At 46.5% G+C, this 72,089-nt stretch overlaps 1 long non-coding RNA gene across 1 annotated transcript; it reads right to left on the reverse strand.

The window, feature by feature from the left end:
- Positions 1–18,612: 18,612 nt before the first annotated feature.
- Positions 18,613–45,954, reverse strand: LOC148147202 (uncharacterized). Its single transcript, XR_015760081.1, has 4 exons — positions 45,782–45,954; positions 45,275–45,390; positions 45,033–45,072; positions 18,613–18,973 (listed from the first exon to the last, which is right to left on the reverse strand). It is a non-coding gene; the product is annotated as an uncharacterized LOC148147202 (long non-coding RNA).
- Between the last annotated feature and the right edge of the window lie 26,135 nt (positions 45,955–72,089).

Raw genomic sequence — 72,089 nt, forward strand, 5'->3', positions numbered from 1 at the left:
TAAACACAGAAGTTATAAGGAAAAGATCAAAGAGTTGTACAACTCATGCATATGAATTGTCCGCACACCTAAGATGGCTCTTAAGTACTTAATCAGTTAGAACGTAGGTGTGAGTTTGATTGATTAATATGCAAATCGCAGAATTTATTTCAAGTCACTGCCTGGAGACACCTTCAGGTACTATCGATGTAAATGAAGTAACACTTGTGGTCAGACAATGTATCCTAAACGTGAGGCCTTGTTTGGAATCTGTCTGTGTCTTGATCTGGAGTTAGACTGGTTTTATTTACAAAGTAGGAGTAGCGCGTGTGTGTATGTGTGAGAGAGGGGCGGGTCTGTGTGAAGGAGAGAGAGAGAGAGAGACACTGCGTGTGCGTGAGAGAGAGTGAGGGTGTGTGTGTGTGAGAGTGCGCAAGGGAGAAAGAGAGGCTGTGTACATGTGTACGTGTGACAGAGCGGACTGTGCGTGTGGAATGTGAGAGAGGGTGTGTGTGAATGTGTTTGAGGGGTGGATAGGGAGAGTGTGCATCATTGTATGTAACGGGGAGAGTGAGAATGTGTACTTGTCCCGGCTAAGATGCAGACAGATACGGCTGCTCACTTTCCCCATACACACTCACTCCGTGGTTTCAGAGCTTCCCCTCTCTGCAGCCTATGCTCAATTTGTTGTTCATGTTACAGACCCAGATGTTGTAAATACAGTCCCCATGCTCCATCCAGAGTTGGGTCACCAAATTCTCAGGTCTTCTTGAATGTCTGAGGCAGCTCACAGCACAACCTCCAGCAAATCATTCACAGCAGCTCCACTAACTTTTCAATAACAGGAAACAGTCACAAGCCCCTCAGCTACAAGTTAGATGCCTGGTCCATTACAATTATACTCAAGGGTCTTCCTCATGTTACTGACCGCACAATCAACTGAGAGGGACAAAGAGAGGTGTTCCGCGGGCAGGCACACACCAAGTTTCAAACACGTGAGTCAGTGCTGCTGGAACACCCCTTACCATGAAGCACCACATGGGACACATCGGGAAGTGAACAACAGCCTGACACCACCATTTCAATGTTTCTGAGATTCAGCATGCACGAGGGAGTCAAAAACTAAGGTCAGGGAAAGATACAGAAAAAAAACCCAAATAATTTATTAACTGATAACTTGCTGATAATATGAATAAGGAGATGGGGGGGGGGGGGGCGGGTTGGAATAACGGGATAAGGGAAACAATAGTGGATCCAATCCCAAGAAAGCAATCATTGAATGGAGACATTGCCAGATCTGCTAGAATGGTCCATTGCCTCAAATTCTGAGTCTGCTTTGAGAACCAGCCCAGACACCAGCAGGCCGTGCTAGTGGATAACTCGATAAACTGGATTATCTGCACAGCATGGGGAGCATTGAAAATCTTTGCCAGGAAATTGCAATCCTCTAACACCACGCTCTGCCTCCTACCTTTGAGCCAGTTTTGTATCCAAATAGCTTTCATATGAAAAAAACCTTGTTAAACAGATGACCATGCACAATGTTATTCAACGCCTTACTGAAGTCCACCTCGACAATGTGCACCACTCTATCTCAATTACTCTTTTTAGTCGCTTCTTCAAAAAAATCTCAGTCAAGTCAGTGAGACACAATATTGCTTGCACAAAGTCATGTTGACTATCGTTAATCAGTCTTTACCTTTCAAAATGTGTGAAAATCCGATGACTCATAATCCCCTCCAACAACTTACCTACCACTGACGTCAGGCTCACTAGCTTTTCCTTATTACCCTTCTTAAATCCTTTAAATAGTGGCACCACATAGCCAACTTTCAGTCTTCCGACACTTTACCTGTGGCTATTAATGATAACAAGGTGCCCAGCAATCACTTCCCTAGCTTCCCACAGAGTTCTAGCGTACATCTAATAAAAGCCAGGACATTTTATTTCTTTTGCATGCTTTAAGACCTCCAGCAGCTCCTCTGAAATGCAGACACTTTCCTAGATGTCACTACTTTTTTCCTAAGTTCTCTAGCTTCCATATCCTCCTGCACAATAAATACTGATACAGAATATTCGTTCAGTACCTCCTCAATTTCTGTGGCTCTGCACATGGGCAGCCTTGCTGATCTTTAAGGATGTCCTATTCTGTCCACAGTTACTCTTTTGTCCTTGACGTATTTGTAGAATTCCTTTGGATTCTCCCTAACTCTGTTTGCCAAAGCTATCGCATGTCCCCTTTTTATGCTCCCAATTTCCCTCTTAAGTATACTTTTATTGCATTCAGAATCTTCTAGTGATTCACTTTAAATCAGGAATTAAGAGGCTAATGATGACCATTTCGATTGTCGGAAAAATCCATCTGGTTCACTGACATGCTTTAAGAAAACAAACTGCCGTTCTTTCCTGGTCTGGCCTGCAAGTGACTCCAGACTCACAACAATGTGGTTGACTGCTAACTGCCCTCTGGGCAATTAGGGCTGGGTAATAGATGCTTGCCTAGCCAGGGACGCCTTCATCCCATGAATGAATTTTTTAAAACCCCTCAATTCCTGCTGTCTATACCTGACATATGCTTCCCGTTTATCCGTGACCAGAGCCTCAAGTTCTCCAAGCCTCCAGCATTCCTTACACATACCATCCTTACCCTTCATCCTAACAGGGCCATAATGTCTCTGTACTCTTGACATCTCATTTTTGAAGGCTTCCCACTTCCCAACTGACACCCTTTTCTGAGAATATCTGTCCCAATCGAATTTAGAAAATTCTTAGTTAATATCATCAAAATTGGTTTTCAACAATTTGGAACTTTAAGTTTTAGATCTGGTTCATCCTTTTCCTTCTCTATTTTAAAACTAATAGAATTATGACGACTTGCCATAAAGTGCTCCCCCACTGATACCTCAACCACCCCCTCCCCATGCCTTATGTCCCAAGGGTAAGGTGACGTTTAACTCTTTCTCTGTGATGGAGAGCATTGGTCAAGCTGCTGCAGCGTTGTAACTGGGGTGGGGGTTGGCAGAGTCTTCGATTCATTGGGTTGAATCTAACAATAATTTGTCTCAGTGACATCTTCATTGAGTGTGACATAGGGATTTTCTGCACGAAGCTGAACTAGTTTCCTGGTGCTATCTTATCTAAATCAACTAATTATCTACCCACCTCACCCAATGGTATCCCTCTCATTCAATGCCAGCCCGATTCTCCCACCCATCATGGCAGTAGGTGCTCAGCATCGTCCGTATATCCCTGGATATTCCGTGATCCCTGGCACTGGTGCCATCTTTAAAAGGCAAATGGGCACATGGATGAGCTTTCTCAGGTTGGAGCTGCCCTGTATAGTTTACCCCGAGCATGGCAGATAAGGGGCAATTACACCACGGTTTGTCGACAGGGGCACAGAGATCCTGGTGGATGGGCTAGTACAGACGAGGACCATTCTCTTCCCAGAGGGGGCCACACCACCAGACCCACCAAGCATGGTCTGAGCTCAGTGCAGTATCTGTCGTCTGAAGGAATGTCCAGCAATACAGGACAAGCATGAATAACCTTCCCCACTCTGTCACGATAAGGGTCACTGTAAACTCTCTGCTCCCTCACATCACTGTATATCTGTTAGAGCACCGACCCCTGATCAAGGCTCATGCTCCACGCTCTCACTGCTGCATGCAGCACCATTCCTCTCTCTTTCCCGTCTACTATATCTCCCTCACTAATAGCACTGGATGGATACAGCACTGTTGAATTACTCCGTCTGGACACATCGCCATCTTCCAACCGCACCCCCACCTACACCAGTCCTTTCAGCACGATCACCCAATGCCACCCTCACTCCATCCTTCCCCGTCTCCTATTCCAGGAGAAACAGCTTGGAATAGGACAGAAAGCGCCAAACCGGGTGGAGAGGTGTCCGATATCCATCTACAACCCCCCACCCCAACACACACACACACAACGCTGATAGATGGAGGGTTGCAAATATGCTTGGGCATTTCCGAATGGAAATGCTCACCTCTGAGTGAACCATTTTATCAGGAGATTAGATGAATTTATTTCTCATTCTGTGACTTGCAATTTTACGTGAGAAATTATTGAGAAGTCATTAAAAAGGTCCAGTAGTGGTGGTAATGATGCAGGAACAACATCGCTTAGTATCAGACAAAACTGTTCTGTGCTACAAATGATATTATTTGAAAAATCAAACGGCCATGCAATTTGACAGATTCACAGCAAAGGATGTGTTATCTTCTCAGAGTTCAAAACTGTGCCACCGATGCAGTGGTGTGGATAGTCCAGCAGAGGGAGGTATTGTATGAATCTAATCACAAAATTCAGAGGCGAGCACTGATGCCTCCCAGCACCAGGCACCTGGGCTCGTGTCCACCCTCAGGTCACTGTATGTGTGGAGTTTAACATTCTCGCCGTGTCTGCATGGGTTTCCACTGGGTGCTCTGGTATATACCCACAGTCCAACGCTGTGAATGTTCGGTGAATTGGACATGCAAATTGTCCATAGTGCCGAGGAATGTGTAGGTTAGGGGTATTAGTCATGGGTAAGCGTAAGATAGCATTTGAAAGGGTCTGGGTGGGTTACTCTTCGAAGTGTCAGTGTGGATCTGTTGGGTTGAAGGGCCTGTTTCCACAATGTAGCGATTCTATGAACTCTGTGAACAACAGGGAGAGACGGAGAGAGAGGAGGAGGGAGACTTTGATTCCAAGTTCAATCTATTTATTTCAAAAACAACTTTGCACAGAGATGCAGACAGAGGTACACACAAACTGAAATACTGACACTAACACACACTAACACATGCCCACAGAAATACGCACGTCGACATGGATATTTACACACAAACACACAAACATAACCCCATATACAGGCATACACGATCATTAATACAGTTATCATTGGTTAGTCGGAGAAGGCAGGAGAAAGGGGTTCAGAAATATTTTAGCCGTGATCAAATGTCATGGCCGAAAAGATGGGCTGAATGGCCTCCTTATGCACCAGTGTTCATTTCTCATATGATCGTTGCTGGAATTGTTTTTCCACGAGGTCAGTGGAGACTGAATTTGACAAGTATTTGGTTTAGGAGAGTTAATGGGATTGTGGACAGGTTTGAGGGGCTGAGTGGTCGATATCTGTTTCTAATTGTCAACTCCTTATATATCAAAGAAGTGGTGGTTGGTTTGAGGGGAACACATTTTGAGAATAAGGACCTTTCCATTTCAGATTGCGACAGGTATGCTCCTTTCTCATCCACAGTGTGTTAGTGTCAGTATTTCAGCCTTCCACATCCATATACATTACACAGTGTAGGATGAGGCCATCTAACCTTTCTAGCTTGCTACCCAACAACAGGGGAAACCCAGTTAACTATCAGGGAATAAACATTCGGGATGTTCAGGTTGTAAAGTTGTAACTCTGAGGAGTTCCTCGGGGATTGGTGCGAGAGAATCAACTATTTACAATCTATACCAATGACTTGCATGAGAGGACTGATTATCTTGGAGCTCAGTTAGCTCCTTCACCAAGATAGTCATTTAACTGGACATGGAGACTCTGCAATGGGATACAGACGGGGAGGTTAGTGTGCAAAACCTTGGCAGAAAACAGGAAAATGTGGGTTAAGAGAAGTCAGTGCTGTGTTGAACAGAGAAAATAATAGTAACATACTTAAATGGGGAGAAAATCACAGAAGTCATTGGGACAGAAGGATTTGTGCATTCCGGTAAATGAGCCACATAAACCTCGTCAACCGATTCAGCCAATCTTGCTGTTTGATGTAAAGGCTATTGGGTATCATCATTAGGATGGAATACTGCATTTGTACATAACAATGCTGAGACTCCATCTGATGTATTGTGTCTCATAATGAACCCCTAAACTGAAAGAAAAATATGCAATGGTTTTAGAAGGTATTCACTGATGTTTCACTTTACTCCTTGCTAGAATGAAGGCCTGATGGAATCATAGTGTCATACAGCACGGAAACAGACCCTTCAGTCCACCTTATCTCCACCGACCAGATATTCCAATCTGATGTAGTAATCTTTGCCAGCATTAGACCCATATTCCTTTAAATGGTTCTTATTCACATACCCATCCATTGCCTCTTAAATGTTGTAACTGTACCAGCCTCCATCACTTTTGCTGCCAGTTCGTTCCATACATACACTATCCACTGAGTAAAAAAGTTACCTCTTCAGGTATCTTTTTAATCTTACCCCTCTCACCTTAAATCTATGCCCGCTGGTTTGAAGCCTTCTGACCTTGGAAAATTACCATATCCATGCCCCTCATGGCCTCTACAAGGTCAGGGTACTTCAGGCCTGAGAATACGTGATGTTCACATTGAACCATAAAGGGCCCTGAGGAGAGTGTTGTGGGCATAGCTGAGGAATGAGAGAATAAAACTAAGGATTTAATTTAATAAAACAATATATTCATTTTAACACAGTACTTTGAAGACATGAATTTATTGTATAATAATTATGAAGCCTCATATAAAAATATTTCCAAATGATAAATTACAAATCACTCCTAAATGGAGCAGGTAACAGGGATGGAGTATGCAATCAGGGGAATGGTTAACCAGACCTTACATGGTTCACGTTGATGCTCGGGTAACGTTATTATATGTTTCAGCTCAGAGAGGAAGAAAATGTAACTTGTCTGAGAAGCCACAGCCATTGATCCATCACTTTACTTGTTCGTTTCGACAGTAACACATAGAACATAGAACATGGAACAATACAGCGCATAACAGGCCCTTCGGCCCTCGATGTTGTTCCGACCTGTGAACTATTCTCAGCTCGTCCCCCTACACTATCTCAAAATCATCCATGTGCTTATCTAAGGTTTGTTTAAGTCTCCCTAATGTGGCTGAGTTGACTACATTAGCAGGTAGGGCATTCCACGCCCTTACCACTCTCTGCATAAAGAACCTGCCTCTGACATCTGGCTTAAATCTATCACCCCTCAATTTGTAATTATGCGCCATCATCATCCTAGGAAAACGACTTTCACTGTTTACCCTATCTAATCCTTTAATACACTATCTGATCATATTGTATGTCTCTATCAAACCCCCTCTCAGCCTTTCCACATAAGACCTTCCCTCCAGACCAGGCAACATCCTGATAAATCTCCTCTGCACCTTTTCCAATGATTCCACAGCCTTTCTGTAATGTGTGGTCGCATCAGCGTTTTGTATACTTGCAACAGGACATTGCGGTTCCACAACTCAATCGCTTGACAAATGAAACCTAACACACCGTATGCCTTTTTAACAGAGAGCAGTAAATCTATCAGTCATCTTTACCACTCATGGAGGGTTCCTTTTGAGGATTCATTGGAATCTCCCCAATGCCAGCAGAGAAGGGAATTCAGCCAAGTCCAACTGTTCCAGGAAGAAACCCCATTGCCAGCAGCATTTGTGAGGCAGAATAACAATTGAGACCATCTCAATTTTCCTTTAGCCATGAAATTAACTATTATCTGGACAAAACTCTTCCAAACTAATATTCTGCAGAGTTTTTTTTTTCTGTTTGCTTTCAGACGTATGTGTGTGTTTTATAGGATATATAGGAAAATAAATAATGATACACATAGCGTCAATGTCCAAACTATATGTCATTTATCTTTCCATCGTTTTTTAAGTAACTTTGCTTTTGTTTTAGATTAATTATTTTTACAAATTTAGGAAACATGCATGTTCCTAACACTGTACCTGATCCAGTATGAGACTGATATCATTTGCCATATCACACACTTGGTTACACTGATAATTTGTCGTGACAGATGTAGGAGTGGGACTAGAAAAAGATACAATGACTATCCAACCTCGGTAGGAACAGGGATAAGGAGAAATTCTCTAAAGACCGTTTGAATTGGAATTTTCTTCCCCACTGGTGTGTGGTACCTGTGTGTTTGTATTTATTCAAAATTGTGTTAGATGCGCAAGTTAGCATGGTCAATCCACTGAAAGTCTTGAAACTGTGGGTGGAATCTGGCGCACCTGGAGGAAACACTTGCAGACGGGGGAGAATGTGACAACTCAGTACAAATAGTCTTGAGTGTGGAAGCAAACCTGGCCCCTGGTACTGTGAGACAGCTGTGCTAACCACTAAGACACCATGCTCCCCTCCCCCTCCCTCCACAAAACGGGTCCCTGGTACTGTGAGACAGTCGTGCTAACCACTGAGACACCATGCTCCCCTCCCCCTCCCCCCCAAACCGGGTCCGTGGTACTGTGAGACAGTCGTGCTAACCACTGAGACACCATGTCCCCCTCCCCCTCCCTCCCAAACCGGGCCCCCTGGTACTGTGAGACAGTCGTGCTAACCACTGAGACACCATGCCCCTCCCACCCTGCTCCCCACAATGAGTCACTGTGCTAGGGAATACTGGGGAAAATGCAAATCTGTAATATAAACAGAAAACAGTGGCAAAACACTGCAGATGAGCCAGTATCTGGAGAGAGAAACAGAGTTAGAATATTAAGCCTGATATTACCCTATTGGGAAAAACTCATATTCGACTCAATAAGTTAAATCTGTTTCTCTCTGCTCAGAACCTGTTAAGGCTTTCCAGTACTTTCAACTTCCTTAGTCTTTTGGACTGTGGATATTTGTCTGATCTGAAAGGGAACAGTGAAGCTGCCATTTCTATTGGCTCCAGAGTATTTGGTTACAGCTTCTGAATGAAAAATTTAAAAATATGAGAATGACTACCATTATGCATTATGAAAATGTTGAACTCAGTGACACTGACACCACACAATCAATTATCAATGTCTTGTCATGCTCCTGATGTCACTGGCATCATACTCGTCCAGCAAGGTCTTACCTTTCCGAAACTTCAGATGAGAGTGTGAAAACATAATATATCTTGTTTTTCTTTAAAAGAGGGCATATTCATCCAGGGTTTTGGAAGGCACTAGCAAGGGCAGAGTTTATTTGTCGTCCCCAGTAGCTCTGGAAATGGCGCCAGAGAGCTGCCTACTTGAACCTCTTCAATCCAAGTAATGCAGGTCCACACAGAGCTGTTGTTGGGAAATTTCAAGATTTTTAACAACCGATATGAAGTAAAAATAAATTAGTCCCTAGTCAGAATGACATGCAACTTGGAAGATAACTTGCAGAGACCGCTTTTTCCGTTGTTCCGATTTCCAGTGCAGAATTTTCTCTAATTACCTTTAACCACAGTGTTGCTTAGGGACTGTGATTCCACCCTCAGTCAAGTCCTGCTTCGATTGAAAGGGAAGTCACTCTGATCTCAGCTCAAATTAAATGGAAAGATCAGTTGAAAGAATAAAGAGCAAAAGACACAGTGGTTAGCACTGCTGCCTCACAGCGCCAGAGACCCGGGTTCAATTCCCGCCTCAGGCGACTGACTGTGTGGAGTTTGCACATTCTCCCCGTGTCTGCATGGGTTTCCTCCGGGTGCTCCGGTTTCCCCCACCATCCAAAAAGATGTGTAGGGTCAGGTGAATTGGCCATACTAAATTGCCTGTAGTGTTAGGTAAGGGGTAAATGTAGGGGTATGAGTGGGTTTCGCTTCGGCGGGTCCGTGTGGACTTGTTGGGCCGAAGGGCCTGTTTCCACACTGTAATCTAATCTAAACACTGTGTGAGAAACAAAGCTCACTCACTTCAATAATTTCAGTCCAAGACAAGGTCTAAGTCAGTAGTGACATTTATTTTACACTTTCAAGCGGGTGTGATGTCCACAAAGCAGGGACAAAACACACCAAATTCAACAAATTCTCGATATTTATATAATTTGGTTTCTACATTTTTTTTCTTATTTCATTGTTTCCCCCCTTGTTTACATCCACCACTTCCCGAAGACTGACTCCATTACTCCCATTTATCTCCGGCCTTATCCGGTCTTGTCTGTGACAAAATGCTTATGTCTGGCCTCACAAGGCCGTTTGACCTCATCCCACTTCAGGTCACTGTTAGGCATAGTCTTTCTTCATCATAATCTATTCTCTCCATCTGGGCCTCTCTGGAGGCCATTCTGATCTCTATGACCTCTTTAATTGGGGTTTGTTCCTGTGTCTCTGTAAAAGTGGGAAATAGATGTTTGTACAGGCGTATCTGGCCTAACTTCATCCCCTCACAACATCTTATCTTTTTGCCCATAATATCTACCATTGTTTTGCAATCACGTTTCATGCTGACATACAATTTTAGCTAATACAAAAACAATTATATATTTCCTCCACATAGTTTCCATTCTTGTTGATTCAGCTCTTGGCTAAAACAATTGCACACTGGTGTGAGTTCATTTACTTTTATATAATCAATTATAATTGCAGAATTGCAGAACTGCAGAAGTAACATTAATTTACCTATATCCCACAATTTCCCCTTTTTCTTTTGTTACCATTTGTTATCTTCTGCATTTTTTCTTTCAAACATCGCCCCCGAAATTCGCAAGCATCATTCCGGAGATTTCATCCATCTTGGTTTCACTCATCTCCTCATCATTTAGTCGATAAAGTTCCTCTGTCTGATTCCCTTTTAGGGGCATCTGTTTCATCAAGGCTGTTTCAATCAGTCTTTGGGTGAGCCCTCGTATACAGGGTATGATACAACAGCCAATGACTACCAATACCCCAACTACTACTATCAGGGAAGTAAGGATAGAAACCACCACTCCCTTCCATTTTCCAAACCATGATTCAAGCCATCCCGTGAGAGATGTGTCTACTCCTGAATTCTCAGCCATTTCCTCTGCTAAGGTAGTCAATCCCCGTAAGGCCCGAGTAATTGAACCATCAGGTGCAGTGTTATTAGGAATAAAGATACAACAGCTTCCTCCTAACATCACACACACACACCCTTTCTCTGCTAAAATCATATCAAGGGCTATTCTGTTCTCCCATTCCATCCTACTTGTCGCATCAAGCTGTTCTGATATTCCTTTAACCGCATCTCTTGTATAATTTATAAATCGCTGTTGATTATAGAAAATGTAATTTATCCAATCTACATTTTTATTAATTGTTACCCACCAAAAGAGAACTGACTCAAAGCCTGCTGCAATCTGGTTACGAGCCTTGAATTCATCAGGTACTCCCCTAGGAACTCCTACCGAATCAAGATAAATCCTGTCATCGAAAGAAGTGTCTAACAGTAATCTCTTACCCCTTCCTTTTTCCCTACTGTCTTTTCCTTCTCAAATGCCAGGGTAAATGGAAATGCCAATTGTACAATTACACATATCCCTCTCCAATCCGGAGTTAGCGTGGGTCTCAATATTTTGCCTCCACAGTACCACCACAGATCTGCTTGGGGAACCTTTAGTGCTTAGTAGTTCCCTCCCTTCTCCGTTTCGGTAACATTCTTAATCTCTGTACATAATTTCACCTCCCTCAAATCTCTCGACCTACTTGTACCTCGCCTACGCCCACACGACGTGTGATTTCCAACTGTGGCGGAAAATGTGGGGGGGAACGTTTGCATCTTTCTTCTCCAAGGGAGGGAACATCAGAGATAGGGAGGTACAATTCCTATCATTCCATGCAGTCTCATCCTGATACAGGGCTCTCATACATTTCATGCCCTTCCTGTCTTGCTTCCACCCGAGTGGAAAGGGAACCACCTGTGCCACTGGCCTATCAGAGGCACATGCATAGCAATTGTTTTTGTTCAGAATTTTTACAGTATACTTTACCCATTCAACCCAGGCATTTGCATCCCCGTACCCAGTCTCTATTTCGATTTCACTACAGGGTCACATGGCTGTGCGGGGTCACTGCTGGGTCACTCGGCTGTATAGGGTTACTGCAGGGTCACACAGCTGTGCAGGGTCACTGCAGGGTCACATGGCTGTGCAGGGTCACTGCTGGGTCAAACAGCAGTACAGGGTCACTGCAGGGTCAGACAGCTGTGCAGGGTCACACGGCTGTGCAAGTCACTGCTGGGTCACACGGCTGTACAAGGTCACTGCTGGGTCACACGGTTGTGCAGGGTCACTGCTGGGTCACACGGCTGTGCAGGGTCACTGTAGGGTCACACGGCTGTGCAGGTTCACTGCAGGGTCACATGGCTTTGTAGGGTCACTGCTGGGTCACACAGCTGTGCATGGTTACTACTGGGTCACACAGTAATGCAGGGACACTGCTGGGTCACATTCCTGTGCAGGGTCACTGCTGGGTCACACAGTGATGCAGGGTCACTGCAGGGTCACATGGCTGTTCAGGGTCACTGCAGGGTCACATGGCTGTGCTGAGGCAATGCTTGGTCAGATGGCTGTGCAGGGTCACTGCTGGGTCACACAGTGATGCAAGGGCACACGGCTGTGCAGGATCACTGCTGTGTCAGATGGCTGTGCAGGGTCACTGCAGGGTCACATGGCTATGCAGGGTCACTGCAGGGTCACATGGCTGTGCAGAGTCACAGGGCTGTGCAGGGTCACTGCAGATTCACGGCTGTGCAGGGTCACTGCTGGGTCAGACAGCGGTGCAGGGTCACACGGATGTGCAGGGTCACTGCTGGATCAGATGGCTGTGCAGAGTCACTGCAGGGTCACATGGCCGTGCAGGGTCACTGCTGGGTCACACAGCTGTGCAGGGTCACTGCAGGGTCACGGCTGTGCAGGGTCACTGCTGGGTCAGACAGCGGTGCAGGGTCACTGCAGGGTCACACGGCTGTGCAGGGTCACTGCAGGGTCACGGCTTTGCAGGGTCACTGCTGGGTCAGACAGTTGTTCAGGGTCACTGCAGGGTCACCTGGCTGTGCGGGGTCACTGCTGGGTTACATGGCTGTGCAGGGTCACTGCTGGGTCACAGGGCTGTGCAGGGACACTGCTGGGCCACACGGCTGTGCAGGGTCACTGCGGGATCAGACAGCGGTGCAGGGTTACTGTTGAGTCATACGTGCTGTGCAATGTTAGCTGTATGCTTCTATTTCAGTATTTCTAATCTGTACATCCTTGCTTACTATGAACTGCCTGTTTTGCTCATAAACAAAGTTTTTTCACAGTACTTTGGTCCACAGCTCTCAGTGCTGGGTGACTCATTCTTTGTGATAATCACAAATGACATTGATAAATGTGTATGTTTGCGTGGGGAGGGGGTGGGATCACTGGGGGCGTGTAGGGTAGGCATGGTGATGTGGGGGCAGATACAAGTGGTGATTGATGATGATACATATATTTGCATATTACACAAATATTGACCGAGTAGTTGGCAGCGAGAGAAATAGTAATCGGTTATAGATAGATCCAGACAGATTGGTCAGACGGGCAAATCAGTGGCAGATGAAAATTAACCCTGATAAATGTGAGGTGATACACTTTGGCAGAAGTCACAAGACAAGGCAACACTCAATAAATGGCAGAACACCAGGACACTTAGAGGAACAGAAAGATCTTGAGGTGATTGTTAACAGATCCCTGAAGGCAGCAGGACAGGTTAATAGGGTAAAGAAGGCAGACAGGACACACGCCCTTCCCAATCGAGACATCAATTATAAGAGCAGGGAGGTGCTGATTTGTTTGGGTCACAGTCTAAGTATTGTGTACAGTCCTGGTGACTGCACGATGGAAGAGATGTGATTGTAACGAAGGGAGTGCAAAGGAGATTCACCAGGATGTTGTTTCATCTGTAGCAATGTCGCTGTGAAGAGAGAGGCTCGATAAGCTCAGGCTGCTTTCTTTAGATCAGTGATCGGGCAAATAATAAGGTGGAAAACAGGAGGTTTTGAGGGGACATGAGGAAAGATCTTCCCACCCAGAGGATGGTAGACGCCTGCATTGCACTGCCGGAGAAGGTAGTTGAGATGGGAAACTTCACAACCTTTAAAACATACTTGGATTAGCTCAATACTTGAGATCAATAACGTTCAAGGCAATGAGCCAAGTGATGGAAAGTGGAAGTGATGTGAACTTAATGTAATTTTGGCAGAACAAATCCGATAGGCTGAAGGCCCTCTGCTGTTTTATGTGATTCTACCATTCGACGATTCTGAAGGGAAGGATCTGGATTCGTTTCGGATGTTTTTGTATTTGTTTTGAGAAAATCTTACCTCTTCTAGTTTCTACCTGTTGCTGTGATCAGCATCAGCATCAGGTTTTGTATTAGAGTGCTTGATCACAGGTCGAATTTCCCAAATGAGTTGGTTAGCACTGCTGCCTCACAGCGCCAGAGACCCGGGTTCAATTCCCGCCTCAGGCGACTGACTGTGTGGAGTTTGCACGTTCTCCCCGTGTCTGCGTGGGTTTCCTCCGGGTGCTCCGGTTTCCTCCCACAGTCCAAAGATGTGCAGGTCAGGTGAATTGGCCATGCTAAATTGTCCGTAGTGTTAGGTAAGAGGTAAATGTAGGGGTATGGGTGGGTTGCGCTTCGGCGGGGTGGTGTGGACTTGTTGGGCCGAAGGGCCTGGTTCCACAATGTCAAGTAATCTAATCTAATAACTGAATGTACAAGGAAAGCAGTGGTATAACAGTGTGCAGTAGAAGAGATCGCAAGAAGCTTTACAACATGAGGTACTGAATGACTGAGTGGCCTCAGCAAAATGAAGGGCATCACTGAAAAAACAATCTCAAATTATTCAGATTTTGATGGGAGTGATATTGTTTGAAATAATACAAATCTTGTTGTTTCAAGATAATTTGCAATTAACATTTAAGACACAATGGGATCAGATTAATCCAGTCTTTGGGGTATTCAGGAGAGACCTAAATCTCACAGGTATCACATCATTAAAATAAACATGTTGTCATAATCTGTTTGTTGAAAATAAAGATGTGATCTTAGTTTCCCGGTGGAAATACCACACAACATAAAATAAAGACTGTGGAACTGTGTCAGCTCCAATCCCTAGCGAATTCTCCAATTCTGACAGATTGCCAGCACCAGGACAGGAGAGGTTGTTCCACAAGCAACAAAATGCATCTTCCAAGGCAAATGGTCAGAAAAGTATACTACACCATTCTTCCCTGTGTTGGTATTCCTGGTAAGTTGTATTAAATCATATTTATTGCATCAAATCAGACTTATTTCCACACTATTCATGGTAATTATTTTATTTCTATTTGGCAAAGGAAATCTCAATGCCAGACAATAGTATACTCACTGACTGAGTTTTGAGTGAATAGTTTATCAATTAAGGGGCTCCTCAGTAATGTGCAGCATTGTCTCTTCCTCCATACTGTGCAGAATGGGTTTGCACTGAGTCCACAATGATGGAGTTTGACTGAGTACTGACCCTTGCTGGCCGAGAAAGTGTTTAGCAAGACAACTCTCTCTCTGTCTGTCTCTCTCTCTCTGTGGTAGTTCAAACCCTGCTCTCGGTCAGATGGGTTTTGTAACTACCCACCTCTCAGTGTCACCTGGTGTTTCCCATTTCCTGATGTGAAGGGAGTTTGTTGGTGGATCTTGCTCAGACAGATGGCTCCGAATGGGAGCACAGGGACAACGTGGGCAAGAGGTGGGTTCGACAGGTCATTATGGAGTGATAAGCGAGGGTCAGCACGGATGGCTTTGACTATCCTGTGTGTTTTTGCCTGTGAGCGGACATATGGGGGCATGATATTGTGAGGACAGATCACTAGGAGAGATGTTGAGTACAGTGTTCCAATTCTGATGTGTGTTGTTGAATTATTTGATTGTCAAAAGGACGTGTTAGTTTGACCATTTGTAAAAAGATGTACAGTACGGTCATGCAGAATTTAATAGGATTGTGTAAGGTTCACAGTGCATGTGTTACTGCTATTGTGCCCAGAGGTTAGTATAATGCAGAAGACTGAGTCAGGCACCAGCTTTCTGTAATGGGCTCTCTTGAAATATTTGATTCTTATCTTGGAGTTAGTCTTCACTACCCTAGAGGATCCTACTCATTGGTGTGGGGTGCTGTCTGAACACTGATCCAACGCTTTATGAAGTATGACAGATACATGTTACCTTTGACTCACTGGGCACTGGGTGAGGGCAGTATGTGTTCCTCGTGTGATACCAATGTGCGCAGTTAACATTTCCAAACTAATGCTGCGGTTTAGGGTGTAGGTTTGCTCATTGAGCTGTAGGTTTTATATCCAGACGTTTCATTACCTGGCTAGGTAACATCATCAGTGGCGACCTCCAAGTGAAGCGAAGCTGTTGTCTCCTGCTTTCTATTTATATCTTTCTCCTGGATGGGGTTCCTAGGGTTTGTGGTGATGTCATTTCCTGTTCGTTTTCTGAGGGGTTGATAGATGGTATCTAGATCTATGTGTTTGTTTATGGTGTTGTGGTTGGAGTGCCAGAGAATTCCTAGAGGCCTGGCACTCCAACCACAACGCCATAAAAAAATACATAGATCTAGATACCATCTATCAACCCCTCCAAAAACGAACAGAAAATGACATCACCACAAACCCCAGGAACCCCATCCAGGAGAAAGATATAAATAGAAAGCAGGAGACAACAGCTTTGCTTTACTTGGAGGTCGCCACTGATGATGTTACCGAGCCAGGTAATGAAACATCTGGATATCAAACCAACAGCTCAGCGAGCAAACCTAACCTACACCCTGAACCGCAACCTGAGCTACAAACCTTCAGAAGCCTTGCAATAATGCTGTGGTGTAATTCCTCTCCTAAGAAAATCTTTTCTCTATACCTCATGGACATGTTGCATTATCCATCGATTTAATGGAATGATGTTTTTTTTTATCAGTAAGTTTGCTGATGACATTAAAATAGGCGGTATCATGGAAGGTGATCAGAAATTGCAGCAGCACCTTAGTCAGCTGGTGAAGTGGGCCGAGAAATGACAGAATGGACTTTAATATAGATGTGTGAGGTCTTGCACTTTGGAAAGTCAAATCAAGGTCAGAGTTTCATGGTGAATGGTAGGGTCTTAAGGAGTGTAGTGTAACAGCGGGATCTTGCAGTTCAGGTTCACAGTTCTCTGAAAGTGGAGTCAGAGGTAGACAAGGCATCAAAGAAGGGTTTTGGTACACTGGCCGACATCAGTCAGGGAATTGAGTGTAGAAGTTGGTAAGTTACGTTAAAGTTATACTGGAGGTTGGTGAGGCTGCACTTGTAGTATTGTGTTCAGTTTTGGTCACCTTGTTATTGGAAGGATGTTAGTAAACTGGAAAGAGTGCAGAACAAATTTACAAGGTTGTTGCCAGGAAGCAATGGTCTGAGTTGGGGGAGAGGTTGAACTGGCGAGGTCATTTTTCATCAGAGCTTAGGAGACTAAGGGGAGGATCTTATAGAGGAGCATAAGATCATGAGAGACATGGACAGGGTGAATGCACTCAACCTTTTTCCTAGGATTGGGGAATCGAGGACTGAAGGGCATCAGTTTAAGGTTAGAGGGGAAATAATAAAAGGGAACCTGAGAGGAAACGTCTTTTTAACACAGAGGGTGGTATGCATACAGAACAAGCTGCCAGTGGAAGTGGTTGAGCTGTTTACATTAAGAGTCAAAAGGTATTTGGATAAATACATGGATAGGAATCGATTAAGACGATATAGGCCAAGTGCAGTGAGATGCGGTTAGCATGGATGGGCATTTGGTCAGCATGGCCCAGTTTGGGCCAAAAGGCCTGTCTTCGTGCTGTAGGAATCTATGACTATGACTCTATTTATTCATTGGTGTCGGATGTGGGCATCACTGGCTGGTCAGAATTTATTGTCCATCCCTAGTTGCCCTTGAGAAGATGGTGGTGAGCTGCCTTCTTGAACCACTGCAGCCCACCTCCTATGGGCTGACCCACAATGCCATTCGGGAGGGAATTCCAGGATTTTGACCCAGCAACAGTGAGGGAATGGCGATATGTTTCTAAATCAGAATGGTGAGTGGTTTGGAGTGGAACCTGAAGCTTTTAGAGTTCCCATATATATGCTGCCCTTGTCCTTCTAGAAAGAACTGGTCGTGGGTTTGGAAGGTTTCTGTCTGAGGATCTTTGGTGAATTTCTGCAGTGCATCTTGTAGATGTTGCACACCGCAGCTCCTGAGCATTGGTGGTGGAGGGAGAAGATGCTTGTGGATGTAATGCCAATCATATGGCCTGAATTGTCCTGGATGGTGTGAAGCTTCTTGACAATTATTGGGGCTAAGCCCATCCAGGCAAGTAGACAATATTCCATCACACTCCTGATTTGTGTCTTGTAGGTAGTGGACAGGCTTTGGGAAAGTCAGGAGATCAGTTATTCACCATGACATTCTGAGAATGTTGTGTACTACTGATCCAGATCTCCAGGAATACCTCTAAGTGAAGGTATTGCTGATCGTGGAATTGTACTGAATGGGCATGATGAAGCTCAGGCAGGATCCTCTGATTGCTGTGGCCTCACGTTGCTGGGAGGATGTGTCATTGTAGAATTAGACTGAGTGGAGGTTACTGCTGGGTCAGAGTTCTTGCTTTTCACAGCTCATTGTAGTAAGTGTGTAGCACTAACAGCAGAATATCCATAAACTCAATTGTAAGTTTTACTAGGAATATCTTTCACTGTGCAACTGTAATGTGCATGTGTCAATAGCCTGAAGGGAGCACACAAATCCAGTGACAATGTGATTGAGGGAACATCCACCACCACCACCACCACCCCTCGCCACATGCACGACACACACACACACAAAGATGAATGTGCAAACTCCACACACACAGCCACCTAGTGGTGGAATTGAACCCAGGCTCTGGCGCAGGTATGTTTGATCAGTAACTTCAAGTCTCTTTTCTTCTTTCAGTTTCTCTTACAGCTAGTCTGGTGGTGATTCTAATCTTAGCTCGGGGCAAGTGTGGTCTTTCTGCATGCACCACTCATTATCTGGTGGCCATGACAACATTTGATCTGCTATTCATTGTTTTTGAAATCGTACTTCATCAGTTTGCATCTTATTATTATCCACAGTGTTTCCGGGACTTCACTCCTGTGTGTCGTGTCATCTATGTACTGAGCTGCTGGGCCATTGATTGTTCTGTCTGGTTCACCATTACTTTCTCTTTTAATCGATTTGTCACCATTTGTTTCAGTCAGATGAAAACTAAGTATTGGACAGAGAATACTTCAATTAGGGTTCTAGCAACAATCTGTATTTTCTTTTCATTTAAAAATATTCCAAACTACTTTCGATTTAAACCTGGAAAGATGATCGAAAACATTCCATGGTACTGTTCTACAAGGTCCAGTTATTATATTAACCGCCGGTGGGCAAGTTTTAAATATTTTGAGCAATTTTTAACACCAATTCTCCCATTCATTTTTATTCTCTTTCTTAATGTTCTGAGTGTCAGACACATCTCTGAGGCCATTACGGTGCGTAGGGACTCACGGGTCAGAGAAAAATAGAGTGACCCAGAGACAGAGAGCAGAAGGAAATCTGTGATCTTACTCTTTGCCATATCTGCAAGTTTCATCCTTCTCTGGTTGCTGTATATTTTACATTTCTTTCATGTCAGTCAATCCTTGGATTCTGCTGGTTTTGATATTTTTGTACAAGCCTCATATATGCTGCGGGACCTGAGCTGCTGCACCAAAGCACTTGTTTACGTGGTGACACAGAACAGTTTCTGAGACCAGTTAAAGCATGCCCTGAAATATCCAGTTATAAAAATAACTCAATTGATGAATAAATCCAAGTAACAGAGAGTGAACATTAAAGGCAGCAGATAAAGGAATGAGGGGTCCAGGTGAAGAATGGACTGACAGGAGAAGGAGGAGCAGGAACATGGTAACACTCCTTTCCTAACGGGCAAGGAATGGTTCCATCTGAGGAGTGAAACCAAAGAGACTGGAGGAGCAAAACAGTGGGAAGTGTTGTCAGCAATCAGCAACCGTTAATAGAAAGCTGGATAACAAAAGTATAACTGAAACAGGAATCAGACATGCACAGAAAAACATCATCCCCAGCAACCAGTTGTCAGTGAGTGAACCAGATACAAGGTCAATGACCTGGAGGCAAGTATCATCGGTCACTGCAGGTCAGAGTGGGAACAGCAATGGCAGTCTCCTGTCCTCACGGAATTCACTCATCCACTCATCTGGGCACAACTAAATAAAAAAGGGAATGTTCCTATTATAGAGTAATATACTGTAAATAATCCATGTCTTTTGATTACAGATGTATTTTCAGCAATGATTTCCTTTCTCTGGTTCCATTCCCTTCCCCCCTGGCCTGATGCTGATATCACTCCCTCTCTTTATTTGGTTCTTTCCACCAATCAGCCGCCGTGTTGGTGGGGAATCCACGGCCCAGTCAGAGGGCTCAGTGACAGACCGGATCCGACACTGGGGAATGGGGTTGGATGTGGCTGATGAGCCGACCCCCCTCAGTGCTGCCATGAGAAGGTTTTGTGGCTCTCACTGACTCCATCGGGCTCAGTGGGAGCTGACTCTGGATGAACTCTGTTTGCTTGGGCCTTCATAATGGAGCCTGGGATCAATTGAAAGATCGATGGACCATCACCATCTGTAAAACAGCTCCTAAAACCCAACCTTGTATCAGCTCATGATTGGCCCGTCTGATCAAGGTCCTGTTTAACACTGAGGTAAACCTCCTTCACTGGTCACTACTCCACCACCACATTTGGAGCCATCTGTCACCTTAGTAACCATCGGAGACAAGCAGGAGGCTGGAAGAACACAGCAAGCCAGGCAGCATCAGGAGGTGGTGAGGTCAATGCTTCGGGAGTGGGGGTAAGGGGAGCTGCTGATAAAGGGTGGGCGTGGGGGAGGGCTTTGGGTGGGGAGAGGAACGGAGTGCTGAGGTGAACACAAGTACAGGGTACGGCTTGATTGGTCAATGGGAGGAATGAATCCAATTGGTGGCAGGGAGGGGTGGAAGGGAGGGGGAGGGAGGTTATTTGAAATTGGAGAACTCAATGTTGAGTTCCAGGTGGAAGATAAGATGTTGTTCCTCCAATCTGCCATCTGATTCACTGTGGCAAGGTCTGACTGGACCTTGTATTGGTTAATGGGCCTGGCCAGCTGACTGACCTTTCGCTGGGACAGCATTTTCGAAACAGTGATCACAACTCCTTCAGTTTTAAGATTGCTATGAATAAGGATAAGTCAGGACCTTGTGGGAAGGTACTGAATTCGGGGAGGGTAAATTAAGACAGTATTAAGCAGGAGCTAGGGAGAGTTAATTGGGAAGAGCTGTTATTGAGCAAGTCCACATTTCCCATGTGGGAGTTGTTTAAAGACCTGTTGATCAGACTTCAGAATGGGCATACTCCAGTACGGAGGAAGGACAGGGATGGCAAGGGACTGTTATACCAGCTCCAGTTATTCTGAAGACCATCCGTGGGAAAGTTTTAAATAGTCTGAAACATTTTAACACCATTTTTACCATTTACATTTGTTCTGTTTCTCAATATCCTGACAGTGAGGCAAATCTATGAGGCCGTAAGGTTTGTAATAGACTGAGGGTTCAGAGATAAATAGAGAATGGACAGAATTCTATGATCTTACTCTTTTCCATATCTGCCAGATTCATATTTCTCTACATTGAGACTGATACAATCCACACTGACAAACGGTGTGTCCTCTGCTATCAGTGAACCATCCCCAATTCTGACAGATACAGTCTCTCTTCATATAATTAATTAATGTACCAAGCCCATCCTGACCAGGGGAAGGACAACTCTCAACACGAGTCCCACTGTACCCACCTTCCCATCATCTCCGTCAATCCCATGCATGGGGGATATGATCAAGAACACAACGAACAATAGTCCTATCCCCAACTAAAGCAGACACAGTTTCTCAGGTCAGTAGAATAGCTCAGTGTCAAGCTCGGACGGTGGAGATCTCTCTGCTGGGCAGAGCAGTGGCACCTCATCTCAGCCTCTCTCTCTCTGACTCTGTCTGTGTCTGTCCCTCTTGTGTTTAAAGTGATACAATGCCACTCTCTGCTGGCCTCGCCGTGCCTCTGCACAATCAGCAGATTTCTTTTTCTCTGGGATAATTTGTTCCTGTCCCTGTTCATTCCATTCTCTCTAAACTGCAGTCCCTGGTCCCTGTGCAAATCAATCCAAACACTAACAAAAAGAAATAGAAACGGATAAGAGTTTGGATTGTTTTATTATTCTAAGTCTTTATAAAAATTCAACCTATTTGCATAAACTGTAAAAATTCTGTTTAGTTTTTGAGTAACTCTGCAATCACTCAATCTGTCTGCAATAAAGAGAAAGCAATCCCTGATCCCTAAACAAATGGTCCCATTAATTCCGAGTTCTGGTCCTGGATTGTAACGCTGACCGTGGCGGAGGGTGACCATGTTTTGACATTGGGACAGGGGCTTGGGAGATGCTCACTGCAGAATCCTCCCCATTCGCCTGGTTCTGGTTGTTATCTCAGTGTTCGGGTTATTCCAGTTATATTCAGGGTGAACCCTCAGGATTTGAGTACCAAGCTGCTATAGGTCAGTATCAGATGGTCAGCTGTCCTCTCACTGGCCTGAGCTCTGTTCCATGTTCCTTCTCACCTGTCTGCCCAAGTCAGGCCTGTACCCCCACACCCCCGTACCTTTGTATCACCCTGCTGGTGTTCCATTGGACAGACACTGTGTTCAGTCGTCTAACAGGTTTAAACTGATTTGGGTCAAACCAAAGCTCAGCAAGCTTGCTCCCTTAACTCGTTCATTTTAGTTTCATTGATTTGTGTAAAATTCTTGTGTCCATTTGGATTGTAGCATGGTGCTGTGCCTGCTCTGGGTGTGAAACTGCAGCTTTGTGTCTGTGTGTATTCCAAGGCTGGGTCCAGTGGGGGTGGGGGAAGGACAGGGACAGACCTGGGCTAAACCATTGAGCTGCTGCTTTCTCCCACACCCCCCTATAATCCCACAAAGATGGTTGTTGGTGTGTCCCATACCTGGGGGAGGTGTGTTCCAGGTGGAGGGAGCTGGGCGCTGACTGGATGAACTGGAGGAGATGGGTTTGAGTGACAGACCCTGGGGTATTTAAACCTGGCTGAGTCAGCCATTATCCTAAGTATGTAAGTTAGCTCACTGAGCCGGAAGGTATGTTTTCAGATGTTTTGTCACCATACTGGGTAACATCATCAGTGAGAGTCCCCGCTGAAGCACTGCTGAGATGTCCCCCTTCTCTATTTATAGGTCTTGGTTTCTTAAGGCGGGTGATGCCATTGCCGGTTCTTTTTTTCAAGCGAAGGTAGATAGGATTTAAATCGATGTTTTTATTGATAGAGTTCTGGTTAGAATGCCATGCCTCTACGAAACGAGCAGCTATAAATAGAGAGGTGGGAAATCCCACCAACGCTTCATTGGAGACTGAGACTGTGGGTGTATCTCTCCCTCTCTCTCTGTGAGACTGTGGGTGTATCTCTCCCTCTCTCTCTGAGACTGAGTGTCTCTCCCCCTCTCTCTGTGACTGTGGGCATCTCTCTTCCTCTCTCTCTGAGACTGTTTCTCTCTCTCTTTCTCTGAGACTGTGGGTGTGTCTCTCTCTCCCTCTCTCTGTCTCTGTGTGTATGTCTCCCTCTGTCTCTTTACCCTCCCCCCAGACAGTTGCCCTCCCCCTAACCTTGCCCTTCCCCATTTTGTCTCTTTCCCCTTTGCCCTCTGTCATTTCTCCCCGAACCTCTCCCTCCATTACCCCCACGCAAATAAATTCCTTGCTGTGTCCTATATACCCCCCTCGCTGACCGCCATCACCCACCAGACTGGGGGTAAATGAGTCTCTGTGTGGGATGACGGGTCTGCAGAGCTGGGCAGAAAGGTGGTAAATGGAGTTCAATGTAGGTAAGTGTGAGGTGATTCACTTTGGTAAGAGCAATAAAAAGATGGGGTACTGGGCTAATGGTCGGATACTTGGTAGTGTGGATGAGCAGAGGGATCTTGGTGTCCATGTACACAGATCTCTGAAAGTTGCCACCTAGGTAAATAGTGCGGTGAAGAAGGCATATGGCGTAGTGGCTTTTATTGGTAGAGGAATTTAATTCCGGAGTCCTGAGGTCATGTTGCAGTTGTATAAGACTCTGGTGCGGCTGCATCTGGAGTATTGTGTGCAGTTTTGGTCGCCATGCTATAGGAAGGATGTGGAGGCACTGGAATGGGTGCAGAGGAGGTTTACCAGGATGTTGCCTGGTATGGTAGGAAGATCGTATGAGGAAAGGCTGAGGCACTTGGGGCTGTTTTCATTGGAGAAAAGAAGGTTTAGGGGTGACTTGATAGAGGTGTACAAGATGATTAGGGGTTTAGATAGGGTTGACCATGAGAACCTTTTTCCACGTATGGAGTCAGCTATTACGAGGGGGCATAGCTTTAAATTAAGGGGTGGTAGATATAGGAAGATGTTAGGGGTAGATTCCTTACTCAGTGAATCGTGAGTTCATGGAATGCCCTGCCAGTAGCAGTGGTGGACTCTCCCTCTTTATGGGCATTTAAACGGGCATTGGATAGGCATATGGAGGATAGTGGGCTAGTGTAGGTTAGGTGAGCTTGGATCGGCGCAACATCGAGGGCCAAAGGGCTAGTACTGCGTTGTATTTTTCTATGTTCTATGTTCTATGTCTGTAACTGCGCCCCTCTGTGCACAGCAAGATCCCAGAATCCCTGACACCTCACTGCCCAGGAGGAGGATATTCAGCCCATTGTGTCTATCCCTCCTTCTATTACCTGTCTGTGGCCTGCCCTGAATGGCCCCCTTGTTGATTCTCCCTTCTGGCAGAGACCACTCATCCCTGATAGCCCACCGTGCCCCACACAGTGAGCATGTGCAGACACTCAATGGCCTCTTGATTGACCACGGATGGCCACAGCACCATTCCACTCTCCAGCTGTTCCCTGTCACTCCCCTCCCACCCACCAATCTCACTGAGAAAGGGGCTTTGCTAACACCCCCTGTTCCCCAGTTTGCCCCAAGTATTGCCCCTAATTATTTGCCCACCCCATATTTTGTCCCCACCACAGATGTTGTGTCTGTCCCCAATTTGTCAGACCCCCCGTCACCCACTATGGCCAGCCCCAGTCTAATTGCCCCCTCCCAGTGTAGTTTTGTTCCCCTCCACAAACTGCCCACTCAAAGACTTCCCCCCACCCAACAAATGTGCCCCTCTCCGAGATTTTACATTCCTGTAATTCCTGCCCCCTGTCTGTTCTTCCCCCACCCCCCAATATTGCTCTTCCCTCATATTTTGCTTCCCTCCCCCCCGAATAATGTTCCTACCGGTCTCATAACTCCCTCCTCCTGTGCAGCATTACTCAAACTGCCCCTCCCCCATCGTTCCTTCATGATCACCCCCTCCCCCACCCACCCCTTTATGGTGGGGCAGGACACAGTGAGCACGTGCAGACACACACTGGCCTGTGCAGGGACTGCCTCACTGCACAGCAAGATCCCAGGCCCCCTCTCCACCCCCACCCCCTGAGACAGGGACTTTATGTAAACCCCCTCAATCATTGTCACTGCCCCCTCCCGAATATTGTGCCCTTTCCCCTCCCCCAATTTTGTTCCTGCCCACAATCCCCCCTCCCGTCCTCCCGATGTTCAGTCTCTTCCCCAACACCTCCCCGGGATCTCTATCCCATTCCCCAGTCACCCAAATATTAGGCCCTTCCCCAATTTTTTGTTCCCCCCTAAGTTTACTGCCCCATTCCCCTGTAACACCCCGACTCCAGCTAATTTGTGACCCCACCAAAAATTTTCCCACCCGGAATTTTCCAGTACCCCCCAACTTTCCCTTCCTTCCCCATTCTAATTGCCCCTCGCTCTGTGCACCTTCATTTACCCCCTACCCCAAAGTATCCCCTCTATCCATACTCCCCCATCTCTGTATAAAAGCCCCCTCTGTGTCTCCAATGTGTACAATGCCCCCACCCTCGCTCACCACCCCCACTCCTCGCTGTGTCCCTGGGGTGGGGGGCACAGGGAGTATGTGCAGAGACTGACCGGCCATTCGACTGTGTGTGTCTTCATGCACAGCAAGATCCCAGCCCCCAGACTTCCCCTGCCCCACCCCGCCCTTCACTGAGAATGGGGCTTTATTTCCCCCCACCCCACAGTTTGGACAACAACAGGAGACCCAGGGAACAGCAAGATCCCACTGTGTTAATGATACATGCAACGCCACATGATACTGAGTACAAATCTCCCCCAGGGACAGGAGGATAGGGAGGGAGGGTGGGGGCCTAGAGACAGATAGAGAGATAGAGAGAGAGAGAGAGTGAGAAATACAGACAGAGATACCAAGGTGGGGAGAGAACACAAACAAGATTAGGGACAGAGAAACGGAGACAGACAGAGAGAGAGAAAATCCCGGGGTTGGTGATGTGAGGGAGGGAGAGAGAGAGAGAGGGAGAGAGAGAGATGGGAGTTGATTAAATTAGAGCCAAGATCTTTTGAATCAAAAAACAAGAAAAACAAACAAAATCCCATCACTGAGTGACTTCCCAAAGCTCCCCATTTTATCAGCACTTCCCTCTGGTTTTAAACCCAGAGAATGGGAACAGATTTCACTGGGACCCAGGGGGTAAATGCTTTCCGACTGACCCTGGGGGAGACTCAATGCAGTGACTCGATGGAAGGGAGTCAGTCTCAGAGCCTGGATCGTGTCCCTCCCTCAATGTTTAACCTGCCCCCTCCAGCTGCTTCACTTCCTCTCTCCCTCCTTCCCTCACACACTCTCTCTCTCCTTCACTCCTTCCATCTGTGTCCCTATCTCATTCTCTCTCCTCCTCACCTCTCTCTCCCCTCTCTCCCTGTCCCTATCCCCGCTCCATCTCTCTGCTCAGCTTCCTCCTGCTGTAGAGAAAGGATTGGTGTCTCTGTGTCTCTCTTTCTCTCCATTCCCCCTATGTTCAGATTGAAATGCCCTCCCCTCCCTCCCTCCCATTTAAAGTGTGTTCCCATCTCCCCGCCCTGTCCTGTAGACATTAGCCCCGTCACTATCTCATTGTGGGGGGAGTGTGAGGAGAGGTGGAGGGGTCTGGGCTGGGGAAAGGAGGGATGATACACCTCATCCACTATCAGACCATCAGAAAACGGAGCCTGGGCCCTATTGACAGGCTCCTGTGTTGTGTAAGGGGCAAAAGGCAGGCTGAGGGCGCACAGCAAGATCCCACAGGCAGCCAGGTGTGGCGTACCTGGGGTATTTCCTCTTCTTTGCCCACTGGAAGATCTAGTGCCATTCCCCAGCAACAACCGCTCCACAAGCAAAATGCCCCGCCCCCTGTAATTTTAACACAGCAAGATCCCAATATTACCAGCACTTTCCAAATCCAGTTGCTGATCATGATTCTCTCTCTGTCTGTCTCTCCCTGCCTGGAATCCCACATCCTGTCCTCCACACCCCTCTCCATTAAAACAACGACAAGTCACAGGATGGGCCATTGATGCACAGAGCGATCCCACAGGGTAGTTCCTTTCGTGCTACAGAATGTGCTCAAATCCCACTTTACATCCGACAGGAGGCTGCGGATTTCTTTGGGAATCTTGTTTAAAGAATCACCTCCTCCATCCCAGGATTTAATTTTGCGGATGTTACTTTCTAGAAGGAAGTGATTGGAGCTGGGCTGTGATGGGATATTGGAGAGCCCCGTTCTCTCCCCCCTCCCCCAGATCCTGTCTCCCTTTCCCAGCCCAGCTACAAAGACACATCTTATCCCTCTATCGCTCCCTCCTTCCCTCTCTCTCTCTCTCTCTCTCTGTGGATCTTGTGTTTTTTTTACCCCTTTGTCTCAAAAACAATCACCTCGTGCTGCGAAATATTTCCATCTCCCCACTTCAAATACCCACGAGTCACATTGCTGTGTGTGGGACGGTTTTATTTGTTTGAAAAATCAATAAAAGAAAGTTGGGGAGGGTGTGAGAGGGGAGTGCAGAGAGAGAGAGAGAGAGACTGAGAGATCCCCTCCTAGAAGTATCATTATTCTGATATTAGAACAAGCGTTTGGAGGGAGTTTCTCATTTAAGGTTTTAATTCCCTCCTTGGGAAGTCCTGTCTGTCAGACACTCACTGGGAATTGATGTGTTTGTGTCAAATCCCAGGGCCCCGGTTACTTTAACCCCAGGCTTCAAATCTGTTTTAAAAACAACAGGGCCCCAATCTGACAGGAGCCAGTTACCCAGAGGCCCCTAAAACCCAGGGTCCCCCAGAGGAGATTAAACCTCGGGGTAAATAAACACACAACTCACGTGGGCCCCCACGGGGTGCAGCCTGTCGACCAGGCCTCAGGTCTCAGGCCCGTGCTCCCCCTCTGGAGGTTGTTCTTGTCCAAGGCTGTCCTCGGCCTGAACATTTTGGATCTTCACGTTGCAGGTTTCCCAACAAAGATTCCTCGGGATAAAAGAGAGAATAGATTACTTGAAAGGGGGAGCGTAAGCATTTTGAAGGGCAAGTTACACAGCAAGATCCCAGGTTTAAAAGCACCCCTGCCCATCGCCAATGTATTAATGTATCTAACACAGTCAGCAGTTGGGATGGAAGATGGTGTGGGAGCAGACCTTACCAGGGATTGGAGGAGGATAGTGAGGGAAAGGCATTGGTTTATTACACTCTGTGGTGACCTGGGATCAATTGCCTTTTACTGAAAACAGCTCCCAACTTGAACGCTCCCTCCAGTCTGAAACCCACATTCCCCTCTATCCTGTCTCCTATCTCTGAGCCAATGGCATATTCATTCCCAGGGTAGAGACAACATGGGGCTAGATACAGAGTAAATCTCCCCCCACATTCTCTGCATCGAATACTCCCTGGAAGTGTACAGCCTGGGGTTAGATACAGAGTGTAGATCCCTCTACACTGTTCCTATCAAACACACACAGGATAGGGACAGCACGGGGTGACTTATAATGTTAGGCAGCATTGTAGACAGTGCAGATGGTACCTTAACATTACAAAGGGATATTGATAGACTGGGTGAATGGGCAAAGCTGTGTTAGATGGAGTTCAGTGTCAGCAAGTATGTGGGTATCAGGTTGGAGTACAGAGAGGGAGCACAAAGGAGGTTTACAAGAATGATCCTGAACCTCAGGGGTTACGTTCTGAGGGACACTAGAAAAATGAGGCCGTTTTCCTCCAGAATTGAGAAAGTTAAGGGGTGATCTGATCAAAGCCTTCAAGGTATAAACAGAATCGATCAAGATCAACGATTCCCATTGGTTAGAGATTCTAGACTGAGAGGGAGCAGAGTCTGAGGAGGAGGGCCCAGAGCGTTCAGGAGAAATGGTAGGAAGCACTTTGACACACTAAGGGTGGGAGAGGTTTGGCACTCTCTTCCACAAACAGCAGTCGATGCTGGATCAGTTGTTCAGGTTAAATCGGAGAGAGATACATTTTTGTTCAGTGAAGATATTGAGGGATATGAGCCAAAGGAAGGAATGTGGAGTTAGGCCACAGATCAGTCATGATCCCATTGAATGATGGAACAGGCTTGAGGGGGTGAATGGCCTCCTCCTGTTCCTATGTTCCAAAATAACGATCTGCCTGCACTGACACTGTCAACCCCTCCCAAGGCAGGGACAGGATGGGGTTAGATATACAGTAAAGCTCCCTTTACTGTATCCCGATCAACCCCTCCCAGGGCAGGGTCAGAACAGGGTTAGATGCAGAGTAGATCTCCCTCTACACTGTCCCCATCAACCCATCCCAGGGTTGTTTAACGGAGCTTTAATATTTGAAAATGCATCTATTATTCTTTCATTCATTGTCCCTCAGTAACCCTGTGCGTGCGTGCGTGTGCATATGTGAGAGACTGAGAGAGAGAAACGGAGATAGAGACCAGGGCCCTGCATTACTGGGTCAGGTACTGCTGTGGAGAAACTATAGAGAACCACCAGGAGACGCAGAGATTTCTTCAAGAAATTGGTATTTTATTTGCAAACAAAAAACTGTGACATTGAGAAAGCAGATTCTCGATTGCCCCCGGAACTCGGGGTCCATGGATTTTTATATCATTTTTTATCATGTTTCTGTGAGCTTATCAGCATGTCCAACTATCTTAATCAAAGTACCTCACTCTAGCTACACAATAAACCAGTGATGTTAGTTCCCATTATCTCTTTAATTGTACATTCTAATGTCATGATTAGATATATATTGCTCACTGTGCTGCAGTGATCTTCCATTGCAGAATAACCTGTCATGATAGATATTTAGCTATTCCACCTATTACAATAGTCTCCTGTCTCAAGCTGACTCTCCTAACTATTAATTAGATATTTAAATGTGATGTCCCAAATATTTACGGTCCCAATCCTGTCATAATAACACTTAACAGAGAAACTTGCTTTATTACTTGTGTTATCTCATCTGGCCGTAGTGACCTTTCAGCCATAACCTTACTCTGCTAATTGGTGTAAGAATGTTTCACCATGGTTATCCCATCCTGTGTTCCACAGACCACAGATTCCCAGTGGTCTTCATGCTTTAACCCTTCCCATGTTTTAATGGTCTTTATTTTCCATCGACCTCACTCCAACAACAATACCATTCGTTAGTTAAACAGGATGGAAGACAGCACCAATTCTCAGGAAGTGTTTTACTGTTTCTGTTTTTGTTAAAACGCTTGGGCGGTGTGCTGGCTCAGTCAGGAGACTGTCTGTGTGGAGTTTGCACATTCACCCCGTGTCTGCGTGGGTTTCCTCCCACATCTCAAAGATGTGCAGTTGAGGTGAATTGGCCGTTCTAACTTGCACAGAGTGTTCAGGGATGTGTAAGTTAGGTGCATTAAACAGCGGTAAAATGTGGAGTAATGGGGTAGGAGAATGGGTTTGGGTGGCTTGCTCTTTGGAGGTTCAGTGTGGACTTGTTGGGTCGAAGGGCCTGTTGCCACACTGGATTGATTCTATGATTTTTTAAAGGAAATAATAGATTATCCGGTTACTACCACAGATTGTATTGGAGTTTCTTGAGTTTAAAGTTGCTATCTAATGGCAGGTCTGTCTCTGTTGTTGTGAAAGTCAGCACCTGAAAGGTTTTGCTCGGTGTGCAAACCAGTGTGTTAATGTTGCCCACTTAGCTCTTAGTTGGACACCAGAATGTTGCACATTCTCCGCGTTTCTGCATGGGTTTCGTCCTGGTGCTCCGGTTTCCTCCCACAGTCCAAAGATGTGTAGGTCAGGTGGATTGGTCATGCTCAATTGCCTATTGTGTTAGGTGCATTAGTCAGAGGGAAATTGATCTGGGTGGGTTACTTTCCAGCGGGTCGGAGTGGACTGGTTAGGTCAAATGTCCTGTTTCCACACTGTCGGGAATCTAATCTATTTATGACATAACATAATACATAGTAATCTGAGACTGACCAAGTTCTGAATTTATTGTTACAATGTTTAGAGACTATCACCTATGTGCCCATCTCTCGTCAACTGGTCTGTTGAATTTCACTCATGTTTTGCTAGATATCCCAAGTGGGAAGTTGCTCACTGACATCATAATTAGGTTACTCCGAAGTCCAAGCCCTCAAACAATAAAGTCTTCCTTTGAGATTGAATTTAAAGGTGTTCCTCTGCATATGGCCATACTCAAAATGATCACAGCAGATTCAGCCTTCACTTTACAGCAAAGTATCATCTGCCTTTAAATGGGAATATACGTCATCTTAAAAGCTAAGGAAATAATTGTTACTTTCAATAAATACTTCCAGTAACTAACATAATCCAATAAATAATGCATACCTTCTCATAATTTTTACTGCAACTGTCAAGCTAAGACTATTATAAAGTTGTTTAAAACTTAGGGAACTGCAATTACATTCACATTGCACTGACTAATGTTGTGGACTAGGCTAGACCACTTACAACATTCTTAAGCACGCAGCCCAGAGCATAACTTTGCAATTTACTTCGATATGTGTACAGTGAAAATTACTTGGAGTAAGATAGCTAGGTTGATGACTAGATTTTAAACAGACAAAAACCTTATTCACAAAATTACACAAAGAACAAAGAACCCCTACAGAACACAACCTATCCAGCTCGACTTTATCATGCTGTTCCGAGTACAACAGTTCCAATATTAAAAACCAGTATCAGTGTGTGAGAAACAAAGCTCACTCACTTCAATAATTTCAGTCCGAGACGAGATCTGAAGCAATCAGTATGTTTATTATACGCTTGTAAGCGTGGCTGAAGTAAGGCACCCAGAGTTTAGCAAGTACATATCTTATGTAGGATTCACTACTCCCAACCCAGTGCTCATTACTATTGTTTATCTCTTGCCTTATCCGGCCTTGTGCATAGCAAAGTACAAGTTTTACTCTGCCATTTCACATCCTTCTGTGGTCCATTGTTAGGTATATCCTCCTTCACTGCCATCTGTTTCCCCTTACTTGTAACATTTCCTCCCATTCCTCATCCATATTGAGCTTTATGACCTTTTAATTGGGGTTTGTTTTTGTTTTTGCAGATGCGTATAACTACTGTTTGTACAGGCATATCTGGCTTAATCTACACCCTCACAGCACCTTATCTATTTGTCTGTAACATCTACCATTGTTTGCAGGCACGTTTCATTCTTGTATGCACATTCTAGCTAACACAAAAACAATTATATATTTCCTTCACATAGTTTTCATTCTTGTTGACTCAACTCTTGGTTGAATCAATTATACACTGGTGTGAGTTCATTTACCTTGCATTTGTAATTATGATTGCAGAAGTAACACTACTTTACCTAAATCCCACTGTGTACTTCTTGATTGACGGTCTCACTTGAGTCCACAAGACACAATGCAGTGGAAAAGCTACACATTGCTGAGGCATGTTAGCGCAGGATTTAAAAAAAAGATTTGAACAGCAGACACTATTGTGCTATACTTGGTGTGAGTTCAAACCATTATGGATATTCCCCTGAAAGCTGATTTTAAATTATAGAATGTTGCTGCATCAATGAAGGCCAAAATCCATCTTGTCCAGAATGTGTAATGTTTTTTAAAAATAGATAATATGAAACAAGAAAAATGATTTTGGTGAAGTAAAGAGATTTGCATGTGGAACAAAAGTGTGTGCATTTGGAAAAGGAGTAGGTGACAACTTGTTTTGACAGGTGCTGAAGCAAAGTGACAATTCACTGCATTCCCTCTAACCTTAATAACTTTGGGAAAAGCGTATTGTCCTGACATTGTATCTCAATTCTTGGGAGAAGCTGTGATGAACCGTTCATAGTTGAATGAGACTGAATAAATAGAACAAATATCACATTGATTATAACTGAGGACTGAATTCTAAACGTTGTGAGCAGAAATTAATTACACCGGTATATAAACTGCACAACGTCTGGTGAATTAAGCAGTCTGGATTAGGCTTCCTCTACCTGGCTCCCCAATAACTACTGCAGTCCTTCTGCAGAAAGAAGCAAGACCTTGCAGCATGATTGTTTGCTGACTTCACATTGGAAGATTGAGGTTAGACTTGGCAAGGGTCCAAATTAAAGCTACTATCTGGAATCAGAGACAGTGGGATTGCATTTGAAACAAAAATTTGGACTTTAGTGTCACAAAGCTAGTCCATTTTCATCTAAAAGCTGTTCCTTGGCTCAAGGAGACTCTGTCCTTGATTTTTTTGTTTGGAGGGGTGGAGGGGAGTTCAGGCTCCAATCAGTCTGGTGTGGTACAGAGATAAAAAGGATTTTAAGAGGCCTTTTGTTTACATGTAAACAGATGAGCCTTCAGGCCAAAGTGATCATGCTTGACAAGTCACCTACATAATGAAAGGGCAGTGGTCAGCCCTTTACCTGAGCTAAGCCGAGCATGTATGCAAAGTTCAACAGGGGGCTGTGTAGAAACTCTCTTTTCTGCCCTCCAACTTCAACTTGAAGCATTGATACTGGTTTTTAACATTGGAACTGTTGTACTCGGAACAGCATAATTAAGTCTAGCTAGATAGGTTGTGTTCTGTAGGGGTTCTTTATTGTTTGTGTAATTTTGTGAATAATGATTTTGCCTGTTTAAAATCTAGTAGTCAACCTAGCTATCTTACTCCAGGTAATTTTCACTGTACACTTATCGAAACAAACTGCAAAGTTATGTTCTGGGATGCCTGCTTAAGAATGTTGTGAGTGGTCTAGCCTTGTCCATAACATTAGTCAGTGCAATGTTAATGTAATTGCAGTTCCCTGTTTTAAACAACTTTATAATAGTCTTATCTTAACAATTCGAGTAAAAAATATGAGAAGGTGTGCATTATTTCTTGGATTATGTTAGTTACTGGAAGTATTTATTGAAAGTCACAATTATTTCCTTAGCTTTTAAGATGATATATGTTGCCATTTAAAGGAAGGTGATACTTTGCTGTGAAGTGAAGGCTGAATCTGCTGTGATCATTTTGAGTCTGGCCATTTGCAGAGAAACACCTTTAAATTCAATCTCAAAGGAACACTTTATTGTTTGAAGGCTTGGACTTCGGAGTAACCTAATTAAGATGTCACTGAGAAACCTCCCACTTGGCATATCTAGCAAAACATGAGTGAAATTCAACAGACCAGTTGACGAGAGATGGGCTTATAGGTGACAGTCTCTAAACATTGTAACAATAAATTCAGAACTTGGTCAATCTCGGATTACTATGTATTATGTTATGTCATAAATAGATTAGATTCCCTACAGTGTGGAAACAGGACATTTGACCTAACCAGTCCACTCCGACCCTCTGGAAAGTAACCCAAAGTTTGTGAGAAGATTTGCAGCTCGGGTGCTCGTTGTGGTTCTGTTCACCGAGCTGGGAATTTGCGTTGCAGACGTTTCATACCCTGTCTAGGTGACATCCTCAGTGCGTGGGAGCCTCCTGTGAAGCGCTTCTGTGATCTTTCCCCTGGCATTTGTAATGGTTTGAATCTGCCGGTCCCGGAACTGACAACCGGAAGTGGCAGATTCAAACCACTACAAATGCCGGAGGAAAGATCACAGAAGCGCTTCACAGGAGGCTCCCAAGCACTGATGATGTCACCGAGACAGAGTAACCCACCCAGGCCAATTTCCCTCTGACTAATGCACCGAACACGATAGGCAATTTAGTTGACCAATCCACCTGAACTACACATCTTTGGACTGTGGGAGGAAACCGGAGCACCAGGACGAAACCCATGCAGAAACGCGGAGAATGTGCAACATTCTGGTATCCAACTCAGAGGTAAGTGGGCAACATCAACACACTGGTTTGCACACCGAGCAAATCCGTTCAGGTGCTGTCTTTCACAACAACAGAGACAGACCTGCCATTAGATAGCAACTTTAAACTCAAGAAATTCCAATACAATCTGTGGTAGTGACCGGATAATCTATTATTTCCTTTAAAAAATCATAGAATCAATCCAGTGTGGCAACAGGCCCTTCGGCCCAACAAGTCCACACTGAACCTCCAAAGAGCAAGCCACCCAGACTCATTCTCCTACCCCATTACTCTACATTTTATCGCTGTTTCATGCACCTAACTTACACATCCCTGAACACTCTGTGCAAGTTAGAACGGCCAATTCACCTCAACTGCACATCTTTGGGCTGTGGGAAGAAACCCACGCAGACACAGGGTGAATGTGCAAACTCCACACAGACAGTCTCCTGACTGAGCCAGCACACCACCCAAGCGTTTTAACAAAAACAGAAACAGTAAAACATTTCCTGAGAATTGGTGCTGTCTTCCATCCTGTTTAATTAACGAATGGTATTGTTGTTGGAGTGAGGTCGATGGAAATTAAAGACCATAAAGCATAGGAAGGGTTAAAGCATGAAGACCACTGGGAATCTGTGGTCTGTGGAACACAGGATGGGATAACCATGGTGGAACATTCTTACACCAGTTAACAGAGTGGTTATGCCTGAAAGGTCACTATGGCCAGATGAGATAACACAAATAATAAAGCAAGTTTCTCTGTTAAGTGTTATTATGACAGGATTGGGACCGTAAATATTTGGGACATTACATTAAAATATCTAATTAATAGTTAGTAGAGTCAGCTTGAGACAGGAGACTATTGTAATAGATGGAATAGCTAAATATCTATCATGACAGGTTATTCTGCAATGGAAGATCACTGCAGCACAGTGAGCAATATATATCTAATCATGACATTAGAATGTACAATTAAAGAGATAATGGGAACTAACATCACTGGTTTATTGTGTAGCTAGAGTGAGGTACTTTGATTAAGATAGTTGGACATGCTGATAAGCTCACAAAAACATGATAAAAAATGATATAGAAATCCACGGACCCCGAGTTTCGGGGGCATTCGAGAATCTGCTTTCTCAGTGTCACAGTTTTTTGTTTGCAAATAAAATACCTATTTCTTGAAGAACTCTCTGCGTCTCCTGGTGGTTCTCTATAGTTTCTCCACAACAGTACCTGACCCAGTAATGCAGGGTCCTGGTCTCTATCTCCGTTTTCCTCTCTCAGGCTCTCACATATGCACACGCACGCACGCACGCACAGGGTTACTGAGGGACAATGAATGAAAGAATAATAGAAGCATTTTCAAATATTAAAGCTCCGTTAAACAATCCTGGGATGGGTTGATGGGGACAGTGTAGAGGGAGATTTACTCTGTATCTAACCCTGTTCTGACCTTGCCCTGGGAGGGGTTGATCGGGATACAGTAAAGGGAGCTTTACTGTATATCTAACCCCATCCTGTCCCTGCCTTGGGAGGGGTTGACAGTGTCAGTGCATAGGAACATAGGAACAGGAGGAGGCCATTCAGCCCCTCAAGCCTGTTCCATCATTCAATGGGATCATGACTGATCTGTGGCCTAACTCCACATTCCTTCCTTTGGCTCATATCCCTCAATATCTTCACTGAACAAAAATGTATCTCTCTCCGATTTAACCTGAACAACTGATCCAGCATCGACTGCTGTTTGTGGAAGAGAGTGCCAAACCTCTCCCACCCTTAGTGTGTCAAAGTGCTTCCTACCATTTCTCCTGAACGCTCTGGGCCCTCATTCTCAGACCCTGCTCCCTCTCGGTCTAGAATCTATAACAAATGGGAATCGTTGATCTTGATCGATCCTGTTTATACCTTGAAGGCTTTGATCAGATCACCCCTTAACTTTCTCAATTCTGGTGGAAAACGGCCTCATTTGTCGAGTGTCCCCTCTGAATGTAACCTCTGAGCTCCAGGCTCATTCTTGTAAACCTGCTTTGTGCTCCCTCTCTGTACTCCAACCTGCTTGCACTAAACTCCATCTAACACAGCTGTGCCCATTCACCCAGTCTATCAATATCCCTTTGTAATGTTAAGGTACGATCTGCACTGTCTACAATGCTGCCTAACATTGTAACTCACCCCGTGCTGTCCCTATCCTGTGTGTGTTTGATAGGAACAGTGTAGAGGGATCTGTATCTAACCCCAGTGTCAGTGTCACAGTGGGAATCGTTGATCTTCATCTCACTTTTCTCATCCTGTTTATACCTTGAAGGCTTTGATCTGATCACCCTTTTACTTTCTCAATTCTGGAGGAACACGGCCTCATTTGTCTAGTGTCCCTCAGAACGTAACCCCTGAGGTTCAGGATCATTCTTGTAAACCTCCTTTGTGCTCCCTCTCTGTACTCCAACCTGATACCCACATACTTGCTGACACTGAACTCCATCTAACACAGCTTTGCCCATTCACCCAGTCTATCAATATCCCTTTGTAACGTTAAAGTACCATCTGCACTGTCTACAATGCTGCCTAACTTTGTACCTCACCCCGTGCTGTCCCTATCCTGTGCGTGTTTGATAGGTACAGTGCAGAGGGATCTATACTTGTATCTAACCCCATGCTGCACATGTCCTGGTAGTATTTGGTGCAGACAGTATGGAGGGAGATTTACTCCGTATCTAGCCCCATGTTGTGCCTATCCTGGGAGTGAAGGCACCATTGGCTCAGAGACAGGAGACAGGATAGATGGGGAATGAGGGTTTCAGACTGGAGGGAGCTACAGGTACGTACAAGTTGGGAACTGTTTTCAGTAAAAGGCAATTGACCCCAGGTCACTGCAGAGTGTAATAAACTGATGCCTTTCCCTCACTATCCTCCTCCAATCTCTGGTAAGATCTGCTCCCACAGCATGATCCTTCCTAACTGCTGACTGTGTTAGATACATCAATACATTGGCAATGGGCAGAGGTGCTTTTAAATCTGGGATCTTGCTGTTTAACTTGCCTTCAAAATGCTTTCGCTCTCCCTTTCAAGTAATCAGTTCTCTCTTTTATCCGGATGAACTTTTGTTGGGAAAGCTGCAACGTTAAGATCCAAAATGTTCAGGCCGAGGAAAACCTTGGCCAAGCTCCAGAGGGGGACGGGTTCTGAGGCCTGAGGCCTGGTCGACAGGAGGGAGGGGGGCCAGAAAAAAGACGGATGGGTGATAAAACAGAATGGAAAGGGAGGTGGAACAACAGAGAGAGGGATCGACAGAAGGAGAGGGAGGAAAGGGGAGAAGGAGGCAGTGGGGAGGGAAGGAGAGTAAGGGGGAGGGAAGACTAAGGGGGGAGGGAGGGAGGACAAAGTAGGGAGAGAGGACGAAGGAGGACAAAGTGGGAGAGAGAATGGGGTGGGAGGGCAAAGGGGAGGGGGAACGGATGGGGAGGGAGGATGGGGTGGGAGGGCGATGGGTTGGGAGGGGAAGGGAGGATGAGGGAGGACAAAGGGGTGGAACAGGCCAGGGTGGGGGGAAACGAGGGGGAAAAGGGGGTGAGTACAGGTAGAGGGTCCCACTTGGTTGGTAAATGGGAGGAATGAATCCAATTGGTGAGAGGGAGCAGTGGAAGGTTGTCGGGGGATGGCGAGGGAGGTTATTTGAAATTGGAGAACTCAGTGTTGAGTCCTCCGGGCTGTAGGTTGCCCGGGCGGGGAATGAGATTTGTTCCTCCAATATGTGGTGTGGTTCATTGTGGCAATGCAGGAGGTCGAGGATGGTCATGTTGGAAAGGGAGTGGTTGGGGGGAATTGAACTGGGCGGTGACTGGGAGGTCTGGTCAGTCCCTGGGGCCCGGCTGTGATGCTCGGAGAACCATTCCCTAAGTTTCCGTTGGGTCTCCCTGATGTAGAGAAGCCCACATCGGGAGCACCTGATACTGGAAACACGGTTGGAGGAGAGGCAGGTGAACCTCTGTCTCCCCTGGAAGGAGGGTTTGGGGGCCCTGGGTGGAGGTGAGGGGGCTGGGGGTGTAACAGCAGGTTTTGCATCTTTTCCGGTGGCAGAGGAAAGTACCTGGGGGTTTGGAGGGTGAGAGTGGAACAAACCCATGGAGTGTCGAAGGGAACGGTCCTTGTGGAAGGCAGAGAGGGGTGGGGAAAGGGGAAGGTGGTCTTGGTGGGAAAGCAAGTTCCTGATCCCAAAACAAACGGTCCCATTCATTCCGAGCTCTGGTCCTGGATTATAACGCTGATCGGGGCGGGGTGGGGGGGTGACCATGGGACTGTTTTGACATTGGTACAGGGGCGAGGGAGATGCTCACTGTGGAATCCTCCCCATTCGCCTGGTTCTGGTTGTTATCTCAGGGTTCGGGTTATTCCAGTTATATTCAGGGAGAACCCTCAGGATTTGATCGGGACAGGTGGGGCCAGACAGGGCCGGTCTGGGACTGGCGGGGGACAGGTGGGGACTGATTGGGGACAGATGCAGAGATGTCCCCCACCCTCCACTCCCTTTCCTTCCCCCTCCTTCACACACTTCCTTCCAACAAATCTCCTCCCCTCTCAACTTCCCCCTCTCCTTCCAGTCCTCTCTCCACCACACCCCTTCCCCCTTCTTCCTCCCCTCTCCACCTCACCCCCATTCCCCCTTCCTATTTCTCTCCACCTCTCTTCCCCCTTCTCCTCACTCTTTCCAATCTCCCTCCTCCCCTTGCCCCCTCTCCTTCACGTCCCCTCTCCTTCCCCCTCCTCTCCTTCTTCCCCTCTCGTTCCCCCATCTCCTCCCCATTCCAACCCCCTCCTGCCCTTCTCCTCACCGTCTCCTTGCCCCACCTCTCCTTCACCGCATTTCTCCTTCACCGTTCCTTCCCCCACCTTTCCTTCTCCCCTGTCATTTGCCCCCTCTCATTGCTCCTCCTCTCCTTCACCCCCTCCTTCCTCCCCTCTCCTTCCCCACCTCCTTCACCCTCCTCTCCTTCCCCACCTCCTTCACCCTCCTCTCCTTCCTCCTCTCCTTCACTCTCCTCTCCTTCCTCCCCTCCTTGCAGTCCTCTCCAACCCCTCACCTTCTTCACCCGCTCCATCACACACACTCCCCTTCTTCCACTCCCCTACTCTTCCTACTCCCCTCCCCCTCGCCCTCTCTCTGTCCCCCCCTCCTGTCCTCCCCTCTCCACTTCTCCCTCCTTCCTTCCCATCCTTCCCCCACTCTCCTTCTCCTCTCCTTCCCCCTTGTCTCCTACTGCCTCCCTCCGTCCCCACAATTCCTCCTTTCGTTGCCACCCTATTCTCCTTCCCCCCTCCTTTTCCATCCTCTCCTTCCCACCCTCTACTTCACCCTTCCCCCCTTCCCCCACTCCTTCCCACCCACTCATCTTCTCTTTCCCCTCTCCTCCTCTCCCACTCTCTTTCTCTCTGCCTCTCCCCTCCATTCCCCTTACATTCTCCCTTCTCCTATCCTCCCAATTGCTTCCCCCCATACTCTGCCCCTTCTCCTCTTTCCTTCCCTCCTTGCTCTCCTTCCCTCCCTGTTATCCTTCCCCTGTCTCCTTCCCCCTCCACTCCTTCCTTCCCCCTCTTAACCCCTCTTTCCTTCCCCTCCAAACCTTCCCCCCGCCATTCCGTACTCCTTGCATTCCATCTCCCGCCTCCAACACTCCTTCCCTCCTTCTCCTTTCCCCCTTCAATCCCTTCCCCCACGCCTTCGCCCCCTCTCCTTTGCCTTTCAACTAATGCTGTTTCTTTCCTTCCAAGGGATCTTGCTGCCCGCTTGAAGATTCAAAGAGTGAAACTTTGGTTTCAGGAGATCTTTGAGCAAAAGCTTTCTCCAGAGGGGACAGGGTCCTGAGGCCTGGTCGACAGGCTGCACCCCGTGGGGGCCCACGTGAGTTGTGTGTTTATTTACCCCGAGGTTTAACCTTTTCTAGGGGACTCTGGGTTTTAGGGGCCTCTGGTTAACTGGCTCCTGTCAGATTGCGGCCCTGTCATTTTTAAAACAGATTTGAAGCCTGGGGTTAAAATAACTGGGGCCTGGGATTTGTCACAAACACATCAATCCCCAGTGAGTGTCTGACAGACAGGACTTCCCAAGGAGGGAATTAAAACCTTAAATGAGAAACTCGATCCAAAGACTTGTTCTAATATCGGAGTAATACTACTTGTGGGATCTTGCTGTGTCTCAAATTACCTGCAGAGTGGCCTACATTACAACAGTCTCTCTCCCCGAGGAGGAGATTTGATTGGGGGGGTGGGGGGGCTGGGGTGAGGAGGTTGGGGGGGTGGGGGGGCTGGGGTGAGGAGGGTGTGGGGGTGGGGTGGGGGTGTGGGGGTGGGGTGGGGGTGGGGTGGGGGGTAGGCAGGGTGGGGGTGGGGGGTGGGGTGGGGTAGGGAGGGTGGGGGTGGGGGGTGGGGTGCGGGTGAGGTGGGGCGGTGGTGTGGGGGGGTGGGGTGGTGGGTAGGGTGGGTGACGGGGTGGGGTGGGGTGGGGGGTGTGGGGGGGTGGGGTGGGGGTGTGGGGGTGGGATGGGGTGGGGGTGGGGGTGGGGTGGGGGTGTTGGGGGTGAGGGGGTGTGGGGGGATGGGGTGGCTGTGGGGGGGTGGGGTGGGTGTTGGTGAGGTGGGGTGGGTGGTGGGGGCGTGGTGGGGGTGTGGTGGAGGGGTAAAGGGTGACGGGGTGGGGTGGGGTGGGGGGGAGAAGGGTGACGGGAGTGGGGTGGGGTGGGGAAGGATGACCGGGGTGGGTTGGGAAGGGTGACGGGGGGTGGGGTTGGAAGGGTGGCGGGGGGTGGGGTGGGGCGGGTCGACGGGATGGTGTGGGGTGGGGCGGGGTGGATGGATGACGGGGGTGGGGTGACGGGGGTTGGGGTGACTGGGGGGGTGGGATGACTGGGGGGGTGGGGTGACCGGGGGGTGTGGTTGGGTGGGTGATGGTGGGGTGGGGTGGGTTGTGGGGGGTGGGGAGGCGGGGTGGGGGAGGAATGGTGACTGGGGTGGGAGAGGAAGAGTGACGGGGTGGGGTGGGGGGTTAAGGGTGACGGGGTTCGGGTCGGGTGTGGGGGGGTGGGGAGGCGAGGTGGGGGAGGCAGGGTAACTGGGGTGGGGGAGGAAGGGTGACGGGGGTGGGGTGGGGGGGGAAGGGTGACGGGGTTCCGGTGGGGTGGGGTGTGGGGGAAGTGTGACGGGGTGGGGTGCGGGGGAAAGGGTGACGGGGGTGGGGTGGGGTGGGGAAGGGTGACGGGGGTGAGGTGGGAAGGGTGACGGGGGCGTGGGGTGGGGCGGGGCGACGGGGTGGGGCGGGGCGACGGGGTGGGGTGGGGTGGGGAGGTGTGGATGGGTGACGTGGGTGGGGTGACGGGGGGGTGGGGTGACTGGGGGGTGGGGTGACGGGGATGTGTGGTGGGGGTGTGACGGGGAGGTGGGGGGTGTGGGGGGTGGGGAGACGGGGTGGGGTCGTGAATGGTGACGGGGTGAGGCGGGGTGGGGTGAGGTGGGGGAGGAATAGTGACTGGGGTGGGGGAGGAAGGGTGACGGGGTGGGTTGGGGGTGAAGGGTGACGGGGTTCAGGTGGGGTGGGGTGGGGGGAAGGGTGACGGGGTGGGGTGGGGGGGAAAGGCTGATGGGGTGGGGGGGAAAAGGGTGACGGGGTGGGGTGGGGTGGGGAAGGGTGACGGGGGTGGGGTGGGGTGGGGAAGGGTGACAGGGGTGGGGTGGGAAGGGTGACGGGGGTGGGGTGGGGTGGGGAAGGGTGACGGGGTGGGGTGGGAAGGGTGACGGGGGGACGGGGTGGGAGGGGGAAGGGTGACGGGGTGGGGTGGGGTGGGGCGGGGCGGGGCGACGCGATGGGGTGGGGTGGGGCGGGGCGACGGGGTGGGGTGGGGTGGGGCGGGGTGGATGGGTGACGGGTGTGGGGTGACGGGAGGTGGGGTGGAGGGGTGACGGGGGTGGGGTGAGGTGTGGGGGGTGTGGGCGGGGCGGGGTGGCGGGGTGAATGGTGACGGGGTGGGAGGGTGAATGGTGTCGGGGGTGGGGCGGGGTGGGGTGGGGAGGTGAATGGTGACGGGGTGGGAGGGTGTGGGGGTGTGTGGGGGGAGAGGGTGACGGGGTTGTGGGGGGAAGGGTGGGGGAGTGTGGGGGGAAGGGTGAGGGGGGTGGGGCGGGTTGGGGGGAATGGTGACAGAGTGGGGCGGGTTGGGAGGGGAAGGGTGACGGGGTTGGACGGGGTGGGAGGGGAAGGGTGACGGGGTAGTACGGGGTGGGAGGGGGAAGGGTGACGGGGTGGGAGGCTGAACGGTGACGGAGGTGGGGGGAAGGGTGACGGGTGGGGGGAAGGGTGAAGGGTGGGGGGTTGGGGGTGAAGGGTGGGGGGTTGGGGGGGAAGGGTGACGGGGATGTGGCGGGGTGGGGGTTAAATGGTGACGGGGTGGGGCAGGGTGTGGGAGGTAAATGGTGACGGGGGTGGGGCGGGATGGGGGGGAAGGGTGACGGGGGTGGGGCTGGGTGGGAGTGGGAAGGGTGACGGGGTGGGGGTGGGTGGGAGGGGGAAGGGTGACGGGGTGGGGGTGGGTGGGAGGGGGAAGGGTGACGGGGTGGGGGTGGGTGGGAGGGGGAAGGGTGACGGGGTGGGAGTGGGTGGGAGGGGGAAGGGTGACGGGGTGGGGGTGGATGGGAGAGGGAAGGGTGACGGGGTGGGGAAGGGTGACGGGGTGGGGAAGGGTGACGGGGTGGGGGTGGGTGGGAGAGGTTAGGGTGACGGGGTGGGGTGGGTGGGAGGGGGAAGGGTGACGGGGTGGGGCGGGGTGGGAGGGGGAAGGGTGACGGGGTGGGGGTGTTGGGAGGGGGAAGGGTGACAGGGTGGGGGGGTGGGAGGGGGAAGGGTGACAGGGTGGGGGGGTGGGAGGGGGAAGGGTGACGGGGTGGGGGGGTGGGAGGGGGAAGGGTGACGGGGTGGGGGGGTGGGAGGGGGAAGGGTGACGGGGTCGGGGGGTGGGAGGGGGAAGGGTGACGGGGTGGGGGGTGTGGGAGGGGGAAGGGTGACGGGGTGGGGCGGGGTGGGAGAGGGAAGGGTGACGGGGTGGGCGGGGTGGGAGAGGGAAGGGTGACGGGGTGGGCGGGGTGGAGAGGGAAGGGTGACGGGGTGGGGTGGGGCGGGGTGGGAGAGGGAAGGGTGACGGGGTGGGCGGGGTGGGAGAGGGAAGGGTGACGGGGTGGGCGGGGTGGGAGAGGGAAGGGTGACGGGGTGGGCGGGGTGGGAGAGGGAAGGGTGACGGGGTGGGCGGGGTGGGAGAGGGAAGGGTGACGGGGTGGGCGGGGTGGAGAGGGAAGGGTGACGGGGAAGGTGGGGCGGGGTGGGAGAGGGAAGGGTGACGGGGTGGGAGAGGGAAGGGTGACGGGGTGGGGTGGGGCGGGGGAAGGGTGACGGGGTGGGGCGGGGTGGGAGGGGTAAAGGTGACGGGGGTGGGGTGGGGGGGAAGGGTGACGGGAAGGGTGAGGTGCGGGAAAGGGTGAGGTGGGGGGAATGGTGACGAGTTGGGGTGGGGTGGGGGGAAGGGTGACTGGGGTAGGGTGGGGTGGGGGGAAGGGTTACGGGGGTGGGATTTGGGGGAAGTGTGGGGTGGGGGGGAAGGGTGATGGCGCGGTGGAAGGGTGACGTGGGTGAGAAGGGTGACGGGGTGAGAAGGGTGACGGGGGGTGAGAAGGGTGACGGGGGGACAATGGTGACGGGGGGGACAAGGGTGACGGGGGGGACAAGGGTGACGGGGGGGACAAGGGTGACGGGGGGACAAGGGTGACGGGGGGGACAAGGGTGACGGGGGGGACAAGGGTGACGGGAGGGGGAGGGTGACGGGAGGGGGAGGGTGACGGGAGGGGGAAGGTGATAGCGGGGTAAGCATGGGTGTGTACGAGCAGGGAAGGGAATAGTGTGTGTAAGAGGGAGCATGAAGAATGAAAGCAAAATGGAGCATAGCAGGGTCTGAGTGATGTTTGTGAGGGAGGCCACACATACGAGTGGAATAAATTAACAGCACATACCTCAGGGACCTGGAGTGATGAAGCTCTCATTTGACCATAACTAGAAGAAATAACAATAAACTGTCACAGAGAGTTAAAATACTCATTATTAAAGGTAGCGCAGGTTGGACATTGGCAAAGAGATTGTCATGGAGGACCGGGATTCAGATCCACAGTGAAGAGATCACACCAGGGCCTAACCAATGAACCACAGCAAAGCAAGTTAACTACTGAATTATAGATGAAAGCTCAAAAATATTCACCTCTGAATCAATGTAATTATACTTCAATGTAAACTCTCTGGCTGGAGCTTGGAGCTGAGAAGTGAGCACAGAACTGGCATCAGAGATACACTTCAGTTTTCATTCCTTCCACTACTCTGCAAAATGAGATGACAAAAGAAACATGTTGAGAGACATTCAGAATAAACAAATGTATCTCTTGGCTTGAGTATTAAACATCCACCTGTTCAAGGAGTGTCCAAAATCGACCACCATCAGTCCAGGACGGAAATTTACAAAATGATTTGAGAGATCTAGCATTTTAATGACAAGATTATGTTGTAGAGATGATTTGAGAGATGCATCCAATTTTTAGATGTTTTTCTAACCGCCAATTTTGTTCTTCCAAAGATTATTTGGATAGCAGAAGATTGGAATTCAGGAAAGAGAAAATTATTAATGAACAGAATTAATCTTCTGTGTGAATCTCCTCAATGGCGGAGTACCTACCCAGCATTCCCCGCGGTGATGAATACCCTCTATACTCACTACAGGCGAGGGCAGTGCAGCCGCAGTGCTGGGTTTGTCTCTGTGGGAAATGGCGAGACGCGCTTTTCCAGACGATAAGGCTGCAGGAGCTGGAGAGAGGGATTCAGATTGAGAATAAATCCTTCCAGCGAGAAGCGAGCACCTTGAAAAATAACTTGTGGCTAAGTGTTTTGCAGTTGCGAGGTGAACAGCCGCCATCTTGGCCGGGAATGTGGACGCATGCGCAGAGGGAGACGTGACGTCACTGGGCGGGGCCTGAAGGTGATTCATGCAGATGCTGAAAATCTGAGACGAGAGTCATAGAGATGAACAGCATGGAAACAGAGCCTTCGGTCCAATCCATCCATACCGACCAGATATCCCAACCCAATCTAGTCCCACCTACCAGCACCCGGCCCATATCTCTCCAAACCCTTCCTATTCATATACCCATCCAAATGTCTTTTAAATGTTGCAATTGTACCAGCCTCCACCACTTCCTCTGGCAGCTCATTCCATATATGTACCACTCTGTGCGTGAAAAAAATTGCCCCTTTGGTCTCTTTTATTTATTTGACCTCTCACCCTAAACCTCTGCCCTCTAGTTCTGGACTCCCCCACCCCAGGGAAAAAACTTTGTCTATTTATCCTTTCCATGCCCCGAATGATTTTGTAAACCTCTGTAAGGTCATCCCTCAACCTCCGTCACTCCAGGGAAAACAGCCCCAGCCTGTTCAGCTTCTCCCTATAGCTCAAATCCTCCAATCCTGGCAACATCCTTGTAAATCTTTTCTGAACCCGTTCAAGTTTCGCAACATCTTTCCAATAGGAAGGAGACCAGAATTGCACACAATATTCCAACAGTGGCCTAACTGATGTCATGTACAGCTGCAACATGACCTCCCAACTCCTGTACTCAATACTCTGACCAATAAAGGAAAGCATACCAAACGCCTTCTTCACTATCCTATTGACCTGCGACTCCACTTTCAAGGAGCTATGAACCTGCACTCCAAGGTCTCTTTGTTCATCAACACTCCCTTGGACCTTACCATTAAGTGGGTTGCCTGCGGGTGCTCCGGTTTCCTCCCACAGTCCAAAAATGTGCAGGTAAGGTGAATTGGCCATGCTAAATTGCCCGTAGTGTTAGGTGCAGGGGTAAATGTAGGGGAATGGGTCTGGGTGGGTTGTGCTTCGGCGGGTCGGTGTGGACTTGTTGGGCCGAAGGGCCTGTTTCCACACTGTAAGTAATCTAATCAAATCTAAAAAAAACTCCCAGCTGGACCATTGCCTTTTCAACCAATGCTTCCTCCAGAGCCATTGTCTCCAACAATGATCCTGACTGCAATTATCCCAAACTCTGTTACTTTACAGGGTATCTTTCATTGTTGCAGCATCTCTGCTATTTCAGCAACTTTCCCAGTGATGCGGCATTCCATGCCAGTCCCTTTGAAATTGCAGCAACCCCCGCCCCCCGGACACCACCAGCATTGAGCAAACCATCCTCAGGCATTTCGCACTGTTCAGCTGTAGACACCATGCAATGTGGCTTGCCTCACAAGGTATTTCACTGGCTCTGCTGATAGGGTTACTCTTCCATCATCTCTGCCGCTTACCTTTTTTTTTCTCAACCCTGAGTTGATTTGATTTCATTTATTATTATATTGTCACGTTTACCTCTGTACTGTGGGAAAGAAACTTGTTTTGCTTGCAGTGCAGCGAATCTTCAGTGCAAAGACACAAAGGCCACCGGGTGATTGAACAGAGTGAGGAACACAGAGGTACAGCTGCAACGAAGGTGCAGAAGAAGCAAGATCAACATATGGTTTAAAATTTGAGCGGTCCATTCCGAATTCAAATGACAGTGGGGAAGAAGCTAGTCTTGAACATGTTTTTCTGTTGTTTATGGTTTTGTATCTCCTGACTGACGGAAGCGGTTGGAGGAGAGTTTAACCGGGGTGGGAGGATCTTTAATGGTGTTGGCTGGCTTTCTGCGGCAATAAGAAATGTACATTCACTCAATGGATGGAAGGTTGGTTTGTGTATGATCGAGCCTGTGTTCACAACTCTCTGTCGTTTCTTACAGTCCTGGTCAGAGCAGTAGCAGAGCACTTGGTACATTTCTGTTTGAGTACATGAGTTTCATTTCCTCTTACTTCCTTTCATCTACTCTTAAAGGAGCATACAAACATATGTAGTGGGACTGAAACTAATGTACACTTCTTTCAATGTAGGTACATGTCCACAAGAAATCTTCTGTAACACTGAAGTTACACTGAATGCCTGGACAGTTTATTTTTGCTGAAGGTGCCCTGGGGATCCGACCGAGCTTCTCCACAACACCCAGTTTAAGTCGACTTTCCGCTTTCACAAACTTCCTGTACATTTTGAACTGAGTGCTGAACCGCATATTATTAATTTTCAAAAATGTGCAGGTATCCACATTGAAAGTAAATAATCCAGTGTCAATTCACTGCAATTAACTTCTGGATGTTATGTGTTGATAACTGAGGAGAATTAGTGCAGCTTTGCCGGGGTTGGCAATGGAATCTTGTTACTATTACCTCTATCTCCGTGCAACCACAATGTTGATTCAACCAATAGGATCTGCCCCTCATTCCCCATCATTTTTCAGATGATTGGGATTGGCCAGATTTACAACAATCCCACCCCCCTCATCTTTCATTGAACTTATACAGTCAGCATTTGCCTCTGTCTGGAATTCACATTTTAACACCATGTATTATCACTGCCTAGGATTATCATTCCTTTGTAGTTGAACCGCATCTGCCCTCAAACCGATCAGAAAATAAACTTCTCCCTCCCTTCCCCAATACTCCTTTTGACTTTCATGACAATTGATTTATATCTGCCCTGTTTTGATATTTAAGCACTCTGATGATATGTTTTCCTCCTCGTAAATTATTGCAAGGACTCACTGCAGAGAGGTACTTAGCATTTCACAAGGTAGAGTATGGCCTACAGGTGACTCCACTAAAGGGTAATTGAATCTGAATTGTCCCTTGTCACTTAGCAATGGGTAATAGATGTTGACCTCACCAGCAATGCCCACATCCCATGAATGAAAAGAAAAGTGGTCTGACTTTTAGTACATCCCTATCGTGTGGAGACATCCAATTCATATTATCCAGCTGTGTGGACTGTTCTTCAGGGAATCATTGCTGCATGTGGTGTAAATTCACCCTTCTAAATGTTACATGTTTTGGTGGTAAGTTTCATGACTGATATCCTGGATTCCATCTGCTGTGCACCATCTGACTGTTTCTATTCAAGGTAGAAACTGGCAAGTTACAGTTTTACGATTTACATCACAATTTTTTGTGATGACTGCCTGATCTTTATTGCCGTTGTAGCAACAATGCAGATTGCTTGTAAACTTATACAGAAAAGAGTGTTCATTAATATTAAGCCATTTTCCTGTTATCCTTCTGCTTGTAGTGAATTTCGTGGCTATTATGATCCTATCCCAAGGAGAGTGTGGCCTCGCTACCTGCACAACACGCTATCTGGTGGCCATGGCAGCAGCAGATCTACTGGTCATTATCAGTGAAGTCATACTCAGGCAATTTCGTTATTATTATTACCCAGTATGTTTCCTGGACATCACTCCTGTGTGCAGTGTTATCAATGTCCTGATCCGTGCATCCATGGACTGTTCTGTCTGGTTCACAGTCGCATTTACCTTCAATCGGTTTGTCAGCTTTTGTTGCCATATACTGAAAACTAAATATTGCACTGGGAAAAACGCATCCACAATTCTCTCAATAACTGGTACTCTGCTTTGTTTAAAAAATGTTCCCTGGTATTTTTGATTTGAATCCAGAAAGATAATCAGGAACATACCATTTTACTGCAGGAATAAGCGAAGCTACTTCACTGACTCTCGCTGGATTGGATTCCGCTCATTTGCTGTGGCTCTAACCCCATTGGGGCCATTCTTTTTCATTGTGTTCTTCAATGTTCTAACAATCGCACGCATTTTATTCAAGTCAAGTCAAGTCCGGAAGGGACGGAGGGGTCAGAGTAAGGAAGGGAAGCAGGTTGACCCTGAGATGAAGAGTAGAATTAAGGCAGTGATTTTACACTTCACTATATCTGGAAATTTCATACTTCTCTGGCTGCTGTATGTTTTATATATCCTTGATGTCCCAGAGATGTACTTAACCGGTAATGACTATGACATCTTTGAACAAGTTGGGTACATGCTGCGCAATGTAAGTTGCTGCACAAACACCCTTATTTATATGGCAACTCTGCCCAAGTTCAGACCTCAGTTCAATAGAGTGGTGAAATATCCAGTTTCCAGACTTATTGAACTAATCACTGCATAAAGCTGACAAAAACTCAAAATCCCGTGGGTGATGGGCAAGAAATGACCATGGAGGACCAAAGGCAACCCTTCTAGAGATGCAAATCTGTAAGAGAGATCAGAGAGATCAGGGAGATAGAATATTTAACAGAATTCAAGAGAACCGAAAGAAGATGAGGATAAGGACACAGGTTTCCCAATTCAGGGAGCAGAGGTAATATTTCTGTCCTGAAAGAAGGTCCCTGGACCCGAAGTATTAACTCTGATTAATCTCCCACAGATACTGCCAAACCTGCAGAGTCTTTGCAACAATTCCTGTTCTGTTTTGGTTTAACATTTTGGGAAACAATGTGAATGAGCTGGAGACACTGTCCAGACTAAAGGTCAGTGGAGAAAAGGAAAGAGCAATGATTTTCTCAAGACAACGAGGGGGAAAGTAGCAGGAGCAGGGTCTCTGCTTCCTCCTGTATCAGAGGAAGTGATCCAGGGTGTCGATCCAGCCCTGCTGCTTCGGTTTTCAGCACTTTCCATCCGAGAAAACAAACAACATGTCTGTTTTCAAAATGAGAATCCATGTAGATGCTGGACTGTTTCTTATGCTTCAATAAATCCATCACAATTATTCGTGTCATTCTGATTCTCCCACCAGCAGCTGGTACTGGGGGGTATTCTGTTCTCCAGCTGCCTAGTGAGAGTGCTCGGGTGACTGGGAGGTGGGGGTGATGGGGAGGGGGGGAGGTGCGGGGAGTGGGATAATCTAGACAGATCATATCCATAAACATGATGATTGCTATCATTAAGTTTCTCAGTCCAAGGAGCCTGTCTAATGGATTGGGAGAAAAGCTGGAGACAGTTCCAGGAACTGAGTCGACATACAGCACAGGGGTCAAGGTCATTGCTTGACAGCAGATCACTTACTGCACACCTTCCCGGGAATTGTCTCAGAAAGTTCCCAATCTCAGTTTTAAATCCAAGCTTTTGGATAACTTCGAACCAGGTCTCAGCATCAAGTGTGTTTGTTGTGGTTTAATTACTGCATCAATCCACATGCTGTTTAAATCTTCCTATACCCTGTTCTTACACCATTACTGGAAATTTCAATCTCAGCCTTGACATGTTAACCATGGTTTCATTGTCAGTAGGCTTCATGTTGTTGAAGTGTCTGCTATCCATTAGGTAACTCCATGTGGTTTCCATCTGAACTGCGCTGTCTCCAGCAACATCTGCGTTTCAAATTGGTCTTGCCTTCAAATCTGTATTTTAAAGATATCTTGCTATCAGATATGTCAATGATTTCACCCACCTGAAGCATCCATGAGTGTGCACGGCCTGTATCTCTGTAAGTATCTCCAACGCGAAAACGTTCCCTGTTTCAGGAATCCTTCCCAATAAGCAGCATTGGTCTGTACAGCCACCTAGCAACTCACTCAGAGTGGAAGAGTCATCCTCAATGTGAGAGACCCCAGTGATGCTGTGTGTAGAATGTGTTACAGAGCGACTGTGTGATGGAGGATTCAAAGGGATATTAATATCTTCAATGAAAGGGAAAATCTGGCCGATAGAGTTCCACAGCAGAATACCTCCCAGTCCTTATCCGGTCTGCTGGAAATAACTGACAGTGTATCATGTGGCCTCCTCCACATTGACTCCACTATCAGTTACATTTCTGATACCATAAATCCCTCTGGATAATGATATTAAATAACCTCTCACTATTTTCAACAGAATCATTCTATTTGTTATTTCTGTTCCTCCTACAAATGTGAACCACATGTTGTCATTGTACCATCCTCCATCACTTCCTCTGACAGCTCTTAGCTTCACTCAGCAAGTCCTGGGGATAACAGCACTGTCCCATGAGAGGTTGGTTTATCTGGGCATGTATTCAGAAAAATGAGAGGGGGATCTGATGGAAATGTATCCAATTCTAAAGGTTGGACGACTAGATACAGGGGATGGGCTGTATCCCCTGGGCAGGTATTCTCAGAACAAGCATCATAGTCTCAGGACATGGGCTCACCCATTTCTAATAGAGAGGAAGAGAATTATCTTCACACAGAGTGATCAACCTGAGGAATTCTCTCCCACAGAAGGCTGTGGAGCACAGGTTACTGAGCATATTCAGGAAAGAAATTGATTTTTTGTAACCGGTTAATGACATCACAGGGTTTGGAGAGAAATTGGGAATACAGCAATGAGACAGAGAGTCAGACATGAGAATACTGAATGGGAGAGCAAGCTCGAAGGGCTGAATGGCCTCTTCTGGATTCTGTGTTTCTGTCAGTTTAATGTCCTCCTGAAAATCTCGCCCTGAAAAGTACCAGTGATTACATTGGGGAAGCACATCAGTTGCTGTTTTCGTTCAGACATTCCTGCATCTTGAAAATGTGATTTTCTTTGCAGAGTCATGAACAGTCAGTCTGAGGATCAAAGTGGGCCACAGGATTCCTGATGCTGTCTCAGTGAAACAGTCACAGGAAGGCTACCTTACTGTCGATGGCCAATCGCCTGCAATAAAGACCGACACTTCATGGACGTTCCGGATTGTTCACGGTCCCTGGGTGTGAATGTTCTGTGTGATTTACGGACAATATAAATGTAGCAGAAATACACTGAATATCCTCATTTAAACGGGGGGAGTGGGCAGTTATAAAGCACTTTCTGTTTTATATCTTAAGGGTATCCCAAAATGTTTTACAGGTAATCGAACTGTTTTTGAATTTTTCCGGCATTGTAGGGAATGGAGGTAATTTTAGAAGCAGGGAGACTTACAGACACTGATACAGAGCCAGAGCCACAGGTACAGGATGAGATTGTCCTGGAGATGTTTCAGAGCTCAACCTGTGACCCACACAAGACCGGGACACTAGTGGATGGAAGACAATCAGTTTTTGGTCATATGGAGAAAGTGTTTTGTTGTCTCTGTGATTGTTATCGATCTAGACTACCAAAAGGCCTTTGATAAGGTGCCTCATGGGAGGCAACTGAGTAAGGGGAAGGGCCATACTGTTCGCGGTGAGCTCCTGGCATGGATTCAGGATTGGCTGTCTGACTGAAGGCAGAGAGGTGGGATAAAAGGTTCTTCTTCAGAATGGCAGTTAGTGACAAGTGGTGTCCCGCAGAGTTCAGTGTTGGGGCCGCAGCTGTTCACTTTATATAGTAATGATCTGGATGACGGGACTGGGGACATTCTGGCGAAGATTGCCGATAAGACGACGTTAGGTGAACAGACAGGTAGTACTGAGGAGGTGGGGAGGTTGCAGAAAGATTAAGACAGTTTAGGAGAATAGTCCAGGAAATGGCGAATGAAATTCAATGTGAACTAAATGCGAGGTCTTGCACTTTGAAAAACAGAATACAGGCATGGGCTATTTTTTCAACGATGAGAAAAGTCCTAAAGCCAAAGTACAAAGGGATCTGGGAGTGCTAGTCTAGGATTCTCTAAAGGTTGACTTGTATTTTGAATCTGTGGTTAAGAAAGCAAATGTAATGTTGTCATTTATCTCAAGAGGGTTGGAATGTAAAAGAAGTGATGTGCTTCTGAGACTTTTAAAAAGCTCTCCTTAGGCCCCATTTAGAATACTGTGTCCAGTTTTGGACTCCAAAATCAGGAAGGACATACCGGGACTGGAGCGTGTCCAGCAGAGATTCACACGGATGATCCTTGGAATAATAGGCCTAACATACGATTGGCTGAGGATCCTGGGATTGTATTCATTAGAGTTTAGAAGGGTGAGGGGAGATCTAATATAAATTTACAAGATAATGCATGGCTGAGAAAGGGTGGATGCTGGGAAGTTGTTTCTGTTTGACTGGGAGGTTAGGACCCGTGGGCACAGCTTTAAAATTAGAGGGAGTCACTTTGGAATGGAAACGAAGAGACATGGAAATGATCTCGCAGGGAAATAAGGGCTACAGGGAGAGTGTGGGTAAGTGGAATTGAAACACCCATCAGCCATGATTAAATGGCGGAATGGACTCAATGGGCTGAATGGCCTTACCTCCACTCTGATGTCTTATTATCTTATGGTCCTATGGTCCCTATCCTGGGAGGGTTTCATGAGGATTTTGCTCCGCATCTAACTCCATACTGTACCCGTCCTGGGATTGGTTGATGGGGACAGTGTAGAGAAAGATTTACTCTGTACCTAACCCCATGCGGACCCTTTTTCTGCGAGAGTTTGATGGGGACAGTTTCAGGTGATTTAAACAAAACCTAACCTCACGCTGACCACAGCCTGAGTTTCCAAAGGGTTCCAGTCTATTGTTAGGTTACGAGACAATGAGCCTCCAGAAGCAAATAAAATATTTTCTCCCTATCTAACCCAGCAGTTACTGTTACAAATCTCAAACTTATATCATTTCAGATCTTTCTAAATTCCAGTGACACCATCCTGGGCTTGTGTCATTTCCCTGGCCATTGAACCCGTGCTGTCCAGCTATAGTTCTGTGAATCTACGCTGCATTTACTTGCACATGGACTCTCAAGTCCCCACTCATTCTTGTCTTTCCCTGTTTATAAAGTCACTGTCAGTGCTGTGCTAACCTAAAATGGCTAACTGACTGACACTTCTGAAAACATTTGTCCCGCTTTGCAGCTTAAAACACACCTTACACTTTGAACATTATCATCTCTCGGCCTCCTGTAGATGAAATAAAGTGGGATGCGAACGGATGCATTTTCGATGTTAGAGGAGGGACAATCTAAACTAAATGGTACAATGTTAAACTGGGTGCAGGGACAGAGAAGGCTTCAGTTTGAGTCTGGAATTCAGTCAGCACAGGAGAGGGGCCAATGAATGAAAAACCTTTTCCATTCATGTATTCCTGCATTGTAGAAATGTTAATTTCCAAACTAAACTGCAAAAGAAGTATATGGAGAACTCTGTTACAAAGTTTCAATTGATTAAGACGTGGATTCAAGAATCTGTTTAAAGTCAGTGCCCTGAGATAATTAAAAATGTCAGCAGTCTGTCTGACTTTCCAAACTTCAACCATTAAAAACGATAGGAATACACAAAAGGTAACATGACAGGTCTGCTACTGAATTGTAGGTGTGTGGCCTTATTCGGAGTCTGTCAGAGTTTTGGCATGGAATCAGTTGCATTTTATCCAGAAAATAGGCATTTAGCAAGTGTCACACTGACGCACTTTGTGTATTTGAATCTTCATTGACTGCCAGTGCCATTCGGTAACATGTCTCCCTCTGTGCTGTAAGGAACAAACTAACACAAGAAAAAGGAGCAGGAGTCAGGAATTCGGCCCCTCGAGCCTGCTCCGATATTTAATACACTCATGGCTGAACCCATCTGTGAAGTACTTTGAGAGGTTAGAAATGGCACACATTAACTCCAGCCTCCCAGAATGCCTTGGTCCACTATAATTCACCTCCCATCGAAATAGATCCATGCAGACGCCATCTTCCTCCCCTTCACCCATTCCAGGAACGTCTGGATAACAAGGACATCTACGTCAGACTCCTATATATTGACTTTAGCTCTGCTTTGATCACCATAATGCCAACAAGGCTCATCGACACAGTCTGAGCCCTGGGACTCTTTCCTCACCTCTACAACTGGATCCTCAACTTTCTGACCTGCAGATCAGAATAAATATGGATGGTTGAGAACACCTCCTCTATGATAATCCGCAATACTGGTGTCTTGCAAGGCTGTGTACTCATCCTCCTTCTAATGTCTTACCCTCTCATGATTGTATGGCCAAATTCCGCTTCAAATCCATTTACAGATTATCTAATGACACCACCATAGTGGGTAGGATCTCAAACAACAGTGAGACAGAGTGCAGGAAAGTGAGCTTAGTGACATGGTGTAAAGACAACAATCTCTCCCTCAATGTCAGCAAGACGAAGGAACTGGTCATTGACTTCAGGAAGTAGACTGAAGGACATATCCTGGTCTCTGTCATTGGTACTGAGAGCTTCAAGTTCTGAGGAATTAATATTACCAGCAATCAGTCCATCCATGTCAACTCTACAGCCAAGAAAGCACATCAATGCCTCTACTTCCTCAGAAAGCAAAGAAAATTTAATATTTCGGCAATGACTCTGACCATTTTTTATATTGCACTGTAAAAAACATCCTATCCAGGTGCATTACACATTGGTATGGTACCTGCTCTGCCCGTACTGCAAGAAATTACAGAGAGGCATGAACCTAACCCAGTCCATAACGCAAATCACATTTCCTTCCATTTGACTCGGTCTCGACTTCCCACTGCTTCAGGAAAGCAGCCGTCATAATCAAAGGCCCCTCCCACTCCTGCAATACTCTCTTCCACCCTCTTCCATTGGACCGAAGGTACAAAAGTTTGTAAACATATACCAACCGGTTCATGAGCAGTTTCTTCCCTGCTGTTATCAGACTTATGACTGGGCCTGTCATATATTAGAGTTCATCCTTCTCTGCACCTGTTCTATAGCCACATAAATCTGATATTAACCTGATGTCCTTATATAAGGCATGATTTGTACTGGATATCACGCAAAACAATATTTTTCACTGTGTCTCGGTATATGTGACAATCATAATTATCAAATCAAATCAAAGCTCCTCACCATACCTTTGGGTCTGGTATAGTCGATAACACCTTAAACCTATTTCTCATGTCGCCTGTGTAAAAGACTTCGACTATCCATTGCATCCATGCCTGTCATAATTTGGTAAGTAGCTATTCGATCACTCTCAGTCTCGACATTGAAGTGAAAGCAATGATTTATTACATTATCCCCCATCAGTCACGATGGGAGGTGGCAGGACTGCAGAGCTTATGTCTGATCCATGGGTGCAGGAGTCACTTAGCCTTGTCTATTTGTTGCCGCTCATGGTTTCTGGCATGCAAATATTTCTGTGTTGTCCCTTCACCAGGTTGACACCTTACTTTTAGATATACCCAATCCTGCACTCTTCATTTAACCAGGTTTGATAACTGGCTCCATGTCATAACCTTCCCATTCATCCCCAGCCCCTCCATTTCTTAGTTGTCATATCTTTGGAATGTACTTCCTTTAGAGCCTTGGTAAAATTGTGCACTGCATCTTGTAGGCTCTTATTGATTTACAGGAGGCAGAAGGACTGGTTAATACTTATACGTATCACACTTATTAAAAGGCAGAGCTCATAGGAACAGCGGAATCAAAAATAAACCAGGTTTCTTCAGAATTAAACTGCCTTTTACTGCAGAGACAGAGAGAGCTCCTGAGCAGCTGAAGACTTCTCTGTATCTTGTTCAGGGTCCCAAGCTGTTAAGCTGCCTGAGAACCAATCACATCACTGTTGGCAGGCAGACAGCCTTTGTCATTGGTGAACTCGTGGCCAATTATCAATCAGCTCATTGTTTCAAACCAAAGTTCCATCTGCAATCTCCAACCAGACTTCAATCATTGGGTCACTCTCAGGTGAATTGCTGTCAAACCGTGCAGCAATCTTCCCCTCATCGGCTGTTTGTAAGGTCGCTCTTTTCACATTTTAGTCCAAATTAAACTGAAGATTTTTAATTTTTTTCTTGATTTGCAGTTGCCCTGAGAAAACTAAAATGCCATTTCAAAAACACATTTATTTGGAAAATACAAGATGCACAATTTTTTTAAAAAACTGCAATCTATATATTCTTTCTCCTTTCTTACAATGTTATGCAGTCATAGCATTCCTTAAATCTTTTATATATTCCAGCATCTGACTCTTGGGGCAATCCATCTGAATTCACATTAATTTATCCAGTAGTGTGTATGACGTTTACATAAAATGGTGACAACAAAAGATTCGATCGGAACAGTCTTGCATTGTTTATATGAAACTTTTTAAAGAAGGCCAGTGGATTACAATCAATGTCATTTAGTATTTCATTGCTCTCTAATGGATAGCCTTCAAAGTATTGAAGAGCCAACAGTAATCCCAAAGCCCCCTTTCCTATGGGAGACTATTTTTCCCAATGACTGGTATTGTTTCTAATAGCAGCATCTTCCAGGTTTTACAATTCCTAACTCATCATCCTGGAACAAGACAGCACTTCGCCCCAATTTACCAGCATCAGCGGCCATTTTGATAAGACTGAAAAACTCAGGGATGGCCAAAAGTGGTTCATTGATTCAAATTGCTTTCACCTTTCAAAGGAAACCTCGCACTCTGATAACTAAGCCACTTTTTCTTATTTCCATCACAAATTTGTTAAAGGCACAGCCATCCAGCTAAAATTATGGATAACTTTCGAGTAAAGTCAAATGATCCTAAAAAACCTATTAATTTCTCATTTAGTTTTAGGAACAAGGAATTCTGTCAGTGCTTTCACTTTTGCTGTCTCCTTCAATATCTGTCTGTGTGTTTGTGTGTGTGTGCCTGTGCAATTATATTTGTATGCGTGTCTCTCTATGTGCTGCTGTATGTTTCTCTGCACATCTCTGTGGATGTGTCTCTAAGTATCTGTATGTATTGACATCTGTCACACACACACAGAGACACACGCAAACACGCATCAACCTGACCAGAAGCATTGTGTCACTTTAAACATGAGAGAAATAGACAGAGATACAGATAGAGGCGAGTTTAAGCCCCGTTTCAATACCATCCAGTTCCCAAAACAACAGAGAGCCCGCTGCACAGAGGTACAGACACAAAGATACATAAAAATGGAGACACACACTAATACACACAATGAGACACACACATACTCACACAGACACTGATAGTTAGAGACAGATAGTTAGACACAGACGGAAATAGTGACAGAAACACACACGATAATGCGCACATACATTCAGAGAGACACGTGCAAGAAGACAGGCAGAATTCGGTATGCAGTGAGTGACACTGCCCTGAGTGTAACCATCTGTAACACAGTCTGTGTCCTATCAGCTCATTCCCAGCTTTTACAGATGGAATATCCATGAGAAAGTGCAACAGTCACGGGATGTCCCTCAGCCCATTGTCAGGGAAGAGGGGAATCTGGTTACAATCTCGTGGTAATTTGTACAATTAACAGACTGAGACAACAGATCCGTGTAATCACTGGGTGTCCGTCAGTGAAATGGATTGATGATGATGGAGAGTAGTTGTGTTCTCCATAATTATATGGAATAAACTTGCAGTGCATAGCCGTCCTCAGCGCTGTCACCCCGGGTGGGTACTGGGGCGGGCTGCCCCAGAGGTGGTCGGAAGGTGCTGAGGGTGGTCAGTGAAGCCGGAAGGTTGGTCCGCCGTCCTGACCACTGTCGCCCCGGCGGGTTCCCGGGGCGAGCTGTCCTAGAGGTGGTCGAAAGGTGTGTCAGGGCGGACCGAGAACTGGAAGGGGCATGGGGTGGACCAAGAACCGGAAGGTGGGCAGGGGCGGGCTTCCTTAGTGGTCGCAAGGTGGGAAGGGCGGAGGCTTGCTGAGTCTGTATTGTCTGCACTTTTGTATGTAACAGTACTGTGTAATGTACAACTGTCTTGCTGTTGTCTCTTTATATCTTTATGTGAAACTGGGATTTGAGGTTTGTCCTCATGTCCCTGTAAACTGTTTGAACGGTAGGGTTTGGGGCCTGGCTTTGCTGCTCCTCTCCCTTGTAAAATTGCTGTCTCTTGTATGCAGCTGTAAATGTAACTGTTTGTTGTAAACTGTTTTTGTAATTTGTTTAATAAAATAAAAAAAATAAACTTGCAGTGCAGCTTGCTCAGCACCACAGCCACAAACATCCCATGTCTCCACCACCGACACTCAGTAGCAGCAGTGTGTACCATAGACAAGACGCACTGGAGAAATTCCCCAAGGTTCCTTCCAGAGCAGCTTCCAGACCCACGGCACTATCATGTGGAATGCTGAGCACAGCAGATACACGGGAACACCACCAGTTGGCAATTCCACATCAAGCCACTCCCCACCCTGGCTTGGAAAATCATCTCAGTCCCACAAGTGCCATTGGTTGGAAATCCTGGAACTCCCTCCCTTACATCATTGTGGGTTTATCTGCCCCAAATAAATGGCAATAACTTACCGTCACCTTCACCAGAGCAATTATATCTGAGCAATCTGTGGTGTCCCAGCGGCAATGACCCAAACACATTAATGAATCACAAAATAAAGCTCAGTATTTGGGACCCGTGTGCTCCAGGGCTGAGCTTCTGAATAGATTGGGTCGATATTCTAGAAAATTGAAAGGCGATTTCATTTGAATGTATCAGATTTTGAAGATGCCTCAGAGGCCAGATGCTGAGAAATTATCCTGTGGGTTTGGAAATCTGAAACATGATAACACAGTCTCAGGAGTTGCTGGAAAAGCTCAGCAGGTCAGGCAGCATCTGCGCAGAGAAATCAGTGTTAATGTTACAGCATCCGCAGTTCATTCGGGTTTGATTGACACCCTCTTTGGGTCAGGGGCAGGTTATTTGGGACTGAGATGAGGAGACAGCGCTTCACTCAAAGGCCTCTGAGTCTTTAATATTCTCTCCCTGAGGATTGTGTATGTTCCCTCACTGCGTACATTTCAGATTGGAATAGACACATTGCAGATGTCTCAGGGAGTCACGGGATATGGGGAGTGGGGAGGAAACCGAATTTGAAATCTCAAACCAGCTCTGATTGGATTGACTGCCAGAACAGACTGAACAGTTTAAACAGGCTGTATAGTCTTCCCCTGCTCACATTTTCTGTTCTCTTAGATGTTTACTGAACTTGTTCCCAATCCCTTTTGGATTCGGTTCCATGAAACCGTTTATCCTTAAATCTCTGCAGCCTCCACCCTATTACAAACCATCTCATTCTTTCGTCAGCGTTACCCCCATTCCAATCGCTCAGAAATCATTAGTTTTCTAACTTCCTTCCGCTCTACTGAATCCCCCACCCTCATAACACACGAGTTAACCTTTCCCTTCTCCCTATAGATGCTGCCTGACCTTATCAGATTTCTCAGCATGGCCTGTGTTTATTTCAGCGGGAATGACATCTCCCTGTTCATGTTTCTGTGAGATGATACATTCCCCAATCCGACTCCTTGATATTCCGTTTGTTCACAGAGAAAAGAGGGATCGCTCTGTCCAAATTCATAACATGCACAGAAGGGCAACAATATATTGTGATGATATTAACAATAAAACATCTTATCCAAATGAAATCCATGAGGAAATGGCATGTTGCAATGGGATCTGTAATGGGCAGGAATTCAATCCGCCATCCCCCTGTTGTTATTGAGTATGATGCTCCTGACCCACCAATACACAGATCTGACTGAATGCACAAACAACCCCTCTCCATCCATTTCATTCAGAATAAGGTCAATAACAGGACGGATTAAACAAAATGCAAACTGTGAGGAATGCTGCATGTGGGGAGTCATGTTACTGTAGAGGTTTTACATCACTGAAATCAGGCTGTTCGGCCCATCATTCACACACCAGTCTAACTGCCTGGACTCCCTCTCTAACCCTATCCAATTCCCCAGATTCCTGTCTGATTGAAGACTCTCTGTGTGGGGTTTGTACATTCTCCCCGGGTCTGTGTGGGTTCCCTCAGGGTGCTCCGGTTTGCTCCCACAGTCCAAAGATATGCAGGTTAGGGTGGGTTGGCCATGCTAAATTGTCCATAGTATCCAGCGATGTGTCGGTTAGGTGGATGAGCCATGGGAAATGCGGGATTATAGGGAGAGGGTAGAGGGGTGTGTCTTGGTGGGATGCATGATGGGCCGAATGGCCAGTTTCCACACTGTAGGGATTCTATGATCCATGCTCCTTCCCATCTGCCTCTATAGATGAGGAAGACTATCACCTGACCCAATATCCCCTTCGGTGGCTCAACGTTTGCTTTGTTTCCAACAAAGAACTGCAGATGCTGCAGAGATGAGAGACAGCACAGAAATTGCTGGGGAAACTCAGCAGGTCTGGCAGCATCTGTGGGGAGGGAACCTTTCAGATTCAGGGATTGTTCTTCAGAACTGAAGGCTTCTGATTCTGATGATGACAGACCTGCTGAGCTTCCCCAGCAATTTCTTGTTTGGATTTCAGCCCCAACCCAGTTGGTGACGATCACGGCCTTGTTAAGTATGTTTGGGAATGGGGACGGAGCTGCTAACAGGGTGATGGTGGTTTCGTGGTGAGCATAGCTGCCTTCCAAGCAGTTGACCTGGGTCCAATTCCCGGCCATCACAGTGTTGTGGTGTGTAATCTGCCTTTTAAAGGAAAGGCACTGGGATTAATCGAGGGAATAAATCTTTCATTCTGTGGTAAAACGGATCTGTCAGATTGCTCCTTGCTTTTCCTGGCGATGGTTCCTGTGAATTGCAGTGTGGAACCGGGCAGCATTGCTCGGCATCTCGGAAGCTTTCCCCTCTGCTGCTTCCCATTTCTTATTGAAATATTGGTTGCAGCACAAGAATGGGTTTGTTTGTTAGAAAAGTGAGAGACTGCTCCCGTCAGGAACCTGAAATAATTACAGAAGCCGCAGGAAAAACTGAACAGTTCCAAAAGCTTCTGTAGTGGTGGGGAGGGAGGGTTAATGTGTCAAATCTATACAAGGATAAAATAAACTCCAGCCACAAAACAGTCAGAGATCCTAAGTTTTACTAACATCCGCATAACATTTTTCAGAGCCATCAATGCACCTTAAACCCTTCCAATGTGGAATAGCATCTTTTTGATTCTCACTTTGAGAGATATCCCTCAGTGAGCTCCTCCACCATTCTTTCCATTTCACTGGGTACCCACCATCTGCACTCTCCAATCAAATGACCTGAACTCAGACACACAGAGATCTTAAAGAGTGACACAATGCAGATAGGAAGTTGATTTCATTTCTGTTTCTGAGTCCAATCTTCACTCAGTGAGACAGAGTCAGGTATTCAAGGCTCAAAACAAGAGCTGGATTCTGCTTCTGGTGATTGTCTTCATTCGGGGAGAAGGAGGGCCGTGGGCCGGAAGGAGCTCATCATTGTGCTTCGGGTTGTCTGCTCAGTCTGCAGCATTGCAGGCCGTGGGAGCAGGGCAGTGGGAAAGATACTTCGTGTGCACTGCAATAGGACTTTCCACATATTGTTCCAGGCCAGTTACAGAGCTCCAGGAGTTCTGAATGAGGATCTGAAAAATGCATTGATTGAAGGAGGAGGATCAGGGAAACAGTATAAAGCTGATGAGATCAGCAGGATTTCTCGGTCTAACTCTGTACCATTTTCTGCTTCATAAATCTACAATCCGGAGCTCAACCCACTCAGAGCAATATAAGCTCAGAAACAAATCATTCAGTCCAACACATCCATGCCAAACTGATCTCCGATGTCAATCTCATCCTATTTGTCAGAATTTGGCCCATGTTCCTCTGAACTCTTTTTAATTCCAACACCCACCCAGGTACCTTTTAAAAGTTGTAATTGTACCAGCCTCCACTACCTCCTCTGGCAGCTCATGCACACAGTGCCCTCTACGTGAAAAATGTTACCCTTAGGTCCCTTTTATGATTCCCCTCTCAACTTGAACATATGCCATCTGCTTCTGGACTCCCCCAGCACAGGGAAATCCCCTTGCCTTTTTACCCGATTGAGGCTCGTCATGATTTTGTGAACCTCGATAAGGTTACCCCTCAGCCACTGACACTCCAGAGATAATAGCCTCAACCTATACAGTCTTAACATCCAGCACAACCCCTCCAACCTTGGCAACATCCTTGTAAATCTTTTCTAAACAGTTTAGTTTCACAACACCCTTCTAATAGGAGGGAGTCCAGAATTGCCCATTGTATACCAATATTGGCTGAACCAATACCGCAACATGACCTCCCAACTCCTTTACACAATTAACTGAGCAATAAAGACAAAAATGCCAAACGCCTTCTTCGCTATCCTGTCGAAATGTTAGTACACCTTCAACGATCTGTGAAGCTGCACTCTAGGTCTATTTGTTCAGCAACACCCCATTACCTTGTCCATTCAGTGAATAAGTCCTGCTCTCTTCACTCTCCTATCGAAATGTCAGTATATCTTCAACGATGTATGAAGCTGCACTCCAGGTCTATTTGTTTCGCAACTTCCCTCGTACCTTGCCATCAAGTGTATATATCCTGCTCTCTTTTGCCTTTCCAAAATGCAGCACCTCACATTTATCTAAATTATTCTCCATCTGCCACTCCTCAGCCCATTGGCTCATCTGATCAAGATCCCGTTGTCCTCTGAGGTAACCATCTTCACTGTCCTCGACACCTCCAATTTTACTGTCATCTGCAAACTTACTAACCATTCATCCTATGGTCATATCCAAATCATTTATATAAATGACAAAACAACAGTGGACCCAGCACCGATCCTAGTGCCACACCTCTGGTCACAGGCCTCCAGTCTGAAAAGCAACCCACCCCCACCACCCTCTGTCTTCAACCTTCAATAAAAAGGAGTGTTGCAAGCATCAGTTAACTGGAGATTCAGTTCAGCGCATCACTAAATGAAAAAAAAAATGCAGGGCATCATTAATTGGAGAATTCATGCAGGTGCCATTAAATTCGAAGTGCGAGAACGGGGGCAGGAGAACACTCAATGGGAGAGTTGGTGCAGTTCCAATATTTGTGCATGATTGGAAAATGGGAGAAATAGCCATAAATAAAGTCATGCAATCAGAGAGGTTTCCAACACAGAAAAAGATCATTCCGTCAAAATTGTCCATGATTCAATTTAAGAATTCCGGCAGTGCTGCACTAAATTGGAGAATCATTGCAAGGAACTACTTAATGGGAGAATTGGGGAAGGGCTTCTCGAAATGTAACAGGGCATCAAATAAAGGGGGAATTGGTGCAGTGTAACACTAAATGGGAAAATTCGGGCAGGACAATACTTGATAGGCGATTTAGAGTTGTTCACCCCTAAATTGGGCGAGGGTGTCAGTCAGTATGAGGATTCGTCTCAGGCAGCACTGTGAGGAGAACTGGTTCAGGACATCAGTAATTGGGAGAAATGGTGGTTAGCAACACTGACTTGGAGAATTGGTGTGGGGTATCAGTAAATGAAAGACCTGGTACAGGGTGCTGATAACTTCGAGAATTGGAGCAAATGGGAGGACACCGGCAGTGAATCAGTAAATAGGACAAATGTTGCAAAGGATTAGTGGTGGAGATTCAATATACTGCACCACGAAATGGGAGCATTGGTGCACATCACCACTAAAGGGAGGATATATGTAGGATCGATAATTTGTAGATATGATGCAGGGATCGCAAAGATTAGAGAATTCTGGCGCAGACTAGTAAATTGGAGAAGTGTTGGAGAGGAATAAAAAATGGAAGACCTGGTGCACAGTGGAGCTAAAATACAAAATGGGTGCATGGCACCAGTAAATGGGAGAATTAGAGTAGCGCATCTTTAAATGCTAAATCGGGCAAAGGCATCTGTAAATGGAAGAGTTAGTACATGGGGATGAGTAAATGGGTGATTTGGCGAGAATCAATAAATGGGAGATTTGGTGTACAGTGCCATTACTTTGGAAAACTGATGGGAGTGTTAATATCTTAGAAAATTGGAGCACAACATGTCTAAATTGGGGAATAGGGGACAGGGAATCGATAAAAAGAAATGTTGCAAGCATCAGTAAATTGGAGATTCATTTTAGTGCAACATTAAATGAAAACAATTCAGCATGGCACCTGTATGTGCACGATGTGTTTCAGGGAACAATTAAATGGAAGGAATTGATGCAGGGCAACATTAATTGGAGAATTCATGCAGGTGCCTTTAAATTGAGCAGGATAATACTGAAAAGGAGAGTTGGTGGAGTTTCAGGATTTGTGCAGGATTGGTAAATGGGAGAAATGGTGCAGAGCAGCGGAGCCATAAATAGAGTCATACAATCATAGAGATGTCCAACATGGAAACAGACACTTCAGTCAAACTTGTGTATGACTCAATTTTAGAATTCTGGCAGCGCTCCACGAAATTGCAGAAACATTCCAAGGAACTACTAAATGGAATAATTGGGCAAGGGCTTATCGAAATAAGGGAATTTGGGACGGGACATCCGATTATGGCAGATTGGTGCATTTAGCACCAAATGGGAGAGTTTTAGATTAGCAGTGAATGGGAGAATTGGTGCAGTGTAGCACTAAATGGGAGAATTGGGACAGGGAAATATTTGATGCCGGAATGAGAGGAGGCACCCCTAAATTGGGCGAGGGCATCAGTCAGTATGAGGATTGGTGTAAGGCAAACCGGAATGGAGAGTTTGTTCAGGACGTCAGTAATTGAAGGAAATGGTGCTCAACAACACTGAATTGGAGAAATCGTGCGGGCCATCAGTAAATGAGAGACCTGGTGCACAGAGGAGCTAAATTAGAAAATTGGTGCATGGCAATAGTAAATGGAAGAATCAGAGTGGCGCACCCTTAATTGGTAGAATCGGGCTCGGGCATCAGTAAATAGAAGAATTAGTACAAGGATATGAGTAACTGGGAGATTTTTTGGAAACAATAAATGGGAGATCTGGTGCACAGTGCCGTTACATTAGAAAATTGGTGGGAGTGCCAATATATTGGAAAATTGGAGCAGAGCATGTCTAAGTTCGGGAATACCGGCCAAGGATTCAATATAAAGAAGAAATGCTGCAAGTATTGGTAAATTGGAGATTCAGTTCAGTGCATCACCAAACGAAAACGAGATCAGCAGGTCATCTGTACGTGGAAGACGTGTATCAGGGAACAACTAAATGGAAGGAATTGATGCAGGGCAACATTAATTCGAAAATTCATGCAGATGCCATTAAATTCCAAGTGGGAGGACTGGGGCAGGATAACCTCAATGGGTGAGGTGGTGAAATTCCCGACTTAGTGCAGGATTGGTAAATGGAATAATTGGTGCAGGGAAGCGGAACACGAATTAAAGCCTCAGAGATGTATCACATGGAAACAAACCCTAAGCAGTTCAGCTCTAAATGGGTGCGTTATGCTGTGTTGCACTAAGTGGGAGAATTGCAAGACATTACCATTTGGAAATTTAGATTAGGACACCCCTAAATTGGGCGAGGGCATCAGTCAGTATGAGGATTGGTGTAAGGCAACACTGAGTGGAGAACTTGTTCAGGGCGTCAGTAATTAGGGGAAATGGTGCTAAGCAACACTGAATTGGAGAAATGGTGCGGGCCAGCAGTACATGAGAGAGCTGGTGCACAGTGGAGCTTAATTAGAGAATTGTTGCATGGCAACAGTAAATGGGAGAATTAGGGTAGCGCACCGTTAAATGGTAGAATCGGGCTCGGGCATCAGTAAATGCAAGAATTAGTACAGGGATATGAGTAAATGGGAGATTTGGTGGAAACAATAAATGAGAGATCAGCTGCACAGTGCCATTACATGAGAAAATTGGTGGGAGTGCTAATATATTGGAAAATTGGAGCAGAGCATGTCTAAATTGCGAATACGGGCCAGGGATTCAATATAAAGAAGAAACGCTCCAAGTATGGGTAAATTGGAGATTCAGTGCACTGCATCACTGAATGAAAAACAAATCTGCAGGGCATCTGTACGTTGAAGATGTTTGTCAGGGAACAACTAAATAGAAGGAATTGATGCAGGGCAACAATCATTGAGAATTCATGCAGGTGCCATTAAATTCCAAGTGGGAGTACTGGGGTAGGATAACACTCAATGGGGGAGTTCGTGCAGTTCCCGGATTTGTGCGGGATTGGTAAATGGGAGAGTTGGTGCAGGGAAGCGGAGCCCGAAATGGAGCCTTAGAGATGTACAGCTGCTATATCTCCCACAACAGTGACTACACCTCACAAAGACTTCAGTTGCTATGAAGCACATTCAGAAATCCTGAATGTGTGAATATACATTTATAAATACAAATCAAGCCTTTGCAATGAATACAAGACCCAAGACCAGGGCAGGAAATGGATATACATTGGTCTCATCTCACCGGAGAGAAATCAGTGGGTTAAAAACTGTGTTTTTGATGTGATTGATACCTGAACAATTAAACACCAGTTCAATTAAAGAGACAATTCACATCCAATGAAGTAAACTATTGCTGACAAAATGAATACAGTTCAGTTCTGGATGCAATAACAACAGAATACTATCACATGTTCCCCCACTGGAATGTGTGTGCCACCATAGTCTTACCAGACCACAGGGGCTGCTCTCTTCATTACAGAGAGAAGCGACTCATGATGATTTGACCAGAGGGCCCTCAGATCTCAGGCAAGGGAAGAGTTTGAGAAGAAGAGTCCTTCATGGCAACCTCAAACTGGTAATGGGAATTGAACCCACGCTGTTTGCATCACACTACTATGTAAAACCAACAATACAGCCAACTTAGCTCAACTGAATCCCCCTAACTGGAGCGTCGCATGTGGGGATGAATAATTGAATCCCTTGCTCCACACGGTGCAGGTGAACGGCCACTTCCCACAATGTGTTTGTTGATATTTCATCAAATCATTGCTACTCATAAAGCTCTTCTCACAGTCAGAGCATTGGCATGTTCTCTCATTGATGTGAACAAAGCCATAGCTGCTGAGATTGGAGAACCGAGTGAACCCCTTCCCACACAACGAGCAGATAAAAGGTGTGAATGTGCTGGTGCCCACTGAGTACAGATGACTAAGTGAATCTCTTCCTACACTCAGTGCAGGCGTACAGTCTCTCTCTCTCTCTCTCTCTCTCTCTCTCTCTCTCTCTCTTTCTCTCTCTCTCTCTCTCGTATGGTCATGCTCATGTATTTGAAGCTTTGCTGATTTAATAAATCCCTTCTCAAACACAAAGCAGATGATTGGTCTCTCTCCAGTGTCAACTCAACGGTTGACATTAGGCTGAACTGGGAAGTTTATTCCTTCCCAAACAGAGCAGACAACGCTTCTCTCCCAATGATGAAGACGTTTGTCTGACATTAGGCTGGATTCCCAAGTGAATACCTTCCCACAATGGAACAGCTGAATACCTTCTCCCCATAGGAACGGGTTGATGTTAAATTATGACCATTGAATTTAAGACCTTTACACACCTTAAAGTTTTTTCCCCCCACAGTCAGGGGAAAGCTCTCTTGTCAGTGTGAACCCACTGGTGTTACATGAAGCTGGATGACAGAGTCAATCCCTTCCCACACATAGAGCAGGGAAACAGTCTCTCCCCAGAATGTCTGTGTCGGTGAGTCTCCAGCTGGTCTGGGGATTTGCAATCCTTCTCACAATCCAGACATTTACATGGTGTTGATCTCCTCACATATCTCCAAGTTGGATGATCTGTTGAATCCTTTCCCATAAACACAATATATTTATGGCTTCTCTGTCTGTGGATTTTTAAAGAATGTTCACTCGACAATGTTAAATAATTTCTGCAGTCAGTTTAGCGGAACATTCACGTGTGTGTGTATGTGTTTGTATCTGAGTTGGCACTTTACCATTCACAATGTTTTGTGAAATCTTTGCTCACAGACATACCAGATAAACATGTTCCCTTCACGTCCAAATGAATTTAGTGACTCTGTTGGATCTTTATATCATGTTTGATTTGACTCACTCATCTTCAGTTCTTTCACTCTATTTCCCTTTGAAATAATTTTCAAATATTTTCGTGGTCCATAAGGGGTAAAATCTCAGAACAAACAAGACCAATTTCAGAAAGACATCCTTCCTCTACTCTATACCTCCTCCCAAACAAATGATACAGTACAATCAAAAGATGCAAAAAACACAATCAAAAGCAAAAAGGAATGTTCCTGAATAAATCAGGTTGTTGTTGGTTTTACATAGCAGTGTGATGCAAACAGCGTGGGTTCAATTCCCATTACCAGTTTGAGGTTGCCATGAAGGACTCTTCTTCTCAAACTCTTCCCTTACCTGAGGTCTGAGGGCCCTCTGGTCAAATCACCATGAGTCGCTTCTCTCTGCAATGAAGATAGCAGCCCCTTGGTCTGGTAAGACTATGGTGGCACACACATTCCAGTGGGGGAACATGTGATAGTATTCTGCTGTTATTGCATCCAGAACTGAACTGTGTTTATTCGGTCAGCAATAGTTTACTTCATTGGATGTGAATTACCTCTTTAATTGAACTGGTGTTTAATTGTTCAGGTATCAATCACATTAAAAACATAGTTTTTACCCACTGATTTCTCTCCGGTGAGATGAGACCAATAGATATCCATTTCCTGTCCTGGTCTTGGGTCTTTTATTCATTGCAAAGGCTTGATTTGTATTTATAAAAGTATATTCACACATTCAGGATTTCTGAATGTGCTTCATAGCAAATGAAGTCTTTGTGAGGTGTAGTCACTGTTGTGGGAGATATAGCAGCTGTACATCTCTAAGGCTCCATTTAGGGCTCCGCTTCCCTGCACCAATTCTCCCATTTACCAATCCCGCACAAATCCGGGAACTGCACGAACTCCCCCATTGAGTGTTATCCTATCCCAGTACTCCCACTTGGAATTTAATGGCACCTGCATGAATTCTCCAGTTATTGTTGCCCTGCATCAATTCCTTTTATTTAGTTGTTCCCTGACAAACATCTTCAACGTACGGATGCCCTGCAGATTTGTTTTTCATTCAGTGATGCAGTGCACTGAATCTCCAATTTACCCACACTTGGAGCATTTCTTCTTTATATTGAATCCCTGGCCCGTATTCCCCAATTTAGACATGCTCTGCTCCAATTTTCCAATATATTAGCACTCCCACCAATTTTCTAATGTAATGGCCCTATGCACCAGATCTCCCATTTATTGTTTCCACCAAATCTCCCAGTTACCATGTCCCTGTACTAATTCTTCCATTTACTGATTCCCGAGCCCGATTCTATCATTTAAGGGTGCGCTACCCTAATTCTCCCATTTACTGTTGCATGCAACAATTCTCTAATTAAGCTCCACTGTGCATCAGGTCTCTCATGTATTGATGGCCCGCACCATTTCTCCAATTCAGTGTTGCTTAGCACCATTTCCCCCAATTACTGACGCCCTGAACATGTTCTCCACTCAGTGTTGCCTTACACCAATCCTCATACTGACTGATGCCCTCGCCCAATTTAGGGGTGTCCTAATCTAAATTTCCAAATGGTAATGTCTTGCCCCAATTCTCCCATTTAGTGCAACACAGCATAACCCTCCCATTTTGAGCTGAACTGCACTAATTCACTCCTTATCTGATGGTCTGTTGCCCTAAAATTCTCACATTTCGTTATTTTCCCAATTTTTCCATTTAGTAGTTTCTTGCAATGATTCTCCAATTTAGTGCAGCCGTGCCAGAATGTTTAAATTTAGATGTGGAGAAGTTGGACTGAAAGGCCTGTTTCCGTGCTGTACATCACTAAGGCTGTAATTTGTGTTCCGTTTCCCTGCACCAATTCTCCCATTTACCAATCCTGCACTAAGTCGGGAATTTCACCACCTCACCCATTGAGGTTATCCTGCCCCAGTCCTCCCACCTAGAATTTAATGGTATCTGCATGAATTCTCCAATTAATGTTGCCCTGCATCAATTCCTTCCATTTAGTTGTTCCCTGATACACATCTTCCACGTACGGATGCCCTGCTGATTTCGTTTTCATTTAGTGATGCACTGAACTGAATCTCCAATTTACCAATGCTTGCAACATTTCTTCTTTTTATTGATTCCCTGGCCCGTATTCCCCAACTTAGACATGCTCTGCTCCAATTTTCCAATATATTGGCACTCCCACCAATTTTCTAATGTAACGGCACTGTGCATCAGATCTCTCATTTATTGTTTCCACCAAATCTCCCATTTACTCATATCCCTGTACTAATACTTCCATATACTGATGCCCGAGCCCGATTCTACCTTTTAAGGGTGCGCTACCCTAATTCTCCCATTTACTGTTGCCATGCACCAATTCTCTAATTTAGCTCCACTGTGCACTAAGACTCTCATTTACTGATAGCCCACCCCAATTCTCCAATTCAGTGTTGCTTAGCACAATTTCCCCCAATTACTGATGTCCTGAACAAGTTCTCTACTCAGTGTTGCCTTACACCAATCCTCATACTGACTGATACCCTCACCCCATTTAGGGGTGCCCTCCTCTCAT

The sequence above is a fragment of the Chiloscyllium plagiosum genome, unplaced genomic scaffold (assembly GCF_037043375.1).
Source record: "Chiloscyllium plagiosum isolate Xiang-an unplaced genomic scaffold, Cpla_swu_hap1 HiC_scaffold_18, whole genome shotgun sequence".
NCBI lineage: Eukaryota > Metazoa > Chordata > Chondrichthyes > Orectolobiformes > Hemiscylliidae > Chiloscyllium > Chiloscyllium plagiosum.